Genomic DNA, 72,089 nt, shown 5'->3' on the forward strand with positions numbered 1-72,089 from the left:
ACTATATCCTAAAATAATACAAAAACATTTAACAATGAGGCAGAAAAAACAAAAACATGGCAAATTATAGAAGCAGTCATTTACTGTAAGTTACAATATTGAATTTGTCCAGGAATACAAATGAATACAAACTCAGAGGAAAGAACGAAAATGCAAAGCTATCATAATAATAATAAAATACACTGAGAATAAAGAAAGTACTGCATATTGATAGTGCCCAGCAGTTACATTTTGCATTCTTAATGTAAGACGAGTAAAGAGGCAATGTGTTCTTGTATAAAACAATACATATACAGTATAGTCACAACCACTGTTGGCAAATACATTTAGTGGAGTAAAACGTACAATATCTGCTTCTGAATTGTAGTGGAGTAGAAGTATACTAGTAACAGAGAATTGAAGTACTCAAGTAAAATTGTACTTAAGTACAGTACTTGGGCAAATGTATACTTATACTTTCCAGCAGTAGGAGTTTTTTCCAAAAAAGTTAATTTTCTTGATTACAACAATGAAGGTAATTCTCATAAGATATTCTAAGGCAGCGAACCGGTCACATATTAAAGATTGAGATCCAGTCAACTCTGTGTACGTGTGCTGCTGCAGACAGCTGCCTGGTGGAGGGGGATTTTTTTATTTAACTGATTGTGTGTTGTCTTACATCATAATATAAGGCCCTGTTTTCACTGTACCTTGTGCTCCACAGCTGCTGTTTTATTCATTGATGAATGATTACGGACGAAGTACAAACCAGGTCCCAAAGTGGAGAAGTCAGGTAATGTATGCCGACATGCTGCAGCTGTGAGGCCCCTGACCAGAGGCTGCTGTTAGAATGAGTGAATGAGAGGCAGGACAGTTAGCTAGTTGTATGGTGGCGCTGCTGTGATGTGTTAGACAAGTTTCCTCAGCACTAGCAGAGAATGACCTCTAGGGGTCTCTGTTTGCTTTGCTTTAGCTTCCCCCTGCAGGAGGAGGTGTGTTTTTGTGTGTTCTACTGTAAATGGATGAGTCACCTTCTGAACGGGAACAGGGAGGAGGTCTCTGTCGAGCCGCTTGAGATGAGAGAAGTTTCCCTCATTAAGGGCCAGATTATGTTTGCTGCTGATATTCTGAGCTCTCTCTCTTTCTTGTAGGTGAAATATTTATTGATGAAGGGCCTCCGGTTCGATTGGCAACTAGTGGCTTTTAATTAAGTGGTATCATTATGACGAGAGGGTCACAAGGATTTCATATTAAAAAAATCTCATACAAAGTATAGTTTATTATAAACAATGTCTTAGTTTATTAGGCCGGGAAAGGTCATAGTATAAATATAATAAAGTCATGAATTACCTCATTTAATATCTCAAAAAAGTCATAGTATAGTAGGTCTATAAAAAAAGTATTAAACTCTCATAGTTAAAATAATTATAAATATAGTAAATAATAAAACCATACTATAGAACTACTATGTCATAATATAGCATGTCATAAATATGTCATATATAGTGTACCATAAAATGTAACTAAGGAGTTATAAAACAGTGATTGTTAAGGCTAGACTAGTAAACCCAAGTCCACACACACACAGACAGGAAGCCGATGGTAAGTTAGGTGGCTTTATTTGCGTTGGGGCTGGTTGGTTGGTGGGTTCACCAGAGAGGAAGGCCACCAGGGAGCGGATGCTTGGCAGACCAGGAGCGGAGGCCTGAGTCCGGCTTAGGTCACTGCAGGCACAGTGAAACAGTAGCAAGAATGTAAACGACTGCCGAGTCACAGTACAAATGTAGAAAACCAGCGTGGAGATTGATTGGTCGGTTGGGAGTACACCTCAGAACTGGCCAGTATGAAACATGTGTATAACCCCCAAAAAATAGTGACGCCATATTACTGAGCCATGTAGTGTCTAATGTTCTTTTCTTTGTTTTGCAGGATCTGGCTTGCGTCATGAGCCACACCTGGGCCTGCTGTGGTCACAGACTTTAAAGACCACCACCTCTCCACGGAGCCACCGTCTATTGTTTTGTTTGCTGCAGACATTTTCACACAAGCATACATGCTCACACGAGGGATTACCAACTTCCATGTCTGTTACTTTGTAAATAGATGTGCTCATTTCTTACTTCTAAACTCATCTGGTCTCCCAAATTCTGTGGCAGCCTCGTAGCCAGGTGGTTGAGTCATAGCAGGAAATATAAAGAGTTTAAGAGGATAAATAAATGTGGAAACAAATAACTAAATATAAAAAAATGTTAACCATTTCCCTTTTATTCCTTGATTTTGTTTAGAGAAGGGTCTCTGCAGTTTCAGGCTCCATGATGTGTGCTAATGATGAAGTAGTTGAGGTGCGGAGATCTGAATACACCAATAACAGAAAGTAGACGACACGCAGACTTGTGAAAGTGGTGTGGTGGTTGTGGCGGCTTTGGTAGCCGTTTGAATCATCATGGCAGAAGGAGGAAAAGGTGTCAGAGGTCTTTGAACACACTGTGTGGAGGAAAACTGTGAACCAAACCATGTTTTGAGAATGTTTACTTCTGGAAAGTCTTTGCCAAATATCGGCGCTTACCAATACAGACATCAAGGAAGTTGTGTTGCACAATCTAAGTGCAAAGCCCCAAGTTTGCTAAAGCAGGAAATACTTTAATAGATTCAAACTTCCATGTTCAATAACTCAAAAGCAAAAAGTTAAACAAAAACAGCCTCTTTGCAACCACAGTAAGATAAACGAGCTACAACTTCATCAAAGAGCCGTCCTTGAAGCTGGACACATATCTGTGCAGCCAGCTGTGAGAACTGCACAGGGACCGTCTACAAAGTGCACCGCCGAAAAGAGATGCTCAATAACTTAGTTCTCATGCAGTGTAATGTCACCAAAATCACCACAGCACACATCAACGTTCTGCTCCTGGTTATACCACAACACTCCGTTTGGGGAAAAACAACATGTGCCTTTTATTTAATTATGCAAAAGTAATCTTTTTGGTCAGGGCAGATATTTTCCACAGACTGTCCATGTACTGAGCAAGAGTCAGAATAACATCTAGAACACCTCTTCTTATGCAATGATCTTTACTTCCCTAATTCACATCCACATCCTGTCTACTGGCTGCTGACCCAAATTCTACAAGCAGTTCTATCTCTGGTATTACGGTGGACCTGCAGATAGACCTGCTGGTATATTACACCCGTCAAAACGGTTGCAGTTCAGTTAGGAAGAAACTTCATGGTTTGGGCTAAAATAAGATTTTGAAATAAGCCTGTGAGACTGCAAATAGACCATTCTCACAGCAGCAGTTTGTGTACAGAAGTGACTTCCTGTCAGGCAGATGATTAACAGCTTGGCCCTGAAAGGAACAAGAGATATGATTGAATAACAAACATAAATATAAAAAAGGAAAACAAACAAATTAAATTGCTAATAAGTGTTATATATGTTGAAAAAGTCATGAAAAGATGTAAAGTAGTCATAGAATATTAAGTCAACAACGTCGTAGAATCTTATGTCAAAACAAATCATGAAAAGCCAAAATATATTACCGCTATATTAAGTCATGAAACATATTGCGTCAAATAAAGTAACAAAAATAAAACAGTATATGATGTCAAAGTTCAGTATGTAAAAGTCAGAAAAAGACATTGTATGTCATAAAGTCAAAGTTAATAAATCATAGTATAATATGGGAATGGGTCAGTATGTCGTCATTTTATAGAACATCAGGAAAAAAAGTCATTTCACAGCTTTCACTCTAAAGTATGTTTTTTTCCTGTTGTGATTTTTAAGCTGTGCTTCGTCTGAGAGTCTATGTCTCTCTGTAGAGTTTCTGTTGCCTGATCTGCGTACTTGTTAACTTCCTACCTTCTTGTCATTTCTGCAACAACGTTCTGTAATTAAAAAGTCTTCAGCCTAATTCTGAATTGTGACACCCACGTCAATGTCATGTTCTATCAAATATGTAGGAGTTACGTCATTAAACAAACATAGTTGCCTTCTGGCCTCTTGACAGTACATTTTGTTTGTGCACCCTCTGGAGATTCAGAATAATTCCAATAATGCTACATAGGTTAAACGTATTTTTTTGCGTGGAGGCTCGCGATACTGTGACACGCGCGAGTAAAATCAAAGTTTAAGCAAAGACAAACTTGTGCACGCATAACACACAAGCCCGGTAAAGCAAGCATAACCTTGCCACCTACCTGCAGCCTTGGACGTCAACGGCGACACCGGGTTCAACAAGGAACGGAGGAACCCCCACACGTCACGAGCCTCCACACGTCACATGCCTGCAACAAAACAGAGACACCAACGAGCTGGCTGCTAAGGAAAGCTATTTATTTGCAAAAAGCATAGGTAAAAACAACGCAATGTGAACGTTATCAGTAGTGAAGTGCATGTACGGGTGTGTGGGAAGAAACGGAACACAAACCGAAGAAACGGTGTCATCTTCCCCAGAGAGCGCGAGGTTTCAGGAAGAGGGAGCAACACCGGCACAGGTGTGGCTCGTGCAGCTGATTACTCTCCATCCAGGTCTGCAGCAGACAATCAAGAGCCAGCAATAGGGACTACTGATGCATGGGAGGAACCGATTCGTTACAATAGTGTGTACAAAAAAAAATAAAAGATGTATTAGTTTAGTGTATCAAAATTATATTGAAAAGTTAAGATACAGAATGTCAAAAAGAGTCATACTGTAGTGTAGTTAATCAGAGTCATACAAGTTTAATTACGGTCGGAAAAGTAATTCTATGATATTGTGTGTGATGAAAAGTTATGTCTAGAAAAAGTAAACAAATAGCCATATTATATATATATAGTATGTCAAAAAGTCAGAAAAAGTGTATCATAAAAGCTATTAAACATAATATAAAGCATAATGTCGAAATAAAAGTACAAAAAAGCCACAGTACAGTATGTCTTAAGGTCATAAAAGGTTATTGTATACAATTATTAGTTATACTATATGGACGAGTATAGTATGTCTAAAAGTCAAAAAAGTGATAAAAAGCCACAGTATAGTATGTGAAATATGTGAGGCAGAAGTCACAGTATAGTATGAAAAGTCATGTTTGGTCTCTGCAGAACATGTCGGAGAGTCGACGGTTCAGACCTTGTACAGTCGCTGTAGATGATCAGATATTAACTCTTAATACCTCTGATTTACTGGAGTCGATTGTAATTTAATGAAAAATTGCACACAAACATTAATTACCTAAATTATGCTAGCTTGGTGCAATATTTGTACACTTGAGTTGTGGTTGCTTGGACATAGCCATTAATGACGATCATACGGTCTATGCATTTACTGAATTAAAACTGAAACTAGTTAAAACTCTAAACTACTATTTTACTATGAATTAATCTACCTAGTATTGTACACAAAAAAGCCCATCACAATTTAACAGAGCTCATGGTGATGTTTTCAAATGTCTGATTAGTCAAACCAATACCAAATATATTCTGTTCATCATCATATAAGTATAAGAAAACCAGAAAATCATTTGAAGCTGAACCAGTGAGGTTTTTCCATTTTTGCTTAAAATTTGATAAAATGATTAATCAAATATAAAAATGTTGCCAATTAATTTTCTGTTGATCGATTATATTTTTCGGGTTGAATTCTAATATGTTTTAATATGGGAAATGTGGCGCCCACAATATTAAATGTGACATTTAATAAACGACATAATAGATAATAAACACAAATTTCATACGGACGTACTAAACAGGATCGACCACAGTCCACTTTAAATATGTAGTGATGATGCGTTATCGTTGTTTAACTGACATAAATGCAGTGACACCACTTTAATGTTTGTAAACAAATTTTTACTGATACAGTTAAGAATATTGATACAGCAATGTAAAGCTACCATAATGCACATACCTATGGACTTATGAATCATAATGGGCACTAGATGGATTATAATAAATAGTTGAACACAACATCTGTACACAGAAACATTGCCCAATAATCCATAGAAATGTACATATACCAGTACAACATTTATAATTCCATAAATTTAATTTACGAATGACAAATCCTCCAAAATTAAACTGATATCCTCCATTTTTATGCCTCTCTTTACTTCTTTCTTTCTTTTTTTAAATAAACAAGCAACTACTGAATTTATAAGGAATTATGTACAGGTTCCTAAACAAGAAACTCCATAAAGGCACAATTGTCTATACAACATGTACAAAAAAAGAAATTGTCTGGAGCTGACAAAAAAAAAAGGTAAAAATAAGAATGATTGGTCATTATTATAATTTTATGATTGCACATACAATATGAATGTCAGCATCTGTGCTTTGAAAGGTGATTTGCAACGAAACAAACCCCCTGAAAAGTGTTTTCAGTCTTACAAAGTGACAAGAATTACAAAAAGAGAACAAGAAGAGCTTTCCGTGTGGGGTTTTCAGGTGGCAATGACCAGTCTGTCTTCATCATCACTGGATACCTCATTATAGTCATCGTTTACCCTCTGCCAGCTGGTCACTGGCGGTGGTCTAGGCGGTGCAGGATCACTAGCTCCCTCAACTGGTGACTCCTTAGCACTGTCTGCTCTTCTCTCAGGGGCTGGTGATCGATGCTGCCGAGGGGATTTATCCCTTTCTTGCCTCTCAATGGTCTGTGTGAGCTCTGCTCTGCTGCTGCTGCTGCTGCTGCCTCCGGGGCTAGCTCTGCTGCCCGAGGCCACTTCTGGACAGCTGCTGACCTTAAACGGGCCGGTCGGGGAAGCAGACATGCAGCTCCGTAAAGAAGCAAGCCAATGTTCACTTTGAGACGGCTGAGCTCCCGGAGCTTCAGGGCTGCACTGCCTCTCTGACAACCCAGGGAGAGGACTAAGTGTGGAGAGGGGGCTGAGGGAGGGAATGATGGCAGGCAGGGCGATGTTAACTATCTGCAGACCTGGGACGTGTGTCTGCAGGCAGGTGCTGCTTTGGGAGGTGGGGTTGGCAGCTAACACCTGCAGCCCGAGGGTGGCATTGAGGGTGAGCCCTTGCTGGGGCAGCAGCTGTGTGGATGCCAGGCCTGTGTTTGTGAGCCCCATGAGGTTTAGTGTCTCCAGACCTACTGGCTGTATTGTTTGAGCCTGCAGGCCAGTGACCTGCCCTAAGGGGAAGCAGGGCAGCACACTACTGATTGGTTCCTGGACCACAAGTGGCTGGGTTTGCGCGCCCTCCGGATGGGGTGGAGTGTTGAGAGCTGGTAACGGGCTCGTGTTCCTGTGAATGACGCTCACTGCTGGGATGGTGAGCTGGACCGGGCCCGCCTGGATCGGTACGAAGGTGGAGTAAGCTGCCAGGCCAGCGGGCACCAGCTGGATTCCCCCAACCGGGACCATGCTGTAGGAGGAGCGAGACGGCTGCTGGGAGTGCAGGGGCAGGTGACTGAACAGGTGCGTCTGGGTCTCTGTTCCCGGCGTCTGGGATAGACCCTGTGGGGGAAAGTGCACGAGGCCTTGAGAAGCATAAGAGGACGTCTGAGTGCTGCGGTTCACGGGTATGCCCGATTCGCTGACTGCCACAGCGGGAGGTGCTGAGGAGGTGTTCTGTGGAAAGAGAGAAAATTCAATATTCAGGCAAAATCAAAAACGGTATTTGGAGCAGTCCACTAAGTCGAATCAGAATCAACAAGACATTCACAGGAGCTTTGTGGAAGTGCCTCGCATGCAGGACTCAGAGTAAGGGAAATGATAGGAAAGAAAGGAGGCGCGCAGGGATGGGCGGACAGAGACACAACGAGAGTACATGGGTCTCACCTGGCCTAGCTTGGAGCCCTTGCCTGGCACTGGGGGACTAGGGGGCACTTCAAAGTCAGGGTAGTCGATGGACATCTGCCTGCACGGAGACACTGGGCTCATCATGTGCACCGACTCTGTGTCTGAGGTGTAGGAGTCTGATGTGGTGGCAACAGGCGGAGGAGAGTAAGGGAGGGGTATTAAGCTGCAGCAGGACCCAGAGATGAATATCTGCTTGCTCAGGGACACGGGGCTCATCATGGGGACAGATTCGGAGTCCGATGCGTAGGATTCAGAGGCTGGAGGCCGGGAGAAAGGCAGGGAGACTGAGCAGATTGACATCTTGGCTAGCAGGGCGCTAGGAGGGACTTCAGCCTCTTTGGAAGGGATGTGCTGAGGGCTGGCGGAGACAGAAGGGTTGGTAGACAGACCAGACTCTGCCTGGCTGTCGTCCTCTTCCTCCTCGTTGTCGTCATTCTCCTCATCATCGGGGCCGTCGGAGTCGTCGGCGTCTGAATCTTGGCGGTCAGCGCTGCTCACCTGACTCCGGTCCCCTGTAGATGATAGAATATATGTAAGAAGTTAGTCTATTCTTGGTATTATGCAGAACAAATGAGTCATCAGAGCTGATGTGAAAATATATGTGTTGAGCCACTTTTATTCATTAAAGATCTTCTATCATCATGTAGGTTTCTTCCACACAGTGAGAAAACCCACCACTCAGAATACGATTGGGTGAGGTTTTGTGCTGCTGCAGTGTTTCACACCCCTGAGCTCCATCACAGGCAGAGGAGGAAAAACAAATATGCTCTTAAGAGACTGGGACCATAGAATGCTTTCAGGGAGCTTCTCTCTCTCTCTCTCTTTTTTTTTTCTTCTAAAATTAGACGCAGCAATTTCCTTTCTAAACGCTGCGCATGCCGCCCACATGCGCTTTGAGTTAACAGAGGAAGGAGCTGCATTTAGCATTTCTAATTAGAACATGGCAAAGCTATTGATCGACATTGCAACAGAGCACAAGTGGGGACAATCTGTGTTTTATATCTCATGACATGACCGTGGGAGAATTACTCCAAGAAGGTTAATCCTGTTTGAAACCAAAGCAAAAGGGGAAAACAAGACCTATCTGTATTAAGTCACGTTGTCACTGTAAATAAACCCTTTCATTTACAGAGAATAGTTCAGTTTGTTTGATAAGCCTTGGAGCACACCAACTCTTCCGTGTTTCCCTCTTGGCAAAGACCAGTGAAGCACTGTACCTGAGTCCTCTGCATCCTGATCCTCAATGAGACCCGCAGGAACCCCCATCTCCATGCATTTCTTACTGTGGGCCTTGGATTTCATGTGCTTGGTCAGATTCCCTGCAAGAAGAGAGACAGTGAGGTCTTCCGGGTGGGTAGAGCTCGAACAATAGCACAGAAGGAGTTTATGTAAGAGAATGCGGTCTTTGGGCAAACTGTACGTAGAGGGTGAGTAACTGATAAAGACATTTTTAAATGAACGTGGGTTGCTCTGACACCGAGTACTGTTCTGCAGTGTGGCGTGGGTAGGCAAGTTCGATAAAGAATAGTGAATCATACTGTCTTGGTTTAAGAGATGGTGAAACATCTTTAATTTCATAAAAAAAAGATGTTGAACTGGAGCAGTTCAAGGATATTAAAGATATGTCTCAAATATGAATTGTAGTAAAAACTAAGTGTATGTTCAGGTATGAGATCAGTGTCCCAAAATGTTATTACAATTTGAGGTACCACATTCATCGTGGTGCATATGTATTCAGTAATATAGAACCACATACAGCGCAGTGTGTTTAAAGACAACGAAAAAAACATTACATTTTGAGTAATCACAGATGTTAACATCTGTATCAGAGAATACATTCCATCTTATTTACTAGAATGTTTTTGATGTACTTTTTTTTTTGATTTTGTAGAATTGATTATTGTGAAAGTCCAGAGACTTCACCGTATTCAAACAAGTTCAAACTTCCTGGTTGATAGAAAAATTGCTAAATCCATCGCCAACCATGCCATGACAATTAGAGGAGCAGTAGCTTTAGATCTGTAGCTTTGAACACTTTGATCGACTAATGAGCACTAACCTTTCGTCTTGAAAGAGAAGTTGCAGTGGACACAGTGGTATGGCCGGACATCTGAGTGGGTGCGGATGTGTTTGCGTAGCATGCTCGGCTTCTTGCAGCGGATCCCACATTCCTCACAGATGTATTTACCGCGTCCACGCCCACGTACGTAAATATACTCCTCATTAGATTTGTATCTGTGGGGTTGCAATAGAATCATGAAGGACAAATAACACAACCGCATAAAACCAAGCATATAAGATTTTTAATATTAATATAAAATGTAATTAATAGTTCTGAATCATACCCGCCATCGAATATTTTGACCCGTCTTGGTTCCGTTTTAGATGCCACCTCCTTGTCTGACTCGCTGCTGACCTGAGGTTCTGGTTGCACTTTACTTCTGCTTTCAACTGATATAGACTTCTGGGTTATTGGCAGCTGCAGAGAGAAGAGGTGATTGATGTATTTCTTGATTTAATTTAAGAAAAAAGTCAACAGTATATCAGTAACATAAACAAATAAATCTAACTTTGCATCGGATCTTACCCTGGGCATGATGTCTTTCAGCTTGCCCGAGTAAGACAAGATGTCCGATTTCCCGCTCGTCGTTATGGCCGAGGTGTAGTGTACTTTCTTGGAGCTCTGCTTGGAGTCAAACAGAGACATGACCACCTTGGTGGGCAACCCAAGCAGGTTAGGGTTGTTAGGGCTGACAGTCCAGACAGCATAGGCTGAAGTCTTCAGGTCAGTCTGTGGAACATGAAGAGGTTTCCGCTTCATCAAAAAACACCATGTGAAAGTGGTGGCAGTCTTCAAGCTGGGGAAAGACAGGCGATGACTGTCTTTGGTGTTAACCACAGACACAGATGTGGTCAGTTTCACCTGACCTCCGTGGAAGCTGGAGGGCCTAATAGGAGATTTGGCAGGAGTCCATCTCTGTTCCTCAGCTTTCTCTTGGGGTTTGAGAGTGTTGTTAGCTGGCATGGAGGTGCCCTGGCTACCAGTTGTATTATTGAGGGCAGGTCCTGCCTCTTCATGAATAACAGTGCTTGTGTCTTTATTCAGCCCAGTACTGTCAGGTGACATGGGCTTAACGTCATCAGTAGCCTGCGAGTCCTTCTCCCCATTGGTTTTAACATGCGGCAGAGGTGGGGCCTCAGTTTCAATGGGACTGTCCACCGGTTCGGTTGTGCAAACCTGCCTAACAAGCGTAAACTTCCGCTGTCTGGTAACCTCTGACATCTTAGAATTAAGATAATTGACCGATCTGCCGTCAGTTAGACAGGCCACGCCATGCTCATCCTTAGCCCGTTTTTGGTGCTTTTCCATATAGATGTCCAAGCTGTTGGCAGGTGACAGCATTCGTTTACTTGAAGCAGTGGGTTCCTGCTGTGGGCATAGAGTCACTGAAGACAGTTTCTGTGTGCAATGTAAAGACCCAAGAGAAGGTGCTTGTTCACCAGTATGGTTATGAGTGCTAACCGTTTGAGCCCTGTCCTTCTTTGTTGTTGGTACTGCATGACAATCACTCTCTACACTGTGAGTGGATGAGAGACCATTTTTATTGGACACAGAGGGAGCAGGGTGCATGTGCTCGTGAGTGATGAGGATCTGTGGCAATGGTATACAACTTGCTTGGTTCTGACCAAATGGGTCCCTTTGGTGTTCACCTGACAAAACGACAGTCTGTGTCTTAATCTCAGAGGCCTGTTGATTGGGTTGCCCAACGTATACGTTTTGGAGTACGTCTGACGTGCTCAAGATTGGATTAGCAATAGGTATTGTTAAAACTGGCAAGGCTATCTGCGTGCCCTGTGTGCTGGAGAATGAAAATGTTTGGCTTGCTCTCAGAGCGGGACACTGCAGTTGGTATTTGGGCACAAAACTTCTTTCTTTCTTTTCTTCCGAGGTGGCTGGTTTGTTTTGGACATTCTCACGACAAACTACGATCTGGCTCAGAGGTGGTTGCATCTTTTGGCATATTTGAACCCTTGATGTTTGATGCCAAGGGTGTGGAAGGCCATGGACTTGAGGCTGCTGAATTACGCTACCCAAATGAATGCTTTGCACGATCTGCTCATTCTTTTGCAAGGGTGCTTCTCCAGTGTGCAGGATGAAAGGCTGAGCCATGTTGCGCCTATTGGCAATGTGAATCTGCTGGGATCTATTCTGAGTTAAAGAGCTAACATTCGTAATGGGAGGTTTATCTAGAGGAATGACAGCTTTCCGAACAGGTTGCTGACTCTCGAGGCCTATCTTTAAAGACATTTGGGGAACTAATGGCCCCCGCCTCCTTTCAATAAGTGGCACCTGGGAAACTTGGGGGATTGGTCCATTTTTTGGCAGGCCAGCAGGTGACAGAGATCTGCTGGGGGATACGTTGCCACAGTCAAAGGACTTGCTACGGTAGTCGCATGAAATCTCCACAGATGGTTGAGTACAAGTGATCTGTTCAGATGCGGCACGCCTCATCATACCAGGCACACCAAGGGTGTTGAAGGCTATTGGCAAACCTTTCGGCTCTGGAACTTTGCTGACACACTCCCCTCTGGAAGGACTCTCTGACCTAGATGGCTCATCTCTGTCAAAAGAGGCTGAGATGCTGGAACAACGAGAAAGACTACTCTCCCTGCTGAGGCTTCGCGAGAGGCTGGACTCAAAACTGGATTCGCCTGAGGAGTGATCCATTTGAGCGAGACGAATCCTTTTCTTTTTCGGCGGAAGTTTCTCTGCTGGTACCTTTGACAAGCTCTCACTTCTCGGAGGCCAGTTGAACTGATCTGCAGGCTTATCCGATGGCTCAGTAGTCTGTGTTTCATGTTCTCTGTCGGGCTCCTCTGTGACCAGAATCTCAGGGACTTGGATGTTATTTTGACGAACCAGACGAGACTGATGGACAGGAGTAGTGTTGTCACCAACTGCTGCCACTGCGCCATCAGTGCATTGTTCCTTCCTTTGTTTTCCATAGTCAGCATTCTTGGGTTGGGACATCTTTTCATGGTAGCTGTCAGCTGAGACATTTGCTATTGCATCGGTTTTGAGTTTGTTGAGGGGATCCTTCTCCAAAATATCAACAGGAGAGGCCCTGTCAATAGATTCAGTTTCAAATGAATTGGGTCTGCTGAGAGAGTTGGTGTGTCTGATGACTGAAGTACCACTGCCTTGCCTTTGCAATTCTCCTTTCGTAGAAGTGCTGATCTGGGTCTCTCGTATTGGTGACAGTCTGGAATCCGAAGTATTAATACTTCTTGCTAACAACTGAATCTGAGGTAGCTTTGACTGATTGTTTTTGGGCTGTATGTCTACTATTACAGCATGTTGAGAAATAGCCTGACTTGCCAAAGCTGTCGGTAGCTCAAAACTAACTGAACAAGGTGGAATGGTGTCAGTAGGAGATTGATCGTCCTCATCTCCAACACTTTTCATTTTCCTTCTCTTCCTAATTGATGTCTGTTGATCAAGTATTCCTGAGCCACTAGTTGATCTAGGGACTGTGGGCTGCATTATGTTAACGTGAAAAACATCTTGATCCGTTTCTTTAACCGTGATTGGCTTGTTTTTTGGACCATGAAGCTCAGAGCAATAGAATTTCTTGTGAGTTTCAAAATTTTCTAACTTTCTGTACCTATTACGACACGTTTCACACTCGTACATCGTGCCTTTGTTCTGCTGAGGCTTTCGGTTTCTGTCCTGACTGTGCTCAAAAGATCTGCTTCTTTGCATCAACTCTGTGGAACTGCTTTGACCATGATAGCCCTCATCCATGGAGCGAACAGTAGGGAGGCCATGTCCCTCACTTGTGGTAAAGTCTTCCACTGCTGCTTGTCTGACTAAGGTACGAGAATGTATTGCTGGATTTGGGGTTGATGGGGCTGATGAAAATACTTCATCATTAAACAAACTCATTTTGTCATCAAATGACTGACAAATTCGCAGAGGGTGGGGGATGGGGGCAACATTAAGGGGAAGAGCAGAGTGTCCTGGTGTAGTAGGCATAGAGTTACTTCTTGTTATTGGCAAACAATCCATTGGTGGGTATTGAGAAGGTACAGAGAGAAGAAATACTGGCTTTGATTTATCTGTAGGCGTAAATGGGGACTTGGGAATGTCTGAGCTTGAACTTGACCTTCTTCCTATTGGTTTCAGATCAAATTGAAATGAGTCTTTAAATATGTATGATTTAGGAGAGTCTATGCTGCCTCTCCTTGAGAGAGATGTCCTCCTTGGCTTTACACTGTCCAGCTGCTTGTTGTCAACTACTGCCTCATTATCGGATATCAATTTTGAAATTCGCTCTTCCAGAGAGAGTGTTTTGGCTTCTAATGGTGGACGCATCTGTCCTTCTGTGGCTCGTGGCTTTTGCTCAGCTGCTACATGCATTACTGTGGCAGCCACAGGGGGGACATTGGGAAGGGTATTCTTGACAATGTCAATATCCACTGGTGGAGTTATCTTAACAAAAGGGCTGGGTGGACTCATTGCTTGGTCAGCACTTTCAGAACGCGAGAAGTAGCCAGAATCTGTACTTCCTAAACTGCGAGGGCTTAGTAGACACTTGACCTGCTGCTGTTGGGAAAAGTCTGTTGCTTGTTGCCTCTGAAGCTGAGCATGTCCACCTAACAGTGGAGACTTGCACTGTTGGTCTTCATCTTCACTCACAGTATCTAGCGAAGGATTTGTGCCATCCACCTCTTTAAGAGATGACAGGACTGTGATGCTTGATCTCATATTAGCAGTCTGGAACTCTCGTTGCCGTTGTGCAGCCGCTTGCTCGGGTGCTGCGCATGTGACTCTCGGGCTATCTGCCCTCAGAGGGGAGACATTAACAGGGTATACAACAACTTTTGGAAGTGCAGCTGTGACTTTGGGCTCATGCACCCTCTGACCTGGGGCTGCTTTAATTGACTCAAACACAGCCGATGAGTCTGCTTCCCCGTGGCTTGCTTGGGTTGTACCTACACTCTGTAAACTATTTTCAGACATAGCTGCCACACTACTCTGCGATGAGTCAGGGTCCAGGTCTGCAGTGCTACCATCCTCGTCACTGTCCCCACTCTCCTCGGCCTCTGAATGTGTTCCTAGGGCTTTGTCTGATTCTTGAGAGAGTGAGCCACCTCCAGATTCAGAGCGTGCAATGAGACCCAGTTTTATAGCATGAGCATGTGATTTCTTATGCTTGTACAAGTTGCTCTTGGTTTTGAATGAGAAGCCACAAGTTACACAGGGGTATGGTCTTTCCCCTGTGTGAGACCTGATGTGTTTGAGCAGCACGCTGGGTTTTGCACAAGCCCGACTGCAGTACTCACACACATACTTTCCAGGCTTCTTAGGCTTTTGGTCCTTTGAAACCTGATCAGCACCAAAATTCATTACAGAGGTCATCTGAACTTGGTTGCTGCAAGGTGTTACTGGGACCTGAATGGTGCTGGGAACACTTGCTGAGAGGGACTGGCATGTGTGCACAACAGGTGGTTGGCTTTGTGGCAAAGCATTGGAGCCTGAGGGAACAGGTGCATGGGTTATAGTTGATGGTCCAGTATTAAAGCTCATGTGCAAGCTATTGTTTTCGGGCATAAAATGCGGTGTAGCAAGCGGAGAGGACTGCATGGGAGTACCCTGTGTAGATGTCTGCACATTTCCCTGTAGTGGTGCTGCAATGCCAATAAAGTTGCCTTGCTTGTCAATATAATAAGTCTGCATATGGGAAGCTTGGTTCTGAAGACCAATACTGACAGCTGGCATTGTTGTTAATTCACAACTAGATTGAGCATTAAGGGTGGAAGCTGGTTTTCCGATGGCTGCGACCTGCGAGGAGATTTTCTTCTCGGCCAGTGTACTAAAGTCAGGCTCCATTGCCTTAAGTAGAACATCAAGTGGAGCACTGCTGTGGTAAGGATCTCCCTCAAAGCTGGGTTCTCTGCTCTTGCTGTCTTTGGACTGAGACACGTTAATCAATGAGCCCTTCTCACCAGCAATGGGCTCAAGTGATGGTGGCCTGGAAGTCGTTTCTTCCTGCTTCAGCCTTTCAGCGTCGGTGGAAGGTGACCCCTTGTGAGGGGATGTCGCAACTGGTTGGGCATATTGTGGGTCTCTTTTCTCACTGGGGGATGTTGAAGGATGGTGGGAAGGACTGTTGGAGGAGGAGCAGCAAGAAGAAGGTGTAGTTTCCTTGGACGCTGCTTCGTGGAGCGCAGTTTCAGATGTTTTCAACTGCAGGGGCTTCTTCACCGGTGATTTTGGAATTTTCTCGAGCCGATTCTCTGTAACAACCTTTTTTCTCTTTAGGCCTTTTATGTTATCTGCATTTCTCCGACTGCTTTCAGATATCCCTGCGGGAGAAGGAGACAGAAAAGCACAGTTGGTACAACAACACCATCTTTCTCTAAACTTTCCCCGACACTCTAGCATATGAGCAGAGTGAGCGCAAAAGTCCCCTCTGAGAAAATCCTCTCTAAATGTGTTAAATTGAGCCATTTCATTGGCTCATAAAACTAATGGCAGTTAATAAAAACCTAGAGAGAGGAGATAATTCTAGCAGAGTATATTCAAATTAGAGGTAAACAGTTTTAGACAATTTGTTATTTGGTGTAAAAATAGGGCCTATTTTCAAATGAGTAAAATAGTGGAGAAGTCTGAGCAACCAATACCCACAGCTATGGCAGATGTGTTTTTTGAACTAGTCAATTATATAACTGTCATTTAAACATTTGTAACATTGCTTTAACACAGTTTAGCATGTGAAGGGAAACAATGGGTGCAGTTTCATCAATAAACTACATTTGATTTTTCTCTACCAATTTATTGTGAAGCATTTTTACATCTAATTTCTATATTTGTCAGAATTGCTTTATAACCTTTTTCTGCAAACATTATATTTCTTTCTTAGATTAAAAAGCAAACAAGTATTATTTAAGTTACTACAGTATTTGCCTCCTATTATACTACCTTTATTTTATTCCTCACTCACTTCATTATTTTCATAGTTATTCTCCTCCATATAAACTGTGCAAACTCTGGTGACCATTAGAGGTTTACACTGCTCAACTTTCAGACTGAATCAAAACTAATACTTATGTTTGAATTGCTTTGTTTTAGAGCCAATGCTGTCATTCTGGAAACCAGTGATGACCATACAATTATAGTGCAAAACAATTACATTATTGATGTTTAACATGTTTAACATGCAACACTGTTATATAAAGCAAAACACTAAAGTGTTGTAGCTTAAGGATACAGAGCATAACCTTTCACATTACATTCATGAAAAGCTTTCACTAAAGCTTAACCCATTTTATTGCAATTTATTACTTTTATCAAAAGCTTCTTTTGTTGAAATTGGATGGGGATATATTTGTACAATTTAGACAAGTCACCCTTAGTTGTGTTTCATCTGCTGTGTGACTAATACCACAGAGGCCCACGCTTCATTATATAAGATAGTCGACGTACGGAGCCTTGGCTGATCAGAAAATGCGACCGCTTTCAAAACTGCATTCCAATAATAAAGCAGCTCTGTTTTTAAAAGGGCACACCCATACCATGCAGTCCCATCATTTGTCGAGTGGTGATTCAGCCGTGTGTTTTTCAGGACATGTTGCATAAGGTTAGCAGTGCCCTGTCACAGTTTCCTGGACCTGTGTAGGTATTTCCCAAGATGAGGTCACGGTTCCCTTAAAGTCTCCAGTATAAGTAGATTGAGTAACGCCTTGTCTTTATATAACTTAATCCATTCTCCGCACAAACATGCAGACATTTGAAAGCTGCACACAACCAATGTGACGCGCTCTCAAAGCAAACCCTGTGACTTCTAATAACTCGCCTCACAGAACGACATTTGTATCAACTGCTGCTGAAAGACATGGGAAAAGGATTAGTTCCTCATACCCACAACTAGGACAAGTCTGTAAAAGAGATTCCATGACTTCACCGAGACTTTTCCATCATAAAAAAAGAAAAAAAAAAGCACTTTGCAAACAAACAACATTTGTCACCGTCTGTCTTCAGCTTTAACTTAGAGAAACTTGTGAAGGCTCATCGCCGGATCAAAATAAAATTCAACCCAATCAGCAAATTCTGTCTGTTCTGATGTCATTTTCCTCTATCTCTCAAATTATTCGATACCCGTATGACGCTTGGTGGTTTTTATATACAATAAAGACAGTGGCCGGATGATCGCCGTGTGAAAGAGCTTCTGACAGAATTAAGGTCTTTTTAAAAAGGCGCTTGTCAAAGGGATTAACCCTTGACTGGCACGCACGGACATCATACCTGCTGTACCGTGAGAGGTATTCTCATTTGTACTATTTAGTGTCTCCACCCAATCTCGATCTCAGTAGATGATTCCACCAAAGCTTGCACGTCCCGCGATTAAGCTGGGTGTGTTTTAAAAAGAAAATGCCGCGGTGATGAGTTAAGCTCGGCTTAAACGGAGACCATGAAGCCGCTTCGGCTCAAACAAACCGGCTTTTCTATCTGAATGTAGTTATAAATCAACCCACTTAAAAGAAGAAAACGTTCCTCGTGTGTTGTTATAATGCCATTGTTGTAGTGTTCTCTTTATGCAAAGATTACTGTGTATATACGGTTTATCAAATTTCTTTTAAATATAAAAAGAGATAAAAAAAACATTTTCTGGATACATTTTGCTTTCTGTGAAGCAAAACATTTAACTGTCGTGCAATCATTTAACTTTCTGCAGAATGTGGAATTAAAAATCTACTTCTGACAGGTCACATATTCACCCTGCAGAGGCCAAATACACTTTTATATTGCAAATAGTTTTACTGAAGGAGTAGAAATAAACATGGCGGCTGCTGCAAAGATCCAGATGATTCACATCAACTAGTTACCAAATACTCTCATTAACGCTACATAGTGTAAATATACTATTCTGGATAAATCAATGAATAATGGAGTCATTAAATTACAGCTAAATAAAAGGAAAAAAACAACGAGAAACACACCAGATAATAAATAATTTCTGCACCATTAATAAAAAAAAAAAACTTTACATTCTAGACCAGTGAATGTTATTTATTTTGAGCTTTCAGTGAAAAACCCAAAGCAGGCATTTGATTCATTTTAAACCAGCAGGTGGTGAACATGAAAACAAACAAAAGCAAACTGCCATTCAAATGAAAGAGAAGACATTTGACTATTTCTTATTCAAAACATAAATAGTTGTAATTATTTAGCTTTCATTCATAGTCTTGATAAAAAAAACACCCCCCTTACCTTTCTGTGAGCCTTTGGGGTCTTTGAGTTCTTTCTGTGCCTCTTCGATTTTATCTGCAAGACAAGAACAGAAACATTTTCAGCACAAATGCACACGGACTCTCGCTCCGCGGCGGAAGGCACTGCAGAATGTAACTAATGGATACTGGGGATGCTTCCCACACGGCTGTAGCGGGACGAAGGTCCTTCAAATGAAAAACAGATATTCTTCCATAGCTGAGAGAGAGCGAGAGAGAGAGAAGAGAGACAGAGAGAGTAAAGAGAGAGAGAGAGAGCACACTATTCCATTATGGAAACTACTGTAATTATGAAGGGGGGGCAAGCCCTGTGTGCACACACAATAACACAACCATGCAAGCACACCCACTTACAGAAATAACCGCGTTGAGTATGCATGGTACGCGGGGTTAAGTTTGCAAACAAGTCAATGTGGTGGGTTCGTTCTCATCGTCACCGAGCGAGCGCTAACCCACGGGCCAATTTGCATATTTAAAGACCATCGACACCCCTCTGGGAAGTTCTTCAATACGTCACACTCATCACCCACAATCCAGCAGGTGAAGAACCTTGTTTTTGCACAACCATATGGACGCGTGGGAGGTGACGCTGTATTAACTTTGTGTTACTGTAATCAATATTAATTACATACGCTGGCTCAGCGTGGCGTGAATGGCTTATACACGGCGGAATAGAGGGAATCACCACCACGGGCTGTGGGAGTGAGGACGTCGTGAGTGTGCACTTGCATGTCCAAGGCTCATTCCGTTCACTTTTTACAAATACACGGCTATAAAAATAACATTTCAGTGCAAACTCTCGTTTAAACGGTTTGTTTTTCTTTATTATTTGAGGGAAATCTGAAGCTTTTTTGTTGTTGTTGTATTTTCTCCCTATTTGTCTCTCTACTTTTTATTATGTGAAACATATTCTGGGCTGTGCTCACCACAAGGCAGTTGTGTTTACTGTAAACTGCAGTAATCGGTTTGTGCAGCAATGTGTGGCTGTGCAAAGGGCCCAAAAGCAACGAGGAAATGAGTTCAAACCGATCTGCTTCTTAGTGTGTGTGTAAAGAGTGAAAACAGAGAACAGTGAGCGTTTCACATGTTGGTAACTAGATGGAAAAATAAACCCTCCGTAGCTCCTGTGCCCTACGCACGACATTACTGTGCGAGACGAATCCTCGAGGACCAACGGTAACTATTATTTTCCTAGATTGCACAGATGTTAACGGGAGGGTGAAGGAGGGCGTTCTTCTGTGGTTCCCAAAAATCGCAGCGCTGTGCCGGGAACACGAGGAGGAGGAGGAGGAGGATGGACACGAGCGGGCCACAGAAGAGGTCAGTGGATTATGTCATTATATGTGTGTGTGTGTGTGTGTGTGTGTGTTACTAGAGTCACACCCTTCTCCATCTCCGTTTCTGTATCCCAGGCACACGCCACGGATTACATAACGCGTCCCCACCCCTCCCTGTGCTGCCGTGGAGCAAAACAAAGGCACCCTGCCAGCAGAAACACAGCAACCGAGGCTCATGAGGAGAGAGGGCAGAGTGTGTGTGTGTGTGTGTGTGTGTGTGTGTGTGTGTGCGTGCGTGTCTTTGACAGAGAGGTATGTGTTTGTGTGTCTGGATCTATTAACATATGAATGGCCATGTGAACGCCCTCCTACAGAAAGGAACCGGGTAGGTTGTGTTTTCCTGGCGGCGACACAGAGAGGATCCCGTAGCTTCCCTCACAGCTTCCTCGAGCAAACGCCTGTTATTGCAAAACCAATTTTGGATAATAAATGCTTATTTCTTTAGTGGTTAGAAGATTTAGAGGTAGATTTGCTTTTTTTTGCGAGCATATGCTTGATTGTTTGCGCCTGCCCTGATACACGTGTCTCGTATTAGACCGCACTGGCAAACCGAGGCGCAAGTGATTACTGCCCCAACAAAAGTGGTATTAGTGGTTGCGTATGGTGGGAGACCATACAGTGGAAGCTGTTACAGATCGGGTTGCGTTTCTTACATAACAAGCCGCAGAGAAGACCCCTCGTGCTGAAGTGAAGTGAAGCTCTGGAGCACGGAAAAGAACAGGAAACACCCAAATCAGTGGAAAGGGACAAGGCAGCGCTGGCCTCAACAAATATTCCATGCACAGCGCCCGAGTTATTAAGACAGCAGGGAATGATTACAGGCTCGTTCATATTTCCCTCATTTATGGCCGTTGGGGTTGCCGAGGTGGTCTGGGTGACATCGCACTACTTGTTTTACTGCGAGGCTTCGAGACCGTCATCATGCCGTCTGAAAATCGGTGTAATTGTCAAGTAACCGCAGGGAAAACAATGGGACGTACACACATGCTGCCGGTGATAAAAAGCAGAGCACTTTGATGAAAACACTGCGGGGGAAACACAGTTTGAGGGTTTTAAAAACACACAAAAAGGACCGCCTTATAACTCAGCTGTGTGGTCTTCAACAAAACAGAAGGAAATGAACAATACGGTGCTTTACATTCTGCAGACAGAGTCACGCTGTAATTCTTTGTTGTTCAAGCTGGATCCAACCAATAAATGTCAATTTCAAAATGAAAATTCACCAAGAATCTGTAAAGCACATTGAGTTGTTGTTTTTGAGAAGCATCCTTCATAATTCAGTAGAAGATGAGTCAATACACTTGAACATCTTCATCTACAGCGGACACATCTTGTTTAGCCATCTTTCCCTCCTTTATCTGCCCACTGAGCTCCCCGATAGCTCTCCTTACGCGCCGCTGTTTGACCGCGGCCCTGCAAATCTGAAATGCAGAGCGAGGTTTCGAGACTTGTGATCTTTGATCCGAGCAACGTGACGCCGGAGCGGGAGGCTGTGTCAATTAAGCGGGAGTTTGTGGGCTCCATGCTCGCTGTCATGACAACCGCAAATCTTTAATGCAACCACCCCCCCCCCCCCCCCAGCATCTTCCAGCATCTTCCAGCCCGCTCCTCTTTCTGCGCCGTCGACTGGGAAATGTGATTATTTGTGCCCGGAGGGGCCTCAGTGACGTCACCGCACAGGAAAAAACGTGCACGCTTTTCAGACCCGACGCCCACCTGATGTTAATTCACAGCCCGTCAGCTGTGTGTGTGTGGGGGGGGCTCAGTGGGAGGGGAAGCCCATCTCAACTCCATTAAGGCGTCTGACAGACAATTATCAGTGAAGACGCGGACACGAACACATGCTAATGAGCTGGAGCGCCGGCTCGCCTCTAAATGGAAAATGGACCCAATAAACTTCTGTGCGGAGCTAGACCCCCGGCTGTCTAATGAATAACAATGTCACATTACAGTAAAGTGGCAACCTCCACCCACACCGGACCCCCCCACCCCCCAATGGTCCCCTACTGCCTGTTGGCCGACAAATAACCACCAGGCTCCCCCCCCCCCCCTCCATCACTGCCAGATCCATATTTTGCTCGACAGCCTGCCCTGCTGGGCCTTCACATGCCAAATGGCGGGGCATCAAGGGCAGCTCTTCACAGAGTCCATATGCACGGCGTTCACGTCTTTCTCACGGCCCCCGACGGCTCGGCTCTCCCTATACGTAAGATCTGCGTGTGGAGCGGAGGGGACAAGTTGTTTTGCCAAAAAAAAAACAGCATCTGTGAGGGTTTTCGGTGTCATCAGTATGCGTGACACCCCACCAGTATACCAGCAACAAGCCAGAGCGATGCCAGTAGGCAGGCGTCCACGAGCGATCGTGGCGGAAATGCTGCCGCAAATCCCTTTATCTCGCCACGTGTAATATCTCAGGACAAACCGTCAGCGCGAGTGTTTCAAAGGTGGGAGTCGTGCGCCTGCTAGTGTGAAGCAAACTGTCGATTCGACACGACGTACAGCGATAGCGGGTTGACGTCTGGGTGCACCGCCAGCTGGATGTGGAAGCGCACAGTGTGGCAAAGCAAACAAATGCAGTGTTCGGGGAGCAAGACGGAGAGAGGAAGAAGATGAGGAGGATGAGGAGGAGGAGATGCCTCAGCAGGCTGAAGATGACGAGATGGGAGTCGGCAGCTGCCCCCCCTTCTACCCCGTCACTGTGCGGGAGGGAGATGGGAGATTATGTAACTGGAGCACCTCCACCAGCCCGCCGTACACGTCCCGGCCCGCGTGCAGACGTCAAACACACCCTCGCAGTGGCCGATGCGTTCCTGCAACGATCACCGACAGCTCTCGGTCAACAACGTACAGCTGAGACGATAACTCGATTACTCAGCACCTATTTTGATATTCCATCAATTGTTTCAGTCGTTCTAGAAGGAAAGAAAGCAGACGTTCCCTGGTTACTGGGTCTTCGTCTCGTGCGGGAGTGAGCGGATTATCTCTGTGGCTGGTCGGATAGAAATGACCTTGAGTGTGACTTCACCTTGCTCAAACCGTTTTCTGACATGTTAATGGCAACGGAGGCTTTGAAGCGATGTGAAGATCTCATGTTGAGCTCTGGGAACTTGTGATGGGCATTTTTATAGACCAACCAATCTATTAATTATAGTGCTATAGGCTTCTTCTGTATAATTACATCAGTATCACTCCCTGAAGAAAAATGCTAAACAGGCTTCATATGACAATCACTCTATTATTAAACCTCCCCTCCTATAATAATCACAACAACAGCTGGGCGACGCATGAGCTTAGCAGAATTCCCCGTCACCGTTCAAGGGAAGTGTGTTGATTTTGATTTTATTTTTTCCCTTTCCTGCGGCCTGCGGGAGGAGACGCAGCCTTTCTGCCGCCCTCAGCAGCTGACCCACGCAATAAGCGGCCATAAGGGTCACTGTCAGCATCTGACACGCTCTCTAGCGTCATGGAAACGCCCGCACAGAGAGAGAGAGAGAGAGAGAGAGGGAGACGGCCTCGAGGGAGACGAGCCGGTCTGAAAGCAGAGCCCAGACTGAGAGACTCACAAGTGGTACAGGAAGCGCTCCCAGACGATGATGCGGAGCAGAGGAATCCCCCCATCCCCAGAGTGTCCCGTTACCCTGCAGTCCATCATCATCAGCTGGCTGAGGAGGGGGAGCGCAAAGTGACTGCCCTCCCTCTCCGGCCTCGCATTAGCCGGAGAGGCTCGCTCTATCAAATGTAATCGACGCGAAAATGGACAGAGACGGACGGAGAAGATGAAAGGTGGAGGAAGCGGGTGAGGAGGCACAGACGGAGCAGGAAATCGAGCCTCGAGACGACCGGAATGTGCTCACAGTGGGGCTTAAAAGAGGACATTTTAAAAGAAATGAATTTCTTACAGTTGTTATAATGTTCAAATGATATTTACAAGGAAACGAGAGTATGAAAAACCGTTCACATCAGCCTGCTAGCTTTCTGACAGCAGCGAAATGGCTTCACGCAGGTTTGTTTGTAAGCTGGTTTCACTTGTTAAAGAACAGCCTCCAGACAGGTGAGCCAACAAAAGAGTAGTTCATTTAGGCTATTTGAACGAAGTGACTGAAAGGTTAGGAAAGTATTTCATCCATTAGTAATTTATCAGGAGAAACTCCAAATATTTGCGAACCCAAAGCCACCTCTTTTGAAGACATCATCTTGGTCTGTGTCCGGATAAAATGTTACAAACTAATGAAAAATGCGTTTTATAATTTCTTGAAGTCCAAAGAGATGTCTTTAAACTTCTTTCTTTTGTCTGATCAACAGTCCCAAAAACAACTATATATTCTGCTTGAGAGACTGGACCATATTACTTGAAACCATTATTAGATTACTTGCACTGGCAGGCTTTAAGGATTGCTCTTGATCGTTGGAGGAGTCACACAAAGCTAGTTTTAGATGAATTATTAACGATCAATGACGGACATTTACTCTTTTGAATCTTTAATTTCTAAGATTAATAATTTACCACGGGATGTTTTATGAAGTCTGGTCTCATGTTTGTCTTTATATACGTCAAAAAAAAATAACAGAATGAAATATTGCTATATTGTTTATGGAATAAAACAGTTTAAACTGTATTTCATTGGCATGTTCTTTTGGAGCTCCTTGTGCTCAGACATTTCACAATAAAGAAAATGAAAAACATACAAAGAATCATGATTATATTTAAGAGAGATACACGCAGGTATTGAACACCAGAATTATTCTAAGGCGATACCTGTCCTTCAACACAGATAAAGAGTAACAAGGTAACAGGGTGAGGAAGAGGAAGACAAAGCCTTAAACAAAGCATTCAAGCAAGTCCTGCTCTCTCTGCAGCCTGGAGATCAGCTGCTGACTGCCGAGCATCAAGAGGGAGGCAGGGAGGGAGGCAGGGAGGAAGGGAGGGAGGGAGGCAGCGGTCGAGCCTCCCTCAACTGGTGGCGATGTTGAATGAGAATGACGGAGCAGGTAAAAAAAAAAGAACACACCGCCCCGACTAGAGCTTCGGGCTGGCGACCTTAATAATGCACGTCTATAAAAAGAAGAAGAAGAAGAAGAAGAAGAAGAAATGCTGATCTTGTACACAAACAAGATGTTCAGCCATAAGCAGAAATGTGGATTTACTTGTTCCAGTTGCCCGTCCCGTTTTCTAAAATAACAGCTATTATTAAAGGACACATACTCATTACTCCTGCGCTCGTAATACTTCGGAACGAGGCTGCAAACGCGCAGTAAACAAATTAAATATTGATCTCTCTCACACACAGACACACACACACACACACACACACACACACACACACACACACACACACAGAGAGAGAGAGACACAGACACACACACACACACACACACACACCTACACACACACACACACACACACACACACACACACACACACACACACACACACACACACACACACACACACAAAGACAGTGGTTTGGTATCTGTACAGCACTGCTGCCCCCGCAGGACTCTGTAGGTGGAAGAAGCAGCAGACTGGAGGCCACTGATTATTGGGACTGCGTGGGCACCCTTGTGAAAAATTGATATAACGAGAACTCGGCTGGGTGGGTAGAAAAGTGCGCCTGTGTGTGTCTGTGTGTGTGTGTGTGAGTGTGTGTGTGTGTTAATGGTGTAGGCGGGGAGGAACGTGAATATTACCTCTTCCATCTTTTTCAAACCACACACACTTCACCCCCCCCCCCCCCCAAAAAAAAGATCTGCCGGCACCAAAATAGAGAAAGGAAGAGCCAGACTCCAAACACAATGCAGAGCAGCAGCACCAAGGATCACTAAATAATGAGTTTCTTCCCTCGCAGTCACAAATCATGAAAGATGTCAGATTTTATTTCAAATTAAATCAAAAGCTGCCTAGAAGAATCTGCCACTTCTGTCATTATCAACTGATCTCTTTGGTCTTTTATCAATTCTTTAATTAACTACGACATCAAATTCCTCCAATCTTTGTTTTTTTTCATATAAATCATTGGGGGAAGTTTTGCATTTCGAGCCTTTTACTGATAATTCAAAGAAATGAAGGATGTAAAAATCCCTCTTCGGTTAAACTATTGACATAATAGTCATAATTGGTGGAAATATGCATCATGAGGGATAACGAGCCATAAAGTTTGGGAAACACCGATTTTTGTCAACAAGGTGTCAGAAAAAGTCAAACATAATTTCCCAGAATCCAAAGTGTTTTAGTGTTTTATCGGACTAAACTGTACAAAAACACAAAAGATATTCAGTTAACTATCATATTAAGCAGTATTCAGATCCTTTACTAAAGTAAAAGTACCAATACCACTTTGGCAAAATACATATGTTATGCTATTATTATATTATAATAAGTCATTAATGTTTGAGCAGCATTTTACGGTCATTCTTAAATATTTGATATAGGGCTGTAACCAATGAGTATTGTCATTATAGATTCATCTGTAGATCGTTTCATTAATCTTTTGGTTTGTAAAACATTACAAAATAATGAGAAAAGCACCCAAAAGGATTCAACTGACTATAACTGAAGATGAAGAAATGCAGCAAATTGTAACATTTGAAGCGATATCGGTTATGAAAATAGCTGCAGATGAAATGTAGTGGCCGTATGAAGTACAGGACGAGGGAAATCCAAGTGAAGTGCTACAGGTTACTGTTTCAGATAAGACGTGAAAACACTGAAATTCAGCAGCGAGTCCGCCTTTACACAAACACCTGCTTCTTTATTTCTGTCTTTCGGAGGCAAGAAGAAAAAAAAAGGAATAAAAACAAGCTGCACGTCAATCTTCATCCAGTCAGCGTCTCGAGTTCCCCCTCTGGGTTGTGAGGTGCTGTGACACAGAACTAACCGAGCTCAGCGACTGACGGCCGGTCTGTGGACGGGCCTCGTGGGACAGGAAGCACATTTTAATTTTATTTTAGAGCCAAAAACTCATTTTGCACACATACAGTGAGCTCTGTGCGTCATTCAAAGAAGATTAAGGAGAAGAAGAAGAAGAAGAAGAAGAAGAAGAAGAAGAAGAAGAAGAAGAAGAAGAAGAAGAAGAAGAAGTCATAACAATTTTACCACACAAAGAAATCTTTTCTGTTTTTCCTTTTCTGTTACTTTTCATATAATTATCTCATGTTTATTTATTGTTGTAACTTGGATACTGTATGAAACTTTCTCAATACTACTTTTTTTATTTGTAATGTATTCATGTTTTTCATGTGTTTGTTTGTTTGACTGCTTTTAGAAATAAAATAAATAAATAAAAGATTAATTCTACAGTTCTAGGACAACTGGGTAATTCCATTTCCGGAGGAAGACAGTGGGATACGATTAAAAGCTCCAGAACAGACTCTGAATGGACCTTGAGGTGAGATTGTTTTCGCCAACTACTTCTTTCCAAAGTCAAGAATGAACTTTCAAACTCCATTAAACTGAATATCTTTGGGGTTCCACCAACAAAACAAGCAATTTTAAAGGAATAGTTTGACATATTGGGAAACTTTCATGTGTGAGTTCGAGAACATTGACCACTCTTGTATGTACAGAAAATGTAGCGCTACAGCCAGCCGTTAGATTAGCTTAGCTTAGCATAAAGAATAGAAAACAGGGGGAAAAAAAGCTAGCGTGACGGAGATATGAAAACACACCTGCCAGCAGCTCTAAAGCGCAGTAATTACCATGTTATATCTTGTTTGTTTGAAGGACTATTTTTATTTGGGCGGGAGCCGTTGCCAAGCAGAGACTCCAGGAAGTAACCGGTCCCAATCGAGACACTTTGTTTTTTGTACAGATTAAAGAAACAGGACATAACACGTTAATTAGTGAGTTTGCTGATTTTGTTACCTCTTGACAGCGCCAGGCTAGCTGTTTCTACCCGTTTCCAGTCTTCATGCTAAGCTAAGCTAATCGACTGCTGGCTCCAGCTTCATACTCGTGCGACTCTCTGCAAGAAAGTGAATAAGTGCGTTTCTCAAAATGTCAAACAATTCCTGAAATAGAAGTCACCTTGAAGAAAACTATTAACAGAATGTTCCAGAGGAAACAATTTGCAGATTCAACAACAAAGACAATAATTGTAAGTTGCAGCCTCGGTAATTAATAAACTATTTGCCCTAAGGTTGCCAGACACAAAAGCTAAGCACTTAAAGGTGCAGGATCAGAGATCGGGAGCATTTCGATTGCTTCTCAACGGCTCTCAACATGTCGACGGTGAGCCGCTGTCGGTCGGGACAGCGTTACGAGCTGTAACTGCCGTATGAGAGCGGTGCAGAGCGGTCGCCTTGAGCTCATTAGTAGTGCATGCTCACATGCACAAAAACATGCAGGATCTCTGCTCAGGTAGACATCACTCAACTGTATCTTTACAAAGCAAACAGTTCTTCTGCTATATTGATGCTAAACACAACATCCACACAGCCTCAGAGAATGAAGGGCTTTACAGTAACAATGTACAGTAAAAATCAAACTTTGTCACAAATTAAACCCAGGGCTTACACGTCAGTCTGTTTTCAACAGAGCAGCCCGGCGGCCCCGCAGGTCCTGTCAAATCAAAATTGAAAGCAGCGCTGCCCTCGGTTGAAAGAACTTGTCGGTTACCGCGGCGCCACGGCTGAGTGGCAGCACAGCGGCTGCTTCCTGTCTGTGTCGTTTCACTTGGTCGAGAGCCTTTCTCACTCGGTTTGACGAGAGCGGAGGTGTTTCGCTTTGGACTTTTATTAGATGTCAAACAAACAGAACTATACGTCTGACCTCACTCCGACACCAACGTCCCCAATCCAGCTACTTCATGACGATAAATAATGCAGGATATGTCTGAGTGTTTCGCAACAGTCTATAGGACAAAATGTTCATGTCTTACCCTGCTGTTGTTTCATGGAACAAATACTCTGAAGCTCCTATTGTTCGGGAACAAAAAAAAAACATGGAGAAAGAACAACAAGTGCACGCAGACACACACTCACTCACTCCAGTGTCAACACAAGTAGTCACAAGTCTGTGTTTCCGCCCTATCAGCTGTGACTCTGCAACGGTGCGGGGCGGTTTCCTACGAACAATGTGACGAGGAGGGGAATTCCTGTGAGGCTCAGGGAGAGGGGGGAGGGGTGGGGGGGGGGGGGGGGGGGGGGCCTGCCCGAACAGAGCAGGCCGGGTGACGTCACTTAAACCGGCTTTGGCACCCTTCAGGAGATCCTGCTATCTCGCTCTCCGGTCCCTCTTTCCGTTTGTGTCGGAGGGGGAGGAATTGAATGTGGCCTGCCAACTGCTGGTTGCCCAACAGCTCACTCACCGGGTGAGGAAGGCTTCCAACTCTCCCCCCTACGGCTTCTCTTTCAATTCATTCTCAGCAAAGAGGTCGAATCGCAACTGTTGCATAGTTTTGTTTTGCTTTCAGGGTGTCGGACACATTTAAAAAGGTGACCAACCGACATGTTATTAATTGAACGTCTGGTCAGATTCATGAACATGTTTATTTTGATCAGATAGTAATATTGCCAAATTTAGGCACACACATATATATGTGTGTATATATATATAAATAAACATACATAGATATACATAAGCAAGCAAAAGACATTTTTGACTGAAGGGGGACTTTAAGTTAGTCGTGTAAAGCACATTGGACGTCCTATAGAGTTTCCCACATCGGTCCTTAAAAGCAGCAAACTACTTGTGTTCTTTATCTCGACTGAGGAAATCCGTGGAAAACGGAGACACCCCGGAGCAATATTGTTCTTCTTTATAACTCCAAAGAAGAGAGGTATGCAAGTGTGTGGGAGAAAAAACAACAGTCTGGTGACCGTGAAAACTGCAGAATTTTTAAAAGTCAACAATAAATTTAGCTACTCAGTTGAAGCTGGGGGGGGGGGGGGTGACATAAGCATAAGCGAGTGTACTGTACGTTTGACCTCACTGCACTGGGGGAAAAAAAAGGAAGCTCCCTCTGCTTTGTTTTTGGATTAGTCATTACGGGGAATTCTGAGGGTTTTACAGTTTGGCCGCAAAAGAGGTTCAGAAAACCTGATGAATATTTACATATGGCCTGGGACAACAAACAGTGTGACCGAGCAGTTTCTGCAGCGTCATTGCCGGGGTACAGATGGTAAATACTTCACAGGCAAAGACTCCAGAATCAACATCACGCTCTGTAATTAGACCGGCCAAAGCGACGGCACAGAGTTGGTGTTGGCGAAAAATAAGCACTGAGTCACTGAAACGGCCTCTACTGTTCTTAAAAATGACCTAAGGAGGGATCACTGAGCAAACGCTGCCCATGTAAGTGTTCGTGCCGGTGCGGGGGAGGGTGAGGATGCACTGCCTCCTCCCTTTGGGAACAATCGGAGTTAATGACAGCTGAGCCGGTAGTAATGCAACAGAGCCTAAATGAAGTAATCCAGCTAGTAACCTCGAATACTCTGTGCGTGCTGGGTGTCCATTGGGTCAAAAATGTCTTCGAACGAACACGAACACACAGCCAGTCAGTATTGTGTTGCTAAAAAATGTCTCCGCATACAAACCAGACGCCCACGCTGACCCCTTCATACCCTGAATACCAAACTGAAACCAATCCACAACCACAGAGGGGGGGGGGGGGCGATGAATAACAACACCCAATCGCAGAGTTAGACACCATTCAGAAAGCTCCCATCATAACCTTCTTTTCACTGGGCAGAACCGCATTACGGCTACAGTCACATGTCTCTTGGTTCATACGGAATGAGCAGATTTTTTGGCAAAAAGTCAAACTGTAGTCTGAAACCAGCGTGTTTGAGCTGCTTGTACTTTGATTATTTCCATTCCATGCTACGTTAAACTTCTACTCCACTACATTTAAATCCTACATTGTAAAGTTACTTGAAAGTAAATGGTTACTTTTCAAATAAGGATTTCACAAAGAAACAGCTGCAACAGTAAAATGCTGTCAGTATAAAGTCTAATAATGTCATATACTGGATATAAGAATATATCAGTCCCAGGTGTACCGATACTTAAGTTTCATAAGCAGCCTCCATTGTAACTGATATCCTTTACTGTAAAAGTAAAGGATATGAATACTTGTTCCACAGCTGCTGTAATTCCAGAGAAGCCTGAACACGACCACTTACCATCAGAGACACATTTATAGCTCACAGGCATTGACACAACCGTGAGTCCAATCAGAGGAATCTCACACATATCTGGCCAATAAGTTTCATCCGGTTGACAGATGTTGCTCTCGAATCTCTGAATCTAATCACAGCGTCGTCCTCGCTACGGGAGGAGACACTATTGCAGCCGCCAAGCCTTCTAGGAAAAGAGACAACTCTTAATCAGATCTGGAGCTTATGAGGCTGAGTTCAGCAAGAGGCAGCGGGTGTAACAAAAGGCAGTGGGCCTGTACAGGAAATAAGGATCTAAACGGTACGCGAGGTCATTGATCATGTTATAAAACAGCAGTGGTATCCTGCTCAGGATCAGCTTCTGTGTCTTGGCTGCCTCTCGCCTACCCTCTTCCATCTCCCTCCTCCTTTCTGCTGTTTCGACTGCAAAACAGCCGTCAGCCGTCAGCCTCCCCATCCGCTGCCTCCCACTGCTCACTCCTTAGGGGAGGAGCTGAGATGTTAATGAAGGCTGTTGTGATGTAAGTCTATGTGAAGTGTTGTTCATGGAAACATGTGAGACACGTTGCCTGCATGAATTCCATTTTGATTAAATTCAAACAAAAGTCCTTTTTTGTTCTTGTCTTGATTGTGGAATGGAGACATAATTCGTATTTCAGCTTTTCAGCCGGTTTAGAGCTGAAATCATTAATTCAGTAGTCAAGAAGCAGCTACTTAGTCGATTAATCATTTTACAGTTTTACAGTGTTTCTGCCATACAGTGTTGTTACAGTGTTAGTGTGTAGTTACAGCGTGTTATTACAGCATGTTGTCAGTGTGTTGTCACAATGTGTTATTACAGTGTGTTTCTGCCATACAGTGTTATTACAGTGTTACAGTATGTTTCTGCCATACAGTGTTGTTACAGTGTTACAGTGTGTAGTTACAGCGTGTTATTACAGCATGTTGTCACAGTGTGTTGTCACAATGTGTTGTCACAGTATGTTTCTGCCATACATTGTTGTTAGTGTGTTGTTAGTGCGTTTCTACTAAACAGTGTTATTACAGTGTTACAGTGTGTTGTCACAGTGTGTTTCTACTATACAGTGTTATTACAGTGTTACAGTGTGTTGTCACAGTGTGTTTCTACTATACAGTGCTATTACAGTGTAACAGTGTGTTGTCACAGTGTGTTTCTACTATACAGTGTTATTACAGTGTTACAGTGTGTTGTCACAGTGTGTTTCTACTATACAGTGTTATTACAGTGTTACAGTGTGTTGTCACAGTGTGTTTCTACTATACAGTGTTATTACAGTGTTAGTGTGTTGTTAGTGTGTTTCTGCCATATAGTGTTGTTAGTGTGTTGTCACAGTGTGGTTTTGCCATAGTGTTATTACAGTGTGTCGTTACAGTGTGTTGTCACAATGTGTTGTCACAGTGTGGTTCTGCCATACAGTGTGTTGTTACAGTGTGTTTCTACTAAACAGTGTTATTACAGTGTTACAGTGTGTTGTTACAGTGTGTTGTTACAGCGTGTTGTCACAGTGTGTTGTCGCAATGTGTTGTCACAGTGTGGTTCTGCCATACAGTGTGTTGTCACAGTGTGGTTCTGTCATACAGTGTGTTGTCACAGTGTGGTTCTGTCATACAGTGTGTTGTTACAGTGTGCAGTTGGCTTGTGGGAGTCTGCCGAGACGGCCACCGGTCTCTGCAGACTCCCACAGAGATCTCCCGTAACTGCTCTGAGGCTGTCTCTGGTTTCTCTCTCTGTGGATGCCGCCACACAACCATCTGCTTTTATAGCTCATTTAGCACATACACGCTCTCGTATATGCATGACTGGTACCGCATGTAAACACAGAGGGACATGTTTCAACAGTGGCCATAACAGACAGCCTTGTGTATGTGAGCCAGCGAAGCGTTGAGTCAGAAATGAACCTTTTGAGTGATTCAACCTGTGAAAAACCAACCAAAATATTCAATTCTTTACAGAAAACCATCACCTAGCAATATAGCTTTTCACAGAAACGAGCCTGAGCGTGGTCCAAAAACTGTACGAGAGCCAATTGACTGTTATCATCTTACAGTTACCGTTACTGTCATTCATATTACATATTAGGGCTGCAACTCATGTTCCTTGTCTCACTTAATCAATTAATTGTTTGGTCAATAGAGTGTCAGTGAAAAATGCCTTGCAGAATTGATGTATCCAGATGACTTGCTTTGTCCAATCTCCATTCCAAAACCCCCGAATCCATTGACTTGAAAAGCACAAACATTCTGTATTACAGAAACGTAAAAGCAGCTTTTGACCTTCGATACGGTTCTGATGGATACTGCCGCAGCGTCTTCCTCTGTGGTGTTGTTGTTGCCACCCACCTCCACGCCATTCACTGCTGTTACTCTGTAGGCAGGAGGTAACATTACATAACCACTCAGAGCTCGAGAGACATGACGTTCCCTCACTGTCTCTTTATGTTCCTCCTCCTCCTCCTCCTCCTCCTCCTCCTCCTCCTCCTCCTCCTCCTCCAAATCCCCAATTTCCCCACCTCGTCTTCCCGTTCTCCTCCCTCCCTTCTGCCTCTTCCCGTCATCATCAACCTCATCCCCCAATTTCAAAATGTTCTCCCTCGCAGTCTCTTTCCTGCCTCTGCTGCCCACTCCCTCTCCTCCGATACGATCACATCAGAGTTTAAAAACAGAACCAGGACGAGGAAACAAACAACATGTCTGCGTCTTATACAACCAAACTGCTCCACTCACATGTTCACATCTATAGGAGCACAAAAATACCAATGCATGTCCTAATTAGAGCTGCACCTAACTGTCATTTTCATCATTGAAAAAACATTTTGCCGATAGAAACCCACATCACAACTTCCTATAGGAAGAGCCCAAGATTACCTCTTAAAATGGCTTGTTTTGTTTGACCAAAGATTTATTATACTAAAGTAAGACAAATAGAAGAAGCCAAGTCTCATGTTTAAGGCGCTGGAAGATGACCAATTATAAAAAATAAAGTTGCAGCTCTACTCACATTATCGTTTCTCTCCAAGATAATAATCAAGTTTCCAAACCAATTTTCCAGAAAATCTACAAAAACAAAATGACTATATATGCACATTTCCATCTACGATTGCTGGTGACTCTAATTCTCCAGTCACCTGCCATTAAACTATCAGAGAAGTAGAAGAGGATGCTGCTAGAATTTAAAGATGATGGAAATGTGGCCTTTGTTTCATGTACTACTTTGAGGAACATTGCGGTCTCTTTATTGCGCCACACAGGTGTGATGATTTTGTCTCGCCACTGGATGTTTAGTTCACATTTCATTTATGTTTTTATCGATAGATCAACTTTTCCACCTCAGCTGAGCAAAAAAGTTGATATTTTTCCAAATTTCTGCCCAAATTTTTGCCGTTTTTTTTTTTTATGGAAATTGAAACTATCCATAAAAAAAAAAAAAAGAAAACTTAATGAGTAAATGTGACAAACAATACATCCCGCACCACTGGAGGATTAACGGAGGCCGCTGCAGACGGGGGAAGTTTCCAGGAAAGCTAATGAGATGACGCATGTAAAAGAGCGTAATGGAATTACGACGGAATTTAACAGGAAAGCAAATTAACAAAAGCATGTTTGCAAATGAACGAGCGGCTCGGTCAGGAGGCGTTCCCGTAACGGCACTCGTAACTCTGACCTCAGCGTGCTGCGCCTCTGCGATAGCTCCATCTCTACTCTTACACGAGACTGGGTGAGTCTTGGTGATCTCATGGTGCGTTGAGGAGCAAGTCAGAAGTGTCTGAAGTTCAGCTCTGCTCTGTCTCCGGGGCCGAGACACCGGTTAGGTAACACCGGCAGCTCATCCACAGGCTTATCCCGTCCTCGTGTTGCCCTTCCGACCGACGTCACACATCTCACAGGAGATGTAAATAAGAAAGACGGGCAGCGGGGGGAAAAAAAACGCTTGAGGAACTTGTGTTCTTCGTTACATTCAGATTATTTTCTGTTGAATTGAAATAAGAACAGTTGACACAATTAGTTGGTTAATTGATTAGTTGACTATTTTGATATGCCTTTTTTTTGCCTTCAGTAAACTGAATATATATTTAAATGTGTCTTTTTATATTGTCTTGCGCAAGCAAACTGTTGTTAGACACAATGAAAAAAAAGCAATCCGAAGACGTCACCTTAAGCTGTAAAACTTCTGATTTTGAAGACCATTTCTATTAATGATGAAAACAATAGTTTGTTTCAGCCCTGCAAAATAAGTGAAATATTCGGATCAATTTAAATACAGTTCATCCCATCGCAGCAGGGTCAACATCTCATCAAAACAAACAGCGAGGCAGGAAGGGAACATGTAGAAGGAAGGAGGAGAGCTGAAACGATGTAAAATGACATGAGAGAAAGAGAAAACGAGGAGGAAGATATATATCGTCACACAATGTGACTGAGCAAACAAGAACAAACTCGCGAGCTCTGGCAGCACACAGTACCTGTTAGCAGGGAGAAGTCGAGCCAACCAAAGTGGACACTTTCTCAGAAAGAGTAGCTGCTGCTGGTTCTCCCTCCCGGAGTCAAGTGTGCTTACGAGGGATGGGGGTTTGGGAGGGGGGGCACCTGACATTCCCGACCCAGACAGACAGTCAGACAGACAGTCAGAGACTTCCCCAACTAATAACCGCTGACATTCCTCTGCCTCTCTCGTCTCCCGGAGAAGAAAAAAAAAGAAAGACACAAAAAAGAAAAGACAACAGCAGAGCGCGTGTCCTCAGTCTGTCCTCAGTCTGTCCTCTCTCTCTCGCTGTGCTTTCACTTCTCACTTCTGCCTGCTTTCCTCCACGCTTCTTCTTCCTCCTCCCTGCCTTTGTGTTCCTTCTCCCCCCTCCTCTCCTCCTCTCTCTCTTCCTTTTTTTTTCTTCTTCTTTTAAAAATCCCTGCTATTAAATCAGGGAAAGCCCTTCCTGCCGAGCAGTGCGCTCTCTCTCTCTCTCTCTCTCTCTCTCTCTCTCTCTCTCTCTCTCTCTCTCAGAAAAAAGAAAACAGGACGCAGGGTCTAAAAACAGCACTAATTCCTCCGTAACTCACACGCGCGTTGTCGACATCAGATTAGCAGCTAACCTACTTGTGGCGTACAAACCTCCCGCCGCCTCCGCAGAGGCTATAAATACTCCTCCGTCCGTATCGGCGCATTGATCCGATCGGCGGGCACTAATGAGGGCGCTAATGGGGAGGAGGTGCGCGGCGCGACCTGCACCGCCTCCACGTCAACACCGCGAGGAAAAAGGAGGGACTGAAGAGTGTGGACGCAAATCATGCTTAATCTGCAGATTATTTTATATGAAGACATCTTGTCCTGTTTTGTCTGACCAACAGCCCCAAAAACACAGAGACACAGACGAAACAAATGCTGCTGAGTCATGTTGAAAACTCCTGTGAATCCAACAGCAACATTGCCAACAATAGACGAAAGTAAGGCAGCTTTGGTATTGACGACCTCCCAAAATCTCTGCCAGGTGTGGGCTCACGTAGAAAGAAAAACAATGCTGTGTGTGTTGTCCACAAGGGTTTCGTCTGTGGAAATGTGGAAGAGCGGACATCAAAATGTCCCTGGTGTCATGAGGTTGCTCACAAAACTGTGCAACAAACAGGTCAAATCCAAAAGATGATTCAATGTGCAACGATGTCAAAAGCTGCAAAAGCTTTAAATTGAACAGCGATCAATCAGTGAACGTTTGTCATTTCTTATCAATGAAATGACTTGAATGATTGAAAAGAAAAGTTTTTATGTTTCTGTTTGCGTATGAATGAAACAGAGATATCTGTTAATTAGTGAGGTTTGCAAGTGCAGGTGGAGGCGCGTTTCTATACTTTTGACAGAGCCAAGCCAGCGACTGTTTCCAGACTTTATGCTAAGCTAGGATAAGCACTTTATTTTTGATCTTCTTAAACTCTCAGAAAAGAAAAAAACGAATGCTGAACGAGCAATCACCAAAGTTGCTGTCGATTCATCGCTACAGGTGAGGATGAGGATCGCTCACTCAACTGGACTGATGACAACACACGCCCACACACACACACACCATCAGACACAACACCTGCACACACACACCGCTGAGACTCACTGTTTGTCATGCCGAGCACATGAAAAAAATAAAAACAAAAATAGTTCTAAACAATGCCCGGATTTCATTTTTACAAGACACACCTGAACCAGAGAATGAGTCACACATCAACGCCCTGCAGGTTCTCTCTCTCAGACACACACACACACACACACACACACACACACACACACACACACACACACACACACACCTTCTGACACTCACACGGTTTCACATGGCGGCAGCTTCCTCGTTATTTATTTTGATAAAGTGTGTGTTTGGGGGTAGCCGGAAGAATCAACCAGAATGCGAGGTCTAAAAATATCACTGGAGGATTTTTTTCTTAAACTCGCTCTTCCTCTCTGTTCGAGGAGGAAAGTCGTGGCTCAGAATCCCCCAGAGTCTCTCCCGCCCGTGAGGCATCGGGGAGCTCAGAACCCCCCCCCTCCCAACATCTCTTCCCATGGCAACAGCGGCTAAAGGAAGAGATGGCCCGTGTTACGCAAGAGGATGAAGCTCTGCCAGCAGGCACCCCTTCCTCCTCCTCCTCCTCCTCCTCCTCCTCCCTCTCTCACATATTTTCACAGCCTCCCTATTAACCCTCTTTACGTTTGCCCCTATATCGCTCTCCTCACCCTGACATCATTCCCCCCTCTCTTTCACGCTCCCTTTCACACCCTCAACTCTGGTGCTCTGCCATCTTCCCCTTCCCCATCCTCGACTGCCTCTCTCCCCACCCCCCCTCTCCTCTTTCCCCCCCTTTCACCCTCTCTCTCCCCCAGTCTTCTTCCGAGGCATTTATTTTTGACCGTGGCTGCAGAAACACTGCTGCTGCAGCACTGCTGAGCGGTTTTCCGGTAAAAAAAGAATCTGTTCCTCCAGTCAGCTGTTGGTTGGTTTGATGGAGGCTTGATGTGACCCCCATGACCCTGCTGAGGGGAGCGGAGTTCCCCATCGTAAAGCCGTCGTCACCTTTTCAGGGTTTCTGCAGGATTCACCAACTTTAGGACTTTTACGATCTTTGTAACACCACATAGTGAGATACTATAATTACTAATATACTTTGTAACTTCTAGAAGGGGTACCTTCATTAATACTAAATGTTTCCTTCAATGCGTATTTGCTGTGGCTGAACATTGAAAGGTATTTTAGAAACGTGGGTCAGGGTCGTGTGGGACGACGACCTGTCACACCTGACCGCCGCTTGTCACTCCGCTCCCGCCGCAAGCCAGAAGGTGGCGGCCGACGACCTCCTGACCTCGCTCTAAATATAGGTGTGTGCCTACGTCTTTAAAATATTGACCCGACCTCGTCTGACCCCGCTCAACCTTTCCGATGACTGACACTCTGTTCGGTGGGGGGGGGGGGGGGGGGGTTCAATCCTTCACCATCGACCCACCGGAGTCCACGGGGTCGTTGGGCAGCCAAGGACGAACTCCCCACCCCTCCCCTCCCCCCTCCCCTCCCCTACGACACCGACGTAGGCGAGTTTATGAATGAACAGGCTTCGTCATATGAGGCGGGGCCCCTTTTTTTGTGTTTTTTTTAAAAAGAGGCCCTACAGGAGGAAGCTGTTTCCAACATGATAAGGGTCCGCTGATTCCTGTAAAATCTCACACTGAGCAGACATTTACATGAACGTGTGCAGAAGTCGCTTATTCTCTGACCAGATAGTTCAAGATTCTGTTGGAGATTGTCCCAGTTTTAAGTCTGATTTTATTCAGACAACGTTCTTGGATGACTGTTTGTGATGGGACACATTGTTCAACGAAATTGTTGTTTATTTCTCTGTGTTGCTCAAACTATTGATTATTGATTTTGTCTTTTTTTGGGGTAATTTGTTTGCCGTTTAAGTCATTTATCAAGCAGAGACAGCCTAACATTAGCTGGTTCCTGCTTCTCAAATGTGAACATTTTTGACTTTTCTCAGTTTTATAACATTTTAAATTGATTATAGGAGTTTTGGGACCGATGGTTGGACAAAATCAAAACGTCTGAAGATGACACTTGGACTCTGGGAAACAATCAGGGGTATTTTTCACCTTTTTTCTGACAATGTGGAGAAAAACAAAGATTGATTAGTGAGGAATGGCATTAATATAAAAAAAGACTCACATAAAAAATGTGGATTGAGTACGGACCTTAAAGTCACAACATGGTTAGCTTAGCTTAGCATAAAAACTGGAAGCAAGGGGAAACAGCAAGCCTTGCTCTTTCCAAAACGCTTACAAACTTTTCTCAAGTTAACTAAGTAACACACGTCTTGTCTTTAAGTACAAGCCGACAAGATGTTATTTTTGTAGCGCCGCCATCACAAACTATTGTCTCAGCGGTGTTGTACCAACAAACACAAAGAGCATCCATCACTGCGCGCCACAAAAGGCTCGCTGCAATTTTCTCTATAATCATTTCAAAATGCTTGTTTTGCCACTAAATGCACCGCACTTCTTCAAGTTTCCTCTCCGAGCTTCTCCACAGATCACTAAGTGTTTAAGAGGGGAGGTCGACAAAAATAAAAAAAAGCCAACGCTTGAAATAAGCAGCGAGGCGTGATCTCTACAGAAGCAGAGAAGTGTGGATTTTGGGAGGTGCTGTGTGGAGATTTTTTTAAGAAAGCAGACAGACACGTCTCCTGACGGCAAAGTGTCGCTTTAGTTTGTCGCCTGTAAACGAAGCAACAGTTTCTGATCGTTGGTCCTCCCCCTCCCCCCTTGTGCATGTGACCCCCACGCTGCCCGACGATGGTGGACGTCCCACATGGCGGAGAAACGACAAGTGTCAGCGTTGATAAATGCAGCCCACAGCCTGACCTTCAGGAAACCACGCGGCTAACTTCTGCCCTTCTCGCCCACCTGCCCTTCACATCTAGTGGGCACAGCGGCAGAGGACTCTCCTGAAGGCTAGACTCCCAAACTGAACCTCAAATGGAATTCATCCCCTTAAATTTGGCCGTTAACGGGTGTAATCAGTGAAGAAAATACACGTCCGTGAGCAGAATTAAGGCGCTGACATTGAATTAATTATGAGCTGTTGTGCCGCTGCGGCAAAACTGCTCCCGCTAATGCTAATAGCGGAGGGGCTTCATTGGTATGAGGGGAAATCGGGAGTCAGCAGCTCTCCCGACGACGGCCTTATGAATCAATGCATGATCTGAGCGCAGCCCCAGACTGGACGCCGACTTGAAAAAAATAAAACAGGATGAGGAGCGGTGAGCAGAGAAGAGAATTCTCAGAGGAGTTTTTGAACCAGAGAGGAATGTCTGAGTGTACCTTCAGGGCTTGTCACTCAAGAGGACGGGAGGGGGGGTTCAGTTCAGTCCAGTCGGACGTTTGTGGCAATTTTTTAAGAAATTCCCTTCAGGGGTTTCCTGAGACATAGTGTTCACGAGAATGGGACAAACGTACGGACCGTCGCTGGCGAGGAGACATAAAAATGGCGGCAGATGAAAACCTCTGATCTGACTGATGAGCGGACTGCAACCTTCCTCAAATGAATACATGAAATAAACGTACACATTTGCCATTTTTCCAATGTGTTCGACTGGATCTCTTTTGGATGACGTCATCTCGTTGCGCCCTCTTCCAAATCGGATACATTTTCGTATTGATTTCTTCATTTATCAGTGAGCGACTTCTGCTGCCTAAAAAATCATGCACAAGCCCTTAAATGACAGGACGTTAAACTGTGACTCAGCTCAGATGGATGTTTTTAGGTTTTTGGACTTTTGTTTCAATAAAACTGGCTATTTTGAATTGAAGAAGTCCTGTTTGGGCTCTGGGAAGTTTTGATAGAAACTTTTTTTTACAAAAAAACACTTGTACATCAACTTAACCAGACCAGCGCTCCTCCTTCTAGCAGAGCTCTTAACATACAAGTGAGCCCCCCCCAGCACCCTCCCAGAATGCTCCTCTGCCCTCTTCCGTCTTGTTACCCCCCCCTGCACATTCGTGGGAGGTTCCAGCCGTAGGACACAAGGAACAGCACCTGCAGACCGAGACTCATGCTGCTCTGTTTCCCTGGCAACCCCTACATCGGGCTTTGCGTGTGCAAACCATTAAGCAACGCCAGCTCTGCATACACACACACACACACACAGCTGCTTGCACACACACACACACACACACACACACACACACACACACGGCCCCCACACAACAAACCTTTTAAGGGTTTCCGGCTTACAGACGTTCCCTTCTCTCTCTTTTTTTTTTTATATTTGAGTTTTTCCAAAGCATTTTAATTTTATTTTTTTAGGAGTTATTTTTAAACTCCTGCAGCTTAACTGGCGTCACATTCCCCCCCCCCCCCACAATCATAAAAAAAGACGGACCCCCTGAGTTTTCAGAGTCCAAACAGAGGCAGGTTTTGTCAGAGCACTTCTCTGCAGATGACATACGTCCTCGCTGCGTATACGAGCTCTCCGCCCCCATCCGTGTGTCGTGAGCACATCTCTGGAATAATGTGACATCCAGCCTCGCCAGCGCCGGGAGAATTTCTTCCACTATTCTGGGCCTGTGCGCTGACGTGAGCAGAGGCAAATCCTGCCGGCCCCCACCCTGTTTTTTTTCCTTCCCTTAACTCGTCATTCCCACTCAGACGCTCACGCCTCTCCGAGTTGCCAACATCAATGCCGCTCAGCTAAGTTTCCACGAAGTGGCTCGGGGGGGGGGGGGGGCACAAAAGCTCACCTGTGGAGGTGAGAAAAGTACTAACAAGTAGGGGAAGGTCAACCGTTCGTTAGCTCCAATTTAACTCGGCCTCTCTGAGCCCTTCACTTGTGCTTTGCTTTGAAAAGTTTAAGCCCAATAATTTGATTTATTGGGCAGCAGATGAAGGCGCGCACACACACACACACACACACACACACACACACACACACACACACACACACACACACGAAGGCCGTAAACAGTCAGGTCATCTGTCTTCAGAGGGTCGTACGTAAATGGCCGAGTGGGTGGCGACACACACACACACACACAAAAGAAAAAAAATCCACCTGGAGCAGCTGTGGACGTCTGAGCAGCGACAGGTAAACAGGCCTTGGCAGGCTGTTAATGAAGGATGCCTCATCATTCGTAGAACATTTTGTCTCGTATTGAAGTGCATCTCTGCCTCCACAGAGAGACGCTCGCAGCACAAGATGAGAAGGTGCACGACTTAACGAACGGAGAAACACACACACACACACACACACACACAAGACCTTCTCTGCACAAGCATGCGGGTGGTGTTGGCTGTGGTATTAGTCACCAGCGTCTGACAAAACAGGCAGGAGTTTGAGAGACATTCATACTGAGAGTCTACGCACAGCGAACGGTTTTAGGTGAGGTGGGAGGGAATTCAAATCATTTATTTGTTTCGTGTGAAAGTAAACTGAAGATCTTTTGGTGTGTGAAGTTATAAAAAAATGTTTGTTATCGTCCCGACCGACAGTCTAAACTCAAAATGATTGATCAAGAAAACAATCAGCAGAATGTTTGCTACAGTGAAAAAAATGGTTGCAGGTTTGAACGGCGTACGTTTTACGTGAACGATATGGCTACAAGTGAATTTAGACTTTACCTTTGATTGAAAATGGTTTGAATTGTGATCACATATTTGGTTACAGTCACATTAGGATTAACTGGACGACCTTTGCAGTGCAGTAATTAAAAAGGGCTCCACTAGCATTAACATATTCTTCAATATGGTGCAACACTTTTAAAGAGACACAGAGAAGTTACCATGGGAGACAAATGTCAGCTCACAACAGAGGAGAAAGATAGAAGAAGCTCTGAGAAGTGAAAGAGAAACCTGCGTAGGAGCGCTGTGGTCAAAGAGGCAATCTCCAAGAGTCTTCATTTAAATAAACGTCTGTTGCTGAAGGAGGTAACACAATGGTGATTGAGCCTACGACCCACAGATCAAAGTATTGTAATAGTTATATATTGAGCTATGAGCTGGGTGTGACATTCACAGGGGAAAAAAAAGCTGTATTACAGTTTTCTCATTTGTGTACACACACACACACACACACACACACACGCACACACACACACACACACACACAATTGAACGATGCCCAAGACTTCAGACTGCTAAACTCAAAGCACATTTCCTTTGTTTTTACTAAAATAGAAATTCTAAATCAACCAGGACTGAAATCTTAAGGATCGCCACTTTAGGAAGAAGTGAAAATACAATATAAGTAAAAGAGTAAAAGTACACAAGTGATCAAATTGTACTTAAAAGTACAAAATAATCAAATGTTGCTGATTAATTGACTAATTGTAGCAGCTCTGATTCTTACAATTCATTGGGAAACAAGTACAAGGTGTGTCGCCTCGTCAGCTAATTAAGTGGTTCAATAATTCCAATGAAATAAATAAAAAAAGTGTTAATATTTCTGAATTCACTTCTCCTTAATGAATCATATCTTCTTATTTTACAGCGAGCAAACGTTTGACCGGCAGTTGGCCGTCTGAAAATCCAAACTCAACAAATTGGCTTCCTCTAAACCAGATGTTGCCAGGTGTTGGGGAGGTTCCTCTCTGCACCGCCGCGGTGAACCCGTTAACCTGAGTGGGCTGATTCTGTCACGGGGCGACCGCCCATTTGCGTGTCAACCCGGCCCGAGGTAATAAAAATAAAAAAAAACCACACTACCTTAATTGTGAGACACACCTCACAATTAAGAGTTCAGTCAAAATGGAGAAAGGGCACAAGCTCAAAAACATATTTTGCAGAATGTCTGACCTATTGAAACCAGCACACACGGGGAAAAAGGATTAAAGTAGATGCTTTTTCCTCACTCAATAACAAGGAATATACATTATCCCACATTACAGGATGGCAAAGTGAGCCATTCACCATATTCAATTTCACAAACGATGGCCATAAAGATTCCTCCCTACCCGTCCCCCAGCGCTGCCTCTCTGTCAAAGTGAAAGCCTCTCCGTTGGTTACCACTAATTCAAACAGACATCCCTGAACTAGTTTCGGCCCGTCTGTTGTAGTTACTGTTGCTAAAACCCGGGTTTATTCCTGCCTCTGGGAGAGAAGTTCCCTTTGTGCGAGTCTCGCTGTGTTCAAACACACTGTAATTTGAAGGGACCGTACGGAAACACTGGTTTGGCTGCCTGTGCATGACACAACATGTAAAAATCCATTCTCTGGGGCCAACACGTTAACTCTTTCTCTGCACCGCCGAGGCTTTCACTTAAGACAAACGTTTTTTTTAAATAGTATAAACCAGTGATAATCAACTGGGTGTCCCGCCGACAACTTCAGAATTCACAACGAAAAGAAATAAGATTCATAACGGGAAATGTTTTTAATACTTTTTCTGAAAATAAGGTGCCAGAGTGCATACAAAAGCATCGAAATAAACTCTAGCTTGTTTGTATTAAAGAGAAGGGGAAAAAGAGTGCAGGGGAGGAACCAGCTAAGCCCCACAATGTCCTCAAACCCTAGAAATGATTAACTGGCCCCTGGCCTCCTGTGATTCTGCACAAGTGGACCCTGTGCAGGGCGAAGCGAGTTGAGTGTCCCTGGTGGAGTCCCGCTGAGAGGAGGATAGAGGTACCTTTGGACATATTTGTATAAACAGTCTAAGCTCCGGGGCGTATTCCACGGCAACGGTTGACTGACATTTCAGGGCCCGGCGTTGCTAGGAGCCGATGAACCGACCAAGCTAAGCTAACGAGCTCACACACTGAAAGTGTTGGACTACTGCTTGACCTTATAAGTAGCAAGAACCCCAGTGCAGAAATACTCGGTTACAAATAAAAGTCCTGCAGTTAAAAGGTTACTTAACAGAGCTCTATATGACATTCACCACATGAATCTGTTTGCTATGTAACGATGTAGTGGAGTACTGCAACGTATACTCATGCAACGGTTTGTGTGACATCTTACCACAAAGTTACTCTTCATCTTTTGGTGCATTTGGTGCATTTTTTTACCTACCAAAGTCCAGCAAGACGGGGAAAATGTTCGGCTCATTACATGAATTCGGTCTTTTCAAAATAAACTATCTTCACAGGACACAAGTTAGCAACAAAACTACTTTGTTAAGGTTTAGGAACAGATTGTGGTTTGGATAAAAATAATATTTTTCCGACAATAACGGAAGTGATGGCGTGACTCAAGCATGGTAGTCGTATGACAAATAAACCAACCTCGACGTCGGACTCCTGGCTGAAAGAACGTTTCAACATTGTACGTTTCTCTGTAACATATAAATAAACGTACAGATGTTACAGAGACAGCGTTGAGGTCACAGATGGGACGGACAACAGCAACGGCTGGTTACACACCTTTAAACAGATATTACAAAAGTCTAAATGAATTTAATAGTCTGAATATAAAGGGTATATATAGAGGGTGTATTGCATCTACAGAAAAATAAATAAACTTAAATGTGTTTCTTTTTGGTCAAAGTTTTGACTAAATGAGTACAGATCACCGTGAATATGCCAATTTCATATCAAGAACTCATTTTGGGTCGGGCTCATGATTTACAGTGTGTTCTCCACAAAGCCAAATGTTGCTGAGGCAGTGGTGTGGTATGCAAGAGACCCTGACTGTGGGATTAAAAAAAAGATTGGGAAGGAACTTCAGAGCAGGTTAAAGGGCACAAGGCCGGGGGCAGAGAGCTGACAGAAGAGCCGTCACAAACCTCTCCGACCTTCACTTTTTGAGACACTCCCGAGGTTTAAATGTAGCTCAAAATGAAGGCCGGAGAAGCCGGAGAAGCCGGACTCTGTGGCTTCATCAAAACAAACAACTCCGTGTCCGGCATCGGGCCGTCCTCGGGTTATCGGATAACTCTGATTCGTGCAGTTCATTCTGACCCTGGATATTTAACCGCAGTCAGCGCCCGGGGTCCGAGGCACAGTCGATCATTAACAGGAAACTGTTGTCACTTTGCTGTAAATTACCGAGGCGGTGAAAAAAAAAAAAAGAAACACATCACGGAAATCCGTCATCGTCCTGTCAAACTGGGCCGTTGAAGGCAATTTGTGCGCCTGCTTAGAGCACAATAAAACATAAAACATTAATCAGCCACCAGAGTTGATGCAATAAAACGTGCAAACTTTATTTCTGTGCATAAACATCCTCGTCAGCGCGGTGAAGGATGGCGTGGGGGGGGGGGGGAGAAAAACTCCATCTCCGTCTCCCTGCATCGGCTTTATGGGTGTAAACATTTTCCACCTTGTTAAACGTACACCCCACACACACACACACACACACACACACACACACACACACACACACACACACACACACACACACACACACACACACACACACACACACACACACACACACACACACACACACACCTTTCACTGCAGTTGTTCACCATTCATCACGCAGCATGTTCTCCACTAAAGACCTGTTGGGCTCTGGTGCGAGGAGCCTTTTTTTATAAGGCAGGAGGAATGCAAGAGTCAGTTCTATAAACACTGGTGTTGCTAACAAGTCTGGGCATTTTCAGGGGCACGCTGAAAAGCCAACGCCACACAGACGGATGACAAACACCACGCACCGTCCGGGTGAAGTATATAGATCCTACACACACACACACACTGTGAAAATACTCCAACATAAGTGAAAGTCAAATAATAGCAAACGTGTTTATTGAGCTGAAGAAGTAGGAGGATTTTCTCAACATAGAGGAACACTTCATCCTTCAGTTTATCACAAACATATAACATCAAGACATCTGGAGGTATGTGTAAATGTAGTACAGGAAAAACTACAATATTTACCTCTGAGATGTAGTAGAGCGTAAAGTATAAAAATGTACAAAATGGAAATACTAATAAATACTAAAGTATAAGTATCTGAAATATGTGCTTAACTGCAGCACCTGAGTAAATGTATTTAGTTACTTTGCATCACTGGAGACACTAACAGCAGGAGGGAGAGGAACTACAGTCACTGGATGTATACAGACAGAGAGTGAAAGCAGCAGAAAGGTTAATGAACTGCACTCATTTCTAAAGCGGTGGGTTTTAACTTGGGGGTCACATTTTTCCGTTGTGACTGACTAACCAGGCCACACATCCTACAGCGCGCTGCACAACAGCGACTGTACGCAGATTTAAAGCACTTGAGAAGTGAGCTGCACCACACAGGAGAAAATCATTATTTCATCTTGAAGCCCAACCAACGGTACAATCCTCAGAATTATTAAAAGCAGGGAATGAAATCTGCACATTTGGAAAAGCTGGCACGATGAAATGTTTGGCATTTTTTGCATGAAAAAGGACTTAAACAATTAACTACACGATTAATTGTCAAGCGCATACAGATAGTACAATACTCACTAAAGAAACACGGAAAATCTGGTCGCAGGAACTACACTGTTCAGTCTGAATATACTAACTTTTTCTTGTTGGTTTTACACTTTCCACCGTATTACATTAAGAAACCCTAATATCTCATTACTTCACAGTTTGCCTGGGAGCAGTGAGTATTATGCTGCTGTCCACAGAGAGAGCGAGTCTGTCTGAGGGGGAAACCAGTGAGTGTCCCTGCTTGGAGGCCAGCTGTGTGACAAAAGTAAACAAAGACGAGGAGAGGGGGGGGGGGGGGGGGGGGGGTTCCTAACTTGCTGGCCACAAACTGCGTCACAGGACACGCAAACAGCCGGGAACGCATGAGCTGTATGCTGACAGGCCTCAGGCGGGTTAGAAAGCGGTGTCAGTGTGTGCTGCAAAAATGTTGATGAAAAATTTGTGATTTCTTTACATCTCAGATCAGAAAAAAATAGAATTACCACATCAAGGTTGTCCGCCAACCAGTCAAGTTGCACTTAACATCCACGTCCGTCCAAATTATCCTCACTCAATCATTTCACCCTGTCAGACATTTGTGTGCTATTATCATAATTAACATATGAATTCTTAACTTATGGCCCATAACGTGTTTTGTGAGGTCACAGTGACCGTTGACCAACAAATTCTAACCAAACATGTGGAAGTTTGTGCCAAAATATAGAACATTTGCTGAAGGTGTTCCTGAGACCTCATGAGAAAGAGACGCACGTGAGGTCACAGTGTCCTTGACCTTTGACCTCCACTTCTAATCAGTTCACCTTTGAGTCCATACGAACGTTTGTGCCAAATTTGAAGAAGTTCCCTCCAGGATGAGATATCGAGCTAATGAGAATGGACAACACGAACGACTAGAGCCCATATAACAACTCATGATTTCTTTAGTTTCTCTGTTTACAGTGTGTGGTGGTTTATTATGTTTCATATAAAGGAAATACAGCCAGAAATGTTCTCCCAAAGTAGCCCCAAAGACTCAAAACAGACTCCATGTTCCTTCCTCTCTGCCAGTATTGATCCGTTCGTGTTTTGGTCATTTCTGCGTTTGAAAACAGAGTCACCACGTCAGGCACACAGGAAGTAGTTCTTATTAGGGCAGGTGCATTTCAGCTTTCTAAAATTAACAATTCCTGGAAAGCTGTAATTAAAAGCTGAACAAAATGAGTTTTTTGTTATACGTATGCTTATTCGATGAACCTGCCTGTTTTAAATATCAGTTTCCTGTCACTACTAAACTGGCCTGAAATATAACTTAGAATAACTAATAAAGTTTGTATTGCTTATTGATCAACAGCTCTCTTCCACAATGCCAACAGAAACCGACAATTACAAGCTTCTTAAGTTTATTGCAAAGCGGTTGTATTGGATAGCATTAGCTTGTAACTACTTATAGAGAGTGTTTCATTTTTGCATTCAATAAAGTTCACACTGGCTTTTTTGAAAATGCTGGTTCAAAATATGTTTCATAATACAGAATTTCTTTGGCAGTAATATAAAATATTGTGCTTAAGAGTGAAGACAATATCTTATCATGCAAAGTGTAGTCAGACTGCTGACAGCATGCTTGTACTCGTTCTCCTCCTACGCCGGCAAGAATGCAGCGCCGCCTTAAATTCACCTGATAGATGCAGCCGGGGTCGGGACGATGTCAATAAAACAAATCATTCTTTGTGTCCCCCGACAGGACGAAGTGTGTCAAGTCGGGTTTCAAGACGGCCGAGAGGGAAAATGTGGTTTCTTTTATACCAGCGTCGGACATGCTGCCAAGCCTCCGAGGCAGAGAAGAGCCGAGGCTTCCCATCATTAAGCCAGAACTCAGAATGCTGAGGTAAAAAAACGCGTTCACGTCGGTGTTGCGATTAATCGCTGCAATAAAGCAAAGAAAACGCAACGTGAAAGTCTCACTTGGCTTCGAGTGCAGAGGAGTTGTTGTTGTTGTTGTTTTTTTTAAGCTATCCTCAGGCATTGAGCTTCATTAGCCTACGTGACAGCTTTAGGGCAGTGTGACGAGAGTTCCCAGGAAAAGATGTTCTCCACAGCAGAGTTCAAGCATGTGATCGCATGCCATGCAATTATTGTTTCCTGTCTGATGAAGGAAAAGCCTTGAGTGCAGGCCGGGGGGGGGGGGGGGGGGGGAGAGGTGAGCAACTGGGTTTAAAAGGAAAAACAAGAAGCCAAACAAATATCTCAGCGAGTTATCAGATGATGAGGAAGTGAACTGGGTACTCCCCACAACACGTTGAGTCATTTCACTGGAACTGGAGACGTCAAGTTGCATCAAGTTCACGCTAACACCTCTAAGACACTACTGCTTCTACTGCTTCTAGATGGAATTGAAACTTTAAAACACGGTAAACAATGTAAAGTCTTAAATTATAGAGATAAAAATCCCAACAAGACAACAGGGAGAGATACACCAGCAGTTTTAAATCACAATAACTGCAGAGGGAAGGCTGCATGAGAGATAAAATGATCACAAAGAGACACTAAATGTTTAAAAAGAGAGACTAAATGATTACAAAGAGTCAAAAACAACCACAAAGAGACGCAAAATGGCTACAAAGAGACAACGCAACTACAAATGGAAACAAAACAACCACAAAGAGACGCAAACCGGCAACAAAATGACCACAAAGAGACATGAAACAAGCACGGTTAAAAAAAAAACAACCACAAAGAGACACACAACCTCCACAAAGAAAACAGCTACAAATGCACAGAAAAAAACAGTGAGAACAGGACCACAAAGAGACGCAAGACAGCTACAAAGAGACACATAATGGAATACGGCCACAAAGAGACACGACGCAACCACGGAGATGACAAACAAACAAAGAGACGCGAAACAAGCACGATAAAAAAAAACACCTATGAAGAGACACAAATGACCACAGACAGCAAACGTAGTAGTTGGTGCGTCTCTCTGTGTCTGGGGGTCTTGTTCCTATGTAGGATGGGTGTGGGGGGGGGGGGCAGTGTCACTGTCCATAGCAGCATATTTGGCATTCATCTATTACAGTGAATAAAACAATGTAACTCTTAATAATGTACAGTTTATTATTGCTGAGAACCAGGGTTTTAAATTGAAGTCTTAACACACGTAAACTCATGTTACGAATGCGCCCACCTTCTTTAAGTCTCAAAACCCGCCCTTGAATTTAGGATCTTCAACCCCGTCCCCATCACCGTCGGTTATACTCTCTTCACGTCCAGATCTTTTACGCTCAAGTACAAAAAATGCCAAAACACTGCAGCAACTGCAGCTCCATTGTCTGCACCACGAGAAGAAGAAAAAGAGAGAGAGTCACCAATAAAAATAGAATCAAGTTTTATCCGGTCGCTGTGTCTATCGTCCTCTGTCGGGCGATGTAATGTACTGTTCTAAAACTCAATTATTTATGTTGTTTGGCCAGTGAAAATAAAAGCACAGGAAGTGTTTGTACGATGAATAAACAGAGGGACTCTGGCTCGCCGCTCGCAGACATGATGAGGAAATCTGTCGCGTGGATCTGCTGCTGGGGAACGGCAGTGATGCACACTTTCACACCCAGCGTGTAACGCTGCAAATTCCTGGATCTGTGAACTGCAAACGTCTGTTGACACGTAAATCTGTCAATTCTCAACATAACACGAAATCCCTCAAGCCAGTTGGTGTTCTGTGTTAGCATGGGGAGATGCTGTAACTCCACTATGTCAGCCCTGTTGGCTTCGATATGTACATATGTTTTAGCAGTTTATCTCCAAGTGTTTTAACAAAGTCGGATATGATATACTATTGTATACACTATACTATATTAAAAGACCCATGCACATACAACACTCTTATTTGCTATGAATAACAATTTGTGCTGAACATGATTTTTTTCTCCCTCGTTGACAAAAACCCATAAATCTATGAAAATGCAAGTTCAACTCCTGTAAACAAGATGTCTCCGGTTTCCCCAAAAAGCGTTTGAATATTGAACCACGATTGGCTTCCAAACTAGTTGTTGCTTCCTCTCAAGCGAAACACACGTACATGATAAACCCAGATTTACGTTAGAGACACGCGTCCTCCCATCAGTGGAAGCGCAGAGAAGGTCAAACATCAAGGAGAAGGAACCTCAAGGATCGCACGTTTTCAAATGGAGAAAAAGTATCTCCACCAAGTCTCTGGGTGATGTTGACGTTAATGTTCCTCTTCTTCTTCCACTCGAAATAAAAATAAAAAGCAGCCCATTTTTAGGAGCGAATGGTCCAATCAGGCAACTCTGGTTGACAAAAGGGGAGCAGGTTCAGTGGTGTGGGAATGGTTTGGCAACGCAGTAAAAGTGAGGGGTGTAAGAAAATATTGATACATTTAAGTACCGCCATGTCATGCTTTGTGATACTGAATCTATTCTCAAAAACAATGTGTTGATTTTTAATAAAAGGTCGAAATGCAAAGATTCGTGGCAGACACCCGGCCGCTAGATAGCAGTGTTGTAACCTCATCTTCAGCCATTTGGCTCTTCCACTCCAACGTAACACGGTAAACTGAGACAGGAAGTAGCGTAATGGTGGTAAATGGAAATAGTAAACGCACTTGCATTTTCATACTGCCTTTCAAGTCTTCCGTCCACTCAAAGTGCTTCGAACACACATACGCTTTTGGAGTTGAGTCAGGTGCCAACCCGTTCTTTCTAATGGCGACTCCTCTGGTTGTATAGAAGTCTATGAGAAAATGACTCGACTCCTCTCTTGATTTATTACCTCAGTAAACATTGTAAACATGAGTTTATGGTCTCAATCTCTAGTTTCAAGTCTTCAATAAAGCATGTTTATTTAGTAAGTTATGGTCCATTTAGAGTCACATAGACCATAAAGCAAGGCTTGGCTACCTTGTTATTGACAGGTAGCTACCACAGCGTCGTTCAGTCTCGTCAACTCTAACCCTTTCACAATCATTGTGTTTTCAGTTCACGAAAGTTAATTTTAAAATGTTTGCATGTCTTATTCGGCGTTCAGTTGTTCTTGGCTCCACTCGCTCGTGTTGCTTCTTGCTGCAAAAAGTCAAGAGGGCAAAAAAATGCAGAACTTGAGGCCTTAAAAACAGCACAACCAATGGGCTATGTCACGGTGGCTACGTCCACTTCTTATATTCAGTCAATAGGTTCAGTGTCTTGCCAAAGGACACTTCCACAGGAGAGAGCCAAGAATCGGACCACCGATCTTCCGATTAGAGGACGACCGGCTCTACCTACTCAGCCACAGACACCCCCTTTCTGATCATTGATGGTTTGTTCTTTATACTATGACAGCTTTTCTGAAATTAGATCGAAAGAAATAGCAAAATATCAACACTGCTTACAGTATCCCAACAACACCGTGACACGTTGAGTCGTTACCACGATGACCATTGTATCACCAGATTTATAATAGCAAGCCCCGGTAAAAAGTGCAATCTACAACAAGGCATAGTAACATGTAGGAAGTGTAACATAAGCACTCCCATCTGAAGAGCAAGCAACCGGTTTAGTACAAAGAAAGCCAAAGATCACATGATCATCGCTGCCCTGTGAAATTTATGCATCTCTAAAAGGAAAAACAGCCCCGTTTAGAAGACGATCTATTGGATCTCGCAGTTCTTTTTGGAACGGGGGGGGGGGGAGGTTACACATTTTCTCTCTTAATGCATAAAAAGACAGTTAACGTGACGCATTCAAAATCACTGGATACATCACTGGAAAGCAACATGACGTGTGGTTTAAAAAAACTGGCAGAGCCGAGCATCAACACACCAGTGTTGGCAAGGATTGTATCATATTTGCCATGAATGGATTTCACAATATGTGGCCTCATTTAAAAACAATATCACCCAGCACTATGACAGAGACAGTATGCGCCTGCTCTTATGAAAAGTCTTCCTGTAATCGTATTTCAGGACACGTAGGAAGATAACGATCACACTATTTTAAGACAAACGTCTCTGAACAACAAGATGAAATGACCTCATTGTGGTCAAAAAAGGCAACCGAGCAGTTCCTCTTTAGGCCTTCGTAAAAAAAATCCAAACCAACAAAATCCACCAGCTGACAGGAAAACGCAGACCGCAGTAGCGTGAACTCACCTTTTAAGTTTTTCGGGTTGTTCTGTTTGGTGCGCGGCATCTTTTCCGCCCTCAGTTCACGGGTTGCATCTTGAGGAAACTCGGACGTTGGACCTCGAGAAGAGTTGGCTCCTGAGCCGTAGGGTTCATCTACAGCAAACACACACACATACATGTATACATTGAGTCAGAATCGGCTAAACATGAGCTCCCACAGATCAATAAGGCACTAATGCTGGCCCCCGCGACGCGAGCGGAGTCCTCTGCTCTCGCTTGGCAGCAGCCTGGGAGTCCGGGGCAGAGTCGCTGATTGAGTTCATTCCTCAAACAGGTGCCACAAAACAAGAATGGGCTTTTCATTTCGAGCCTTTTGCCTCTCTGAGCTGCTGTGCAATAACGTGCAGTGCGACTCGGGCTACCGTTTGTGGGGAGGAGGTGTGAATATGCCCCCCCCCCCCTCCATATCAATATAACCTCTGCAGCAGCTGCTATCTGCCACTCTGATCTGGAACAAAAAGGCGGTGGATCGGCCGTTGTGTACGACTGATGTGAGATGTCAGCGGCTGATACCGGGGTGGCCCGTGCTTCACTTTGGCGAATGACGAACGATGCAAACAATGAGGTCCCGCATGTGTCGCCGATGAACGCTTCGGGTCGGGCAGCTGGGAGGGGGGGGGGGGGGGCACATGGAGGTTACTGTATGAGAGAGAGACCTCCCTGTTTGAAATTGGATCACTGCAGAGAGGCAGAACACCAGAACACTGAACCCACCTGGGGAGGGGGGGGGGGGCTCTTTTGCAGAAATGAAAGATCAGAAGCTTGATGTAAGTTTCATGCAAATTCTGAATGGCAAAAAAAAGGGGGGGTGGGGTTGCTGAAGTTAAATGTTACCAACATGTCAAAAACACAGAGCTACAACAGCAACAGCCGCAGAAGAAAAGCTCACCTCTGCAGAGACAGACAGTCACAACATCATGAATAAACATCCGATATAATCACATTTTATTCTAAGCTTTCTTCCCCCTTGCATCACCTCCACCATGCCATCCCCCCCCACACACACACACAACACCTCTACCTTGCGCCAGGAGCGATGTACGTTGCAGAGAGCTTCAGGAATCAGTCTTTGTCTCTCCCCCCCCCCCCCCCCCCCCCCCCATTATTACATAACACTTACTACAACCGGATGAGGATTTTTTTGCTCCATACAGTTGGCACATGTGGCGCTATGGCAATGACATCACCTCACGGCGGATTTCGTTATATACAGTCGCGCGCGCCCACGTGCGTGCGTGTGTGTGTGCACGGCGGTTGCAGCAGGTCGCAACTAAAACACATCCAGGTCGGGTGGTTGAAGTCACACGATTAGGAAACGCGCGTCTCACCTGTGATGCGCAATTCGGTTTCGGTTCGGGGATTGACGGCGCGGATGATGAGGCGGAGGAGAGGAGAGAGAGAGAGACGTGCACATTTTTTCTTTCCTCTGGCGCGTCTGTCAGTCGGTCTGCCAGCCCGTCTGTGTTTGCGCGCGTGCGTGCGTGCGCACTGATATTTGAGGAAACACCCTGATACTGAAGCGAGGATACAAAAAAAAAAAAAAAAAAAAAAAAAACATACCGGTGACTCAATGCAAGGCTGCGCTGTAACGCTATGTTCTAACACGGGCAGGCTGGAATGTACTAGCAGGTGACTAATGATGATTTCCACTCACACCTGAGGATCGACCAGAGGCATATTATGTAAAAAAAAAAAAAAAAGCAGAGCAGCAGCAGGCGGCAATGCACGCACAGTCACGCATTGTCTTGGAGTGTGTGATATAATCAATACGATTCAATAGAAGGAAATATAAATAGAGTGATGCTGCACAGATTTGTGTTGTTGTTGTTGCAAAGTGTGGTGAGCGCCACGGTTCATCGGGCGCGATCGTGACAAACATGGCAGGAGGAAAAGACAAATAATGAGGATTTAAGCGCCTGCAATGAAGTCAGCAAAAACAATGCGTGGGAATAGCGTATTCTGTGCCTGTTGCAACACGTGAACGCCCTGCAAAGTGAGGGAGGAGCCAGGGAAAACCCCTCACTGTCTCTGCATCGGCGCTCGAACGGGACACTTCCACCGTATCCAACAAAACACCCGCCGCGGCCGGAAAACCTTTTCAGCCCGCCACACATGCACATTTTATCAGCAGCAATTGGTGATGACAGTGACCACACGAACACACAAGTAGGGGGGGCGGAAATAGCTTGTGGCTTACCTAAGGTACAGAAAAACAAATTGAGCAACAAAGAGCGCCGTGTTGAGAAGCGCCGCAGCCACCGGGGAGCTCAAGTTGCCTCCTCAAGAGCACGGTTTGCTGCAGAAGTCCAAAACAACACTGCGCCAAAAAAAAAAGAAAAGAATCCGGTGCCGACCTCCTACGTGAACAAAGTACACTTCACAGACGCTTTAAAGTTCGCAGCAGGCTAAACCCGGACGAGACAACACAGCGGACACTGATAAAAGCATGTCCGACTTCTCTCTGGCTGCAGCTACCGACAGCGACCTATATCACATTGACACCCCACCACCGGGCAGCGGCTCCCGCCTCCAAAAACACAGAGAAAAACAAATCAAGCTTGGATTTATTAATACTCACAGGTGCAGGGTTGTAACACACCTTTTAGTGTAAAGAGGAGGTGGGGGGGTACAGCTCTGTATTTTCTCCCTTCACCTTCTCTCTCACTTTCTATTGCAGGAAACAGACAGGCCCACTGACGTCAACGGGGGTCCCGTCTCCGCCTCCCAGCTACGGGGTGTCCTCTCCGGGCAGCGGGGGGCTCCCGACGGCCGGTGCGCCACCGCAAGGCCGATGACACCGGAGCCAAAATTTCACCCGCGTGTTTTTTTTTCCTGCGTTCGTTGAGCTACACCTCCTCTCTCCCTCGCGGTGGGGCTGCATTAATCGTTTCTCGTCGTTTCTAGAGCCGCAGGTCGTGTCGTTTGTCGTAACGCCCCCTGGTGGACCCCCACACACTCGCTCTTCTGCACATACTTTAGGACTGACGGTTTTCCCGGAGGTTCCTTGTTGTCAGGTCACGTTGTGCCCCTCCGCCACTAGCGACCGGGCTTTCCCATGCACAAACCCGCAGCAGGCTCACAACAGTGGGTCTCTTTTTGCACCAGGACCGGTGCCTGTTGGGGGAAAATAAGAAAACAAGGATGACCTCTGTCGCCTCCGTTGGTGCTAACCACTCAAACTGCTGCTAGTCAGGTCCCTGACCTGTTCATTACACCAGCTTGGCCTTATTTGTATTAAGGGTGATTAACAACTTGAGTTTCCCGGGTAGGCTTACAATCCTACTTTGATGGATTTATAGGAGTTAAATTCTATAAGAAATCTACTGGTATAATTAAAACAATTTTTTTGTAAAGTACATAGCACAGTTAATTTTATACTTACAAAAAATTTAAATATGACTGATTGTATTTTTTTGTGTTTTTCTCGGGATCAAAATTAACTAGAAGACACAAAAACATCAAACATAAAAAAGAGGCGTGTGGAGACAATAGAAATGCTCTGAATTTTGAATCATATCACTTTCCAAGACACGTGTTAGGTTACATCAAAGCTTTGTGGATGTTCCTGACAGACAAATCTGTGTCTTATTGTCCCCCGTTTCTGTGCAGGATAAACTGTGGAGCTCCGCTCTGTGTGGTGGGCTTGCTATCCCACATCTGCTACACTAATACCAGCTGGTTTGACATTATCAACCCACCTATATCTACAGTCAATCACAACACTTCATTTTGAACTTCACTTACCCTACACGGTACCTTTTATCTGTGTCAAGGAATAACTGACAGTCACAAACCAGTCTCAAGCACAAACAGAACACCATGGACTGAAATTACCTCGAGCACATTTTATATTTCTAATGTCTTCCTTTCATCCTCAGACATAAGCACATAACATGTCTGTCCCCTTGTTGAACAAGCTAGCAAACAAATCTCCAAAAGAAAAGTGTGCTAGCTAATGTTGCTTTGTAAGTGAGTTAGCAATGCGCTAAGCTAGCTACTGTTAGTCGCACACATAGAAACGGGACACTTTGCGAACAGCTCGCAAACGTATTTAAGTGTTGAGTTTGACTGCTTTATATGCTGAAAAGTGTTTTTCAGAATCACTGCCAACATTACGGGAGGCTAGGCTAGGAGGCTAAAGGAGCTAGCTATATCCAAAGCAGACATTGATTCTTTGTTTTATAAGCAAACATTAACAGTTAACAAATGCTTATTAACATAATCTAAAATTAAAATGATTTTTACTTCCTTACCTTTCTTGACAGCTCTCCAATTGAATGACAGGTGATTTCAGCTAATGTTTCCCAATCATGCTCAGCCTGACATCAGTAATATTCTGTAGAAAAAAGCCAATATTTTTGTATTTTGATCAGACCTTCACAAAGTTACCAAGTCTATAGGTCTAACTCTATCTGAGTGTGATCTGCATGTAGAGTCGAATGACCTTTGTGAATTCACACTCACTTTTACACCGTTTCTCCCACGTTAGCTCATATTTTCCACAGTAGCTTTATCTTAGCGAGCCCTTTAGGCTGTTGGCTCAAAGCCAGCGAAGAGCAACATGGAGGGACATTTTTACTTCTTGCCCAGTTTCACCTTGCTTCCAACAAACATGTCAAAAATACCATGAAACAAAGCCGCCCCACAATGCAACATGTTCTCACAACCCGCAGTCAAAGGAAAGTCTTTAAAACAAGACAATTTCCTTTTAACCATCTGACATAGGTTGATCGTAATCTTGCATATTTTATAATATTTCATTTTCTTGATATCTTCTTGTCATTGGCAGCAGAAGACAACCGTCTGCCTGGGTGATCTGGTGCGTCTAACACCAAGAGGACACCGTGCTGTTATTTTTATCCTCCTGTCGGTAGTCCTCTAATCACCGTGAGCGGGAGTTGGTCCAGCAATGATGACACGCCACCGAGACGAAAAAGGTCATGCTATTTTTTGCACACATAGTCGGAAATAGTTCTCAAATAAAATGCGTAAATGAATCGAATGATTTCACCCAGCAACCGCATTCCTCGCACATTATAATTAGCACACACTATTTTAATTAAAAACTCATTTGTATAGATTTTGATGTTTTGGTGTGAGGTGAGACGACCCAGATTACTGAACCCACAGATTTTAAAGTTTAAAATTGTTCATATTAAGCTGCAGTTGCAGCAAAAGCTGTCTGTGAGAGACACAACTTTGCTGCAGTGAGGCAGATCTACCCATTAATAAGTGATTGTGTGACATCCGCCCACCTTCATATCACAGGCTTCCTGCAGACTTCCTGCTTTATGACTCACCTGTTTCAAACTGCAACAACTTAAAATGGCACATTCGAATGGTGGAACTTTTTTTTTTTGCAAGTATAGGAACGAGGTGTTGCCTTTTCACAGCCAGTGATCTGAACATTGATGCAGCGCTTCTGTCCCTTTGGTTGATTTTTGTTTTGTATGCACGAGCCAGGGGTGTTGATGATTTTGTACATGTAACAGTGTTTTTCCATTTACTCTCAATTACAACAAAGCTTTATGACAATTAAAATGATCTAAAATGGCAACAGAAGCTTCTGTTTTTTTTTCTGAGTGAGACATTGCTCTGTGCCTGCTGTCTGTACGCCCACATACAAATTGAGATGTTTTTGTTTTTTTCAGTGCAGGATGAAAAAGGCAAGGAGGGGGAGGGAGTGTGTGTGTGATGTGAAAACCTTTTTACATAACCGCATTTTTCCTGAGAAGACAACTTGTTTGGTTTGACCTAATGCAATGCAGAGAGTCAAACAACTGCTTGTTAATTGAGCCCTCAGCTGCCACTCTGTTAGCCAAAGTGAATGCGAGCAGCGATCAGTTCTGAGTTTGTATGTGGTTGCAGCTGGACTAGATCCATTTATGTCTTTAGGGTTTAGCAGAAATGCGGTTTTGCTCTGAAAGTGTTTGTAGATTTATTGTAATGAAGTCTGGAGGGGAGGGAGAGGTGCTGCTCTTCTCTCCTAATCTTGGAGAAAATATCTGGCTTTCCATTCCTGCACGGCACATTTTGCAGTTTACAATAATAACAGTGGCAGGTAACACTTCAAATTCGTGGTCATGTTAGAAACAATTGGTCTTTGATTTTCACACCAAACGAGTTGGGTTCTCATTGCTGGCAAGCGGCAACCTCCGGTTCTGAAAAGTTGAAGCCAAAGCGGAAGTGCCTTAAACTTGCAGTTTTTTTCTAATGGCCATGGTGGGGGGGGGGGACTTCTCTGGTTGCAAAAAGAAGTCAGATTTTATAGTTGTTGTTTTAGCGCCACCCTCTTGTCTCACTTCTGGTGGCAAAAAAACAAACAAGATGGCAACGGCCAGAAGCCGAAATGGCGATGGCCAAAAATGCAGAATCCGAGGCTTCAAAGCGTCACGGTGACCACATTGACTTATTGTATCCAGTCTGTGATTGTTTTTCCATAACAGTTTATTGTTACTGCTGTTGTTTCTGTCTACTTTGTACACATAGCATCTGTTGCTCTTTCTGCGGTTTCTTTCTTTATTTCGTCATCAAAGGATTTTTTTGGGAAGTTTTTTCCTAATATCTTGTCCTCCGTGACCAGATTTACAGCCAGATGTAGTACATACTATATGCTACTTGCATTACTGGAATAATTACATAAAATAGTAGACACAAAATAATAAAAATTTCGTATGTTTTATTCCATTACCAGAGAAAGTTTGTTTTTTCCACGTGTTGTCCAGAAGGTGTTGTCCGTCTGCCTGATTCCCTTTGAATACAGCGCAGCAATATAATCACAGTCATATTAAAGAAGGGGACTTCCTCAACTGCCCCCAAAGCAGTGTTAGTGTACGGCAGCCACGGGCTATTAATATCCTGGAGTGGTTACAGAAAATAAGCACAGCTGCCCACAGAACATGTCTTCCCGAACAATAGCTTCTTATGTGAAGGGGAAGGCACTGCTGTTTGTGTCGTTATGCAACTGATATTCATGGGGGGTTCTTGTGCTGTTTTTTTTTCTATCTTTGTTTCCCTTCGCATCAAAAATAGATATTTATTGAACGCGACCTTGTAAAGAAAGACAGTATTCACCAGGGAATGCCTGAGTGTCCCATTTCTCCTGGCACACAGTGAGGCGTTTTTGGATAAAGATTGATGTTGCTGAAGTATTTATAGGGCGGCATCCTTTCATCCCACTTTTTATTTTTTATTTTTCCTTCTTTCCTCCGTACACTTCCTATCGGAGCAGATTTACAAGGAACTGGCCACAAACACCCTGTATAAACACGGCACAATGGTTTTGACACCCAAGCTGTCCCGCGGAGATAAGCTCTTCCTTATACACACACATCACACACACACACACACACACACACACATCACACATCACACCAGACAGCTTTCCCTTTAAACACAGAATGCAGAAGCAGAGCACAAACAGACGCTCGCCTCCCCAACAAACTGTATTTCAGGATTTTTAATTTCGAGGTACCGTGGTCGTGAAAGGTAAATGATGAGGCTGTAATGTCCACTGCTCTGTGTAAATCGTATCATTAAAGGGCGTTATTAATCATCAGCGCAACAAAGGGTTTAATGACTTTAAAATGTCACTGCTGTGCATTGGTTTGAGCAAAATGTCCGTTTCTGTGTATCCTCCGTGGCACCCATACGAGACATTGCTGGATGCTTTGTTTACACCGTACCATATGATGTTACATAACAGAGGCTGTTGCCGTGGCAACGCCGAGACTCCACCCCGCACCCAGCCACCCTTAGACACTCATACATGTAAACACACACACACTCTCAGGCAACAGCACATTTTTGCGAGCACATGACTCGACTGGTTGATTTAACGCTCGCCGATGCGCTCTATTAATGAGATGGCCTCCCTCCGGTGTCCGGAAATATGGTTTCCTAAGAGATGTTTTACAGTCACCGGGAGAGGGGATGGATCTCCGCTATGATAATCCACCCCGGTGTCGTTCCATAAACAAATTAACCACATTATATTGCTTGCACTCAAACAATCCCGTTATTTATGGCCACTCATCAAAGCCCATGCAAGCTCTCGCCCAGGTTTTCGTGCCAGCACAATGTGCGCGTTGTCAGCGGCTGAATGGCAACAGTGTGAGTCGGTTTTCATTACTCTGTGCGAGCAATCAGCTCCACTAGTTGAATTCAAGGTCAGGGAGGCACTCCTGCCTCCCTGAGCCGCACAACAACAACCCCAGGCATCCCCGCGCAAGAGCTGTCTCTTTGTGTTGAAGGGTACGGCGCTGAGTACTCTCTCAGCTCTCAACGTCGTCTCAGAGCTCCATTCACACGCTATCTGACAGTCCATTGAACCGGCCTCTGGTCCAGGAGGCAGAAATAGGATCTGGGCCTTCCCCCCGCCGCTGTATCTGTCAGCAAACTGATCAATTAAAAGCCATTTTTTGTTGTCCCGCTGGACAGTTATTTCACCCTTCTCCAGTTTCAAAAGACAGCATTCCAATAGTATGAAGGAGACAACTGCAAGGCTTCTCTGCATATGTCATAAAATGGCATGCCACTCAAATTATTACTGTAGCTCATAGAACGTTCTTAGAGGGGTAGAAATCCAAATCTTTAACTTGTCTTGTCACTTTGGTTCACACTGAAATTTCATCTACTAGACTTTTTGTACTGACATTCATGGTTTCCAGAGGATAATCCTACTGACTTTGGTGATCCCCCGACTTTTCATCAAGCTCCACCAGTGGTTCAAACTTTTCCCATATTCAGATATATTTCTCAACATCTAATGAATGGATTGCCCTGAAGTTTTTTACAGCCATTCATGGTTTCCAGAGGATGATCCCTAATGACTTTAAAGTGTCCTCTACCGCCACCGTGAGGTTGACATTTTTTAATTAAGTTTGAAATAAAATGTTACAAAAACTATCGGATGGATTGCCATGGAATATAGTTCAGACATTCATGTCCCTTCAGGATAAATTGCATTTTCTTTGGTGATCCCTTAACTTTGAATTCAGCGCCAACATCAGAGGACAATTTGTTGTCCAATGCTATGATCAAATACCCGCAAAATCGTCATTACCATTAGTTTTGCCAAATGTCAGCATGCTAAGATGGCAAACATGGTTGGCATCACACTTGCTAAACATTAGCATGTTCGCATCGTCATGACGTTAGCATTTTGACCGAAGCACCACTCTGCCTACGTGCTTAAAAACTGGTTCCAGTCGTGTTTCCAATCAGCAAGGTTCAGCAAATTAAAATCAGGTGTGGAAAAGGTATGTGTGCATAATCTGTTCACACATGCATTGCATGTTTCAGTGTCGGGGAGAGCCCACATGCATATGAAAAAAAAGGGAAACCATGAACTCTAAAAGTCTTGCAAACGATCGTAAAAACTGTCCCCAAAGCATGCAGCCGGGCACAGAGCCAGAGATGCTTATCAATAAAAAGAAAGAAAGAAAAGAAGCAGTGTGTATTATGCATTTGTTTATGTGTGTGTGTGTGTGTGTGTGTGTGTGTGTGTGTGTGTGTGTGTGTGTGTGTGTGTGTGTGTGTGTGTGTGTGTGTGTGTGTGTGTGTGTGTGTGTGTGTGTGTATCAGCAGCCGTGATTATTGGCCCTTCAAGGGAGAACATTTGACAGTATTCCCATGCCATCCATCATGGCTGCACAGAGCTGTGCAGTGAATACATGATGGCAAGTCAGCTGACTTCGTTTCACCTCTAGGCAAATGGAGCACAGCACAATATTATACAAACAGTGAATACTTGTGTGTGACTGTGTGGGGGGGGAAAGCTGACATTTAGACCTATTTCATATGGAGATTTGGTTTGTGTAAATCTTCTTGGTAAAAGCCGGAATCCACTCAAGCTAAAGCCACTTTTAAGGCCCGACTTTAAGCATCGTACCGTATGTGGATTTGATGTTTAATCAGTGGAGCAGAAGTGGAACATTTTTACGCCTGACACTAATCACTGCCGAGAAAATCACTTTGCCCGATTCCAGCTTTTAAACGCAGCACTTCTGCTCGGAAAAAAAGTATGGCTGAGGTAAACACCGTTTCTGTGCCCCGGCGGCTCCATCCGGCTCTCAATGCCCTGCGAAATGAGCCCTTCGGAAAAATAAATTCCCCCTTTTTTTCCACCCACTGTTCCCATGTGACCTACTCATTGTCCAGAAGGGGGAAAAAAGAAGTTATTTAAGCCACTCTTTAAAGCACGTCCAGCATCCTTGCCCTGCGTTGAGTCACTGCCACAGACTTGATGCCAGTGAACCTTTACTACAGTCTAGCTGAGTTTCCATTCAGCTGCAGACAACACCAAGCCCGGAGCTGCGATGACATCCCTGCGGCATCTCTGCGTATAGGATGTGGAGTGAGCGAGGCCAGACTGAAAAACCTTGGATCCTGAAGGAGGGGAGGGTTTTTTTGGGGAGGGGGGGGGGGGGGGGGAGAAGCCTGGTGTTGTGTCAACATTTCCAGTGACGTTACCACAGGAGGAAAAATCCCTGCTGTTGGGAATGGCAGGGCTGCACTAATAAGGGAAAATGCTTTGAGTGTCTGCTTATATGACAGTAAATGCGGTGTTATGAGAGGAGAAATTCAATAATTCCATTCCAGGGTGGAGCAGAAAAGGAATATTAGAGTTGTATTCTGTATTACTGTAGCTTAAAATATGCATAGCAGTGCTTACAAGCGATGCTGTATACCATTGAGGATTTGGCAGGTAATATTAGGACAAATTGGTAAAAGAAAAGCATTTAAACACTCAAAGAATTCTACCTCAAAAAATTGAATTTCAAATTAAATGTTTTGTAGACATTTTAGTCAGACAATGCAGTCCAATCAATACATTGTGGGCAGGCAGAACATGGGCCACACACACACACACACACACACACACACACACACACACACACACACACACACACACACACACACACACACACACACACACACACAGTATCTTCCATTCTTACTGGATCTGACACTAATTTATGAGCTTACGGTTTCTTCAAAAAAGATTGTAGTATTACTGCAATATTACTTCTGGTAATAGTGAAGTGAAAGTGAAAAAGGGCTTTTTATTTAAACTAGCATGTGTCCCACTTCTTTAAAAACAGCACATGAGAAACTAACTTCATATCTCGAATGGGACACAGTTCCTCCAAGTTGTCAAGACCTGTGAGTGCATGCTTCTGAATTCACTCATTATGTAACGTTTTTGGACACATGGTCCATTCCATCCTTTTAAATTAAAACTCGTCATGGTCTGTTTCCACTTGTTTGGCACTCTGAATGCCTGGAAAACATTTGCGGGAAGAAGTCGGGGGGGGAAAAAGAAGAGAAAAAAAACAGAGGGGAAAGAATCATGTCAGCCGTATTGTTTCTACTTTTAGATGCTTCACTGGAAAAAAGAAATGAGGGCAGGAAACAAAGAACTACACTGGGTTTGCTTGGGAATAAATGCTGCATTAGCCTGAAGAGGGGAGGAGGAGCCGGATGCAGCTCCCCTGGTACTTCATACATCAGCTGATTTATGAGTTACACACAGCACTTAATAACCCTCTGCTGTCCCCGTGAGCCCGTGGGCCCTGTGGAACGCAAAAAGTAGTCCCTCGCCCGTGGCAGAGAGTAAAGAGAGCCGGAGCTCAGTGTTCTGGGGGAGACTATACTTTTTAGCAGCATCAGATATATTGATCTATTAATTGTTCTCTGAGTGCTGCGAGGTAAATGTTTCGTGCTCGACTTGTGTGCGACGCTTATCACCTCACCTCACACATCCACACTGATGACATTTAAACTAATATTCTTTTTTTAGTTACGCTATTATTGCACACAGCATTATTATTTATATGTTGTAGTATACTTAATCATTTTTTATATATTTCCATATGTATTGTAGTACAATGCACACCTTTTTACATACATATTTCTTATTCATATTTTCTTATTACATCTCTATTTTATACATTTTTATTTAAGAAAAGGGAGCAGCTGTAACATCAACCGTAAAAGTATTTCTGATTCTGACATTAATGCAGGAGAGAGGGAAGTCCAGCTGTGAGTGTGACTATAAAGGGAGTCCTCGTGGAGTGGGAGGGCGTAGGGGCCCGGACTGGAACTGGGCCTAACATTCTGATTCACTTACTTAGTTTTTAGGTTTTGGACGGATATCCGTCCAATTGGTTGCGATTACAATAGTCATCACCAAATCAATAGCTTAGATCTGGGAAACACTGTGACATTGATTAAAAACATGTCAGATTGGGCAAAAAGTCTATAAATTACAGTCAGAAGATCGGAAGACAAATCAAATTTAAACTGTTCTGTTTGGAGGTCAAACGCACCCAGATGGTAGTTTAGCCAAGTACTCTATAATTTAATGTTTAGCCTTTATTTTACTTCCAAATAGTATTGTCTGAACTGTGGGGTTTATTTACGACACCTTATCTTTTAAAAAAGGGATTAGTTCCCCACCTTTGTGAATGTGCTCATTCACTTTCTTTAACTCTCGGCAACAAAGCAAACAACTACATGTATTCACAAAGTGTAGAAGGCGAGACGGACTTAAGAATTCTAAAACTTCAAATTATTTTAGAGCTATAATTACATGCTCCTATATTTGTCTGGTGTATTTTTAGCTTGTTTTGTTTCAATTGACTGGTTAAACTGGTTTGTTCCACTTTGGTGTCATCCCTTAACCAACTGTCATCTGACATTAACGGGAGGAAATGAAAGTATCTTGGTTACTTGTTGTTGACATATAAAATACAGTGATTCCCCACAGAGACCCGAGTGTGTGAAAGGAGGTTACTTACTACTGTCAAGGTCACGCAGAATACTTCTTTAATACTGTTGATATCTAAGCTAGATAAGATAATTGTGACAAAACTGTATCATGCTGCTGCTGCTGCTGCTGCTGCTGCTCTCACATCACTGCTCTCCTGATGCTACAGCTGGCAGCAGCTCCGGCTTTCTGTTTCTCTCTGATAGACAGACAAGTTTTTTAAAAAAAAGAAAAGGGCTTCTCATTGTTTTCGGATGATGCAGCGTTCATACTGGGCCAAGTAAATGGTAAAGTATGAGGGCTGTGACTGCAGTGGACAATCATGAATCATACAGTTGTTCATGTGTTTTCTAGCTCTCTTTCGCCCCCTGTGGACAAATGTGCAACACAAACAGTTTTTTTCTTCATTCTAAGTGCCTTAGTTACTCTAAGCCCATTTGCTCAAGTTCTGTCAAATTTAACCTTAAATTCTAAATTTGTATTTCACTTGAGTGTTTACATTTTCTGCTACTTGATACTTCCACACTATATTTCATAGGAAATATTGTACTCTAAAGTACATTAAATACTATATATAAGATTCATTGGACAGTTGGAGTTACAAGTTACTTTAAAAATTATAATTTTCAAAAAATAATTATAAATCCTATAAAATACAATCCATTGTTATTCACTCAATAGGCCAACCTGACAGTTTGTAAAATGAGTAAAATTAGCTCTTTGATGCTTGAAATGTTAGGTTCTCTTTTTGTCAACCGTGGACCCTTGGTCTGAAATAAAGTAAATTAAAACAGCAATAACCTTATTTTTTTATACTAAAAATGGGTCAAATGAATACATACGTGCAGGCTGTTCTCATTCAGTGTTCGTACCTTTACCTTTAGGAAAAGCTGCCCACTGTCATCGTGAGCCAGGACGTCCAGCGCTGCCTCGAAGGGAGTATGGTAATGTAGTGTAGAGAGAGACAAAGTCCACATTAGGAAGAGGTCAATGTGACTGGATGGGTCGGATAAAGACAGGACAAGAGACGACCGTTTATGCCCCGTCATGTACAATCCCCCTCAGCTCAAAGCATTTTAGCATCTGTCAGCTCATTGTTTCGGTTTTCCACCTCGCAACATTTTCCAATTTGGTTCACCCTCAACCCACTCACATTTTTGGCCGTAGCTATTTTGAGCGGGAAAAAAACCCTCTAAAATGTGACAGTACACCACCTGCTCAGCACTTAAAGGCAGAGAGACACAGTTTGAGACTAGCTTTGTGGACAAAGTGGAGCATCTAGCAGCGAAAGAGAGAAATATTCCCCTCAGGAGTTGGTGGAGACCAAAAACAGAGCTGAAAGAGAGTGAATGTTGGGCTTGCGTTCGACAGGTGGACACACACACGACTCCTAATGAATGATAAGGGTTTCAGTGTCTGCTGGATGTTTAATTAAGCTAGGTCCTAAAAAAACAACTTATTATTGCTGGTTTAACATGAATTGAAATGGACTGTGGTGTGTTTGAAGTGAAGTAACACCGTCCTCCTTCAACTCCTGGGAGATCTCTCAGCACATCCTCGCGTCTCCACTTCTGCTCCACCACTGTGACAATCTGATCTCTGTCCTCAACTTCCTGTCGTATTCGATAAGTGCTCTGCGCCGCAGCCTCTGGGCCCGACTGTCAGTTCACACTTGCCACGGCAACCGACTCGTTTTTTTGACACTCAAGTCGGATTCTCAGGTCCGTCCACGCAGGACGGAGCATCACATCCAAACCCAAACAGCAGCGGTGATGTGTTCGGGGGGGGGGGGGGGGGGGGGGGGGGGGGCTGGCTTGGGTTTAAGAGCTACTCCTCAGTTGAGTCCCACACCGATGAATTATACATGCCTCGCATCACACCTCCCACGCTCCTGCTTATGTAACGTCAGCCACGCGTGGAGAAGCGTACGAGGATGCGTGTGTCTATGTGGATGTATTTATATCCAGACTGGGATTGAGGGAACGGTGACTCATTCTCCTTGCTCTTTATTTTTACCCCACAATCTGCCCACCCACCCATCGCCTGTTTCTAAGAAGAAAAGAAAGCGTATTAGTTTAGACCTTTCCCCAACTGCACGATGTTGAGGTAATAGCAATGTGTCCTCTTCGCTCCAAAGTGAAGACAGTTTTTCCTCCAAGAAAAGGTTGAAAATAAATATAATAAGGCCAATCAGCCTCCTGTAAATAAACAATGTTGCAGGGTGAAGTAGTAACGGCAAAAGGAATGATTTTCCAGGAAGTTCCTCTACAATCTTTGCTCCTCTCCAGAAACATCACAGTATTGATAAGCAATATTGAAATTCCCCTACTGACAATACTGCTTTACGAAAACAACGATATACGAAATTATCATCCATGAAAAACCTGAGGAGAGAGATATAAATATGTATCATAAATGGCCATAATGTACAAGCGATATTTTACAAATGGGCATACAGAGATCAATAAATCTAATGAATCCACTGGTAATATTTGCCCTCGTACAGTCTCAACAACGATAACGATGATATTTATATTCTTTTTTTCTAAATGTACATCACTCCGAGCTGAACTTCTTCAATAGAAATGTTTCAAATAAGGTTTAATTGATTAAATGATGCAATAAATGCATCTACTTCCAGGCCAGAAATCATTGTGATTACATGAATAATAATCGTGTCTTCAAAGCTCACCGAAAAGCAGAACTTTGAACGTTTAGGACAACTAATAAACTCCCATCTACGGTTCCATCAGCCGGTTGAAAGCCCCAGAACAGCCACTGAATGGACCTTGCAGAGAGATTGTTCCGTCAACATCATGACGTCACAAGACGTGTTCCCTCGGCTGAGTTGTACGACTTCTGAACAAAAGCCAAGCACCGACAGTCACAAACAGACTCACGGAACGCCGGGGAGATTTACTCAAAACAAACTTAATAAGTTACCTCAAATGCACCGTGGACATGTGGTTAAAGGGCTGTGGAGGTCTTGACGGTGCAAACCGAAAGAAAGTAATGCAGGGTGGGTGTCAGCCGCAGACAGCAACCAATGGAGGAGGCACATGGACCAGCTCTCACAGTCCAAAGAGTTTATTCAGCCGACGGGCCTCCAGTGTCAACCAATGATCTACTGCGGTCGGCCAGAGCAGCCTCCAAGAGAGCGGGAGGGGCATCGATGTGGTCGTTCAGTAATGACAACACTACCAGATTCATTTCTGAATTATTTTTGAGGAGGCTTTGTTGAGATTTTCACCAGGCCTTTCTACTTAAAAGGCTACTCAAGAGATTCAGAGCCGTACTTTTATAAAGTGGGTCGAATTCGAGACACAGATTTGAAACCAAATTAAGATGAGCTTCACATCTACAGCCATTCCCACTGGCCTCTGACGAGGAGCAAACACCTTGGAGGTGTAAAATTGGTGGTTTCCCTTTGATTGAACACAAACATTTTGTGTTGCTGTACATTTGCACAAATGTGTGAGTATCTGTGGGGATACCCTTAATTCAAATGTGCTCACTCAAGAAATGAACCGTTAGCTCCTTAACATTTTAGATGTAATAATATTATTGCTTTATCTGTGATCACATCATTAAGCTAGTGTATTATGTCATTAACGAATAAAGAGTGGCTCATCTTCACTGAAGCTGCAAACACACAGTGAAGTGAACTCCTTCCCCGCCCCACGCTGCCTCCAACAAGAACTGATCACATTTGGTGCATAGTTAGTATTTTAAGGGACTGCAGTCAGCACAAATCTATTATGTGTTATTACATAATGCTACACCCGCCTGAAACGCTCTCATCCGGTGCTCAGCAACCTGCGGGCTCGGTTCACACCTGCCAGCACGTCACTGCAGCATTCCTGCTCAGTACCGCTGCGCTAATCAGCATTTACCTCCAAAACCAACGGCGGTGGAAAGGTCAGCTTCCCAGCCGGCGGACTGACAGTAATGGCCGAGGATAAAAGTGCTCCCATCGCAGAGGGAAAGTCACAGAATGGCGGACGAAGCCCAGATCAGCGGCAAAATCTCAGCGGTGGCTCGTTATCGCCACCGACCCCGTGCGCTCCGTCCAAATGTCAGGGCCCGGGCCCGGCAGGAAGGCTGAGGCCCGGGCAGGCGGGTCTGGAGGGGGTCTGATAGGCATCCAGCATCGTCCCCTCTATCGTGAACAATGCCATCCGCCCTGTCTGTGGCATTTTACTTGTCAGCCATGTGCTGTGCAAAGGCAGGGGCCAGAAGGGTGGCACGTCAACACCCCCCCCCCCCCCCCCCCCCCCCCCTCCCACGAATCTGATTGGCCACAGTGATAGGTTGACTTGTCAGTATCAAGGATGGATTACCGAGCGGCTCTCACAGGCCCCAAAGAGACGCAAGACAACCACAAAAGGAACAGAAAACGACCATAAAGAGATGCAAAGGAGACACATACAGACCATAAAGAGATCCCAAAGAGGTGGAAAACAACCACAAAGAGACACAAAACAACCACGAAAGAAGTGAGTCTTGCTTTTAAGTTGGAAGGGCCTTTAACATGCGTGTGTCCAGGTGCTCTATTGTCCATGGCTGTAGACTATTTGGAGTTAAAAATAGCAGCAATTCATTGAATTGTTATGCTGCATTGTAATAGTTTATGATGTATATTCTATTATTGCCCCCCCACACACACTTTCCCAACCCAACCCCGTTACATAACTGTTCTAGGATGTCACGCTAGGCGAAGCAGTCCTGAAGAGCAGGGACAACAAACGTATTTTTACGGCGGCAAATCCATTATTGATGAAGATGAGGCTTGTTTATAGCACAACTCGTTTGGATCAAGGAAGCAGCAGACACTTTTGCAGTTATAACCGATCACGTTACATAACAGAGCGGTGGAGCGGACGGAGGAGGAAACCCTTCAGTCTTGTGTCTGAAAAGCATCCGACATGCTCGGCGTGCGGCGAGCGATGCTATCTCGGGGCCGCGAGACGTGTTCCGTCTTATCGTCACACTGTTTCAAAACGTGTCATCCCTCAAACAGACACAGTCGCATCTGATCTGGTGGAGATTCTTATCGCGGCGTCAAAATCGCTTTTGTCCATCTGGGAAAGAATAGAGACGAAAATCTTGTCAGAAGCGGAGAAAAAAGGCTCTTCAAAGCACATTCTACTAGAAGGATGGATGACATTTGCATACAAGCACGTGCTTGCTTACAGGTTTTACAGAGACCGGAGTTGCTGGTCCAAATCCCAGCAAAAACGCCACAAGTTTACACTTTTAACTTCACATTCT

General features: G+C 44.0%; 1 protein-coding gene across 2 annotated transcripts; it reads right to left on the bottom strand.

Moving 5' to 3' along the window:
* Positions 1-5,793: 5,793 nt before the first annotated feature.
* Positions 5,794-54,125, bottom strand: hivep1 (HIVEP zinc finger 1). Of its 2 annotated transcripts, none has more exons than XM_079175827.1 (8): positions 54,011-54,125; positions 19,037-19,090; positions 10,349-16,131; positions 10,107-10,240; positions 9,821-9,996; positions 8,979-9,080; positions 7,741-8,273; positions 5,794-7,530 (listed from the first exon to the last, which is right to left on the bottom strand). In XM_079175827.1, exons 1-8 carry the CDS (start codon positions 54,048-54,050, stop codon positions 6,394-6,396), a joined length of 7,959 nt encoding a protein of 2,652 aa, XP_079031953.1. In that variant the 5' UTR covers positions 54,051-54,125; the 3' UTR covers positions 5,794-6,393. The 2 variants fall into 2 exon arrangements, with proteins under 2 accessions (XP_079031953.1, XP_079031954.1); XM_079175828.1 differs by lacking the exon at positions 54,011-54,125 and adding an exon at positions 29,267-29,329.
* Between the last annotated feature and the right edge of the window lie 17,964 nt (positions 54,126-72,089).

The sequence above is a fragment of the Pholis gunnellus genome, assembly GCF_910591455.1.
Source record: "Pholis gunnellus genome assembly, chromosome: 16".
Lineage (NCBI taxonomy): Eukaryota > Metazoa > Chordata > Actinopteri > Perciformes > Pholidae > Pholis > Pholis gunnellus.

What these genes read in the sequence shown, in the direction of transcription:
- hivep1 (XM_079175827.1), bottom strand. Translation starts at nt 54,050, where the DNA reads ATGCCGCGCACCAAACAGAACAACCCGAAAAACTTAAAAG. An exon ending in CAACCCGAAAAACTTAAAAG is followed by an intron (nt 19,091 to 54,010) that starts GTGAGTTCACGC and finishes CTTGTCTTGCAG; the next exon opens with ATAAAATCGAAGAGGCACAG. An exon ending in TCAGGATGCAGAGGACTCAG is followed by an intron (nt 8,274 to 8,978) that starts GTACAGTGCTTC and finishes TATCATCTACAG; the next exon opens with GGGACCGGAGTCAGGTGAGC.